Source organism: Mesoplodon bidens, assembly GCF_964165515.1.
Source record: "Mesoplodon bidens genome assembly, chromosome: 14".
Taxonomy (NCBI): domain Eukaryota; kingdom Metazoa; phylum Chordata; class Mammalia; order Artiodactyla; family Ziphiidae; genus Mesoplodon; species Mesoplodon bidens.
This window is the reverse complement of record NC_138170.1, coordinates 11,604,416-11,668,757: the sequence shown is the minus strand read 5'-3', so window position 1 is coordinate 11,668,757 and position 64,342 is coordinate 11,604,416. Positions and strand designations below refer to the sequence as shown.

General features: G+C 45.2%; 1 pseudogene across 1 annotated transcript; it reads left to right on the top strand.

Annotated features, from left to right (window-relative positions):
- The first annotated feature begins 28,038 nt into the window (after positions 1–28,038).
- LOC308627663 (mitoregulin-like) lies at positions 28,039–28,471 on the top strand (annotated as a pseudogene). Its single transcript has one exon. The product of its transcript is annotated as a mitoregulin-like (transcript).
- The last annotated feature ends 35,871 nt before the right edge of the window (positions 28,472–64,342 follow it).

The following is a 64,342-nucleotide window of genomic DNA, read 5'->3' as shown; positions in this document are numbered from 1 at the left end:
CCGGATTCTCCACATCCAGAAATAGCCTTTTTAAAAAAACTGAAGTATAGTTGATTTACAATGTTGTGTTAGTTTCTTGTGTTCAGCAAAGTTATTCAGTTACACACACACACATGCATATATATATATATATATATATATATATATATATATATATTCTTTTTCAGATTCTTTTCCATTAAAAGTTGCTACAAGATATTGAGTATAGTTCCCTGTGCTATACAGTAGGACCTTGTTGTTTATCTATTTAATATATAGTAGTAATGTGTGTCTGTTAATCCCAAGCTCCTAATTTATCCCTCCCACCCACCCCTTTCCCCTTTGGTAACCATAAGTTTGTTTTCAATGTCTGTGAGTCTATGTCTGTTTTGTAAATAAGTTCATTGGTATCATTTTTTTTAGATTCCACATATAAGTGACATCATAGTACATTTGTCTTTCTCTGTCTGACTTACTTCACTTAGTATGATAACCTTTAGGTCCATCCATGTTGCTGCAAATGGCATTATTTCATTCCTTTTTTATGGCTGAGTAATATTCCAGAAATGGTCTTTTCCTTCTCCACTGCGCTTTGTCTCGTCTCTCTGATGGCATCAGCTAGATTCTGGAGCTGGCTCTGTGGGTACCTTTCCCCTTCTCCCCGAGGCAGGTCTGGCTGCCCACCCCTGCCCCTGCCACTGGTGGCCTTCTGAGTCTTGATTCCCCACGAGTCACAGGGAAATGAGGTCTGCCTCAGTGCTTAAAATGCAGTCCGACAGCGATGTGGACTTCTATATTAAGGAAGCATAGACAAGATAGCATTTTAAGAACTTTAATTTTTTTTTAGATAATAAAAATTTTATTACAAATGTTTGTTTGGCTTTTATAAGGAAAGACATCCTATCAAATGCAATTAAAATACTGACACAGAAAAAAACTTTAATTTAATAAAAAATGTGAGCCATAGTAACAGGGAGAAAAGTCTGATTTTAAATAGGAGATAAAAATATCTCACACATAGAGAATTTCCAGATAGGAACAGCACCATTTGGGAGGGTTTAGGAAGCAGTCTTCTATCAGTGGGAGAGCTTCCTGGAGGAAGCGGGCTTTAGGGACTGAAGGAGCGGGTTTGGGCTGGAAGGCTGGGTGCTCACGCACTACACCGGAGCTCCTGGAGGGCAGAGACCATGCACACATTCCTGGTTCCTGCAGCCAGTGGGAGGTCCGGCACAGTCGTGAATGAACCATGAACTAATTGTGTGGGTGACAGGTGAAAGTTGGGCATATTAGAGGAAGCTGAGAGTGAGGGTGAGTGAAAGGGGCTGAGAAGATGGTCTGGGATAGAGCCAGGCTTTGGGGGCACCTTGCTAAGAGCTTTGAGGCAGAGGGTTCTATAAGATGGGAAGCCAGTTCTGGGCTGTGAGGAATTTAATAGCCTACCAGGGCTTTGGGTGGGGATAATGGAAAGGATGGGCCCCAGGAGTCCGGGAGTCTAGCAGTGGCTCTGATGGTAGCACCCCCATGACCTTGGGCAGGTCACTTCTCCTCTCCCACCTTGTTCACCACCCCATCATTGTGGATGGCTGCTGTGTTCACCTCCCCCTTTTTTGTTGTCGGGCACCCTGGGAATCCAAAGGTGGCTTTTCACCTTGGTCATGAGGCCAGACCAAAGTTGAGTGGGTGGTTTGCAGGCTGGGAGGAGAGGCACAGCTGAAGGAGGAAAGAAGAAGGATGTGGTCTAAGGTCCCAGCACTGGAACAACTGAGAAAGAGGCCAGAAGCTACAAAGTTTGGCAACGGATTTATTGTTGAGGAGTCAAGACAAAAATAAGGGGAAATGACAATCGTACCCATTTACTGGGTGCTTAATATACCTTATCTACCTTATAAGATGGTTATTATTATTATCCCATTTTATAGATGGGGAAGCTGAGGCTTAGAGAGGGAAAATGATTGTCTAAGGTTAACACTGTTAATAAGTGGTAGAGCTGGAATTTTAAAACTTGGTTTTTTAATCCTACCAGAGCTCTTAGCCACTGCTTTAATCTGCCTTCTTTAAGTCGATTCACTTATGAGGCTTCATCTGGGTTTTTAAATGGTGTCGTGTCATGATTCCTCATGAGGGGCAGGCTGGGAGGCATTGTGGTCCTCAGGGTTCAGACCATGGAACTGAGGATCGTGTGCACATCGGGCTGGGAGGGCAGGGCCATCAGGAAGGAGAGCTGGGGATCTGCCATCAGGAGGAGGTGGAGAGTAAGAGGCCTTCTCATTTGTAAAGTGCTTTCCAGCTTTTGCCTTAAGGGATTCTCATGACAGCTCTGGGATTCAGGCATGGATTTTTTTTTTCAATCCCCATTTTCCAGTTGAGGAACCTGAGGCCTGGAGAGGTGAAAATAATTGGCCAGGGTCATCTAGCTGGTAAATGGCAGACAGCAGACCCTGGTTCTCTTTTCCCTGGGCTGTGCTCCTTGTCAGGGTTGGACGTGAGGTCCCCAGAGGATGCTCACTTTGCTGGAGGGTTAGAGGGTGCGGGAGCAGAACAACCGTGACCCAGGTCCTAAGAGCTGAGGGCAGAGAGGTCCTGGAGTACATGACCCCATCCTCAAAGCCCCACGCTGGGCAGAGGCCTGGGGTCTCACTGTCTGTCCGAGAGTGGCATAGCCTGATGCCCAGGGCTAGAAGACGACACCAATGGCACAGGATCCAGAAAGGAAAGATTCATCCCCAAATGGAGTTCCCTGTGGGGTCCTGTCTCCAGGATCCCGAGGGTCAGGAGAAGGCAGGGCAGGCACCGCAGGTTTGGGGCTGTCTGCCATCTCTGACCTTGGGTATCAGGAAGCACTTGATCAACATAGGCTGTTTGAAGAGTAATGCTGATGGGCAGAACGCCCAGCCCTGGGCTGCCGTGGGAGGAATGCGTGCTTTGGAGACAGACTGCTTGGGGGTCAAACCCCAGCTCTGCCCCTAACAACAGCTTCTTTACTGCCATAAAGCGTGAATGAGTGAATACATATTCATGATATTCGATGAATTTCATTCATTTTATGAGCCTACTATGTGCCGCTGCTGTGCTAGGGGCTGGGGATAGTTCTGTGATCCACACAGACAAGAGCCCAGCCTTCACAGTGTGGACCCCCATAGGTACCACTTCCCTCTTCCCGTCTGTAAAGCTACACGGAGAGTTCTCCCCGAGGTTGCCGGCTCCATCCCAGCAGCCAGGGAGGAGGAGGAGGTGAATGGGAGGAGAAGCAAAAACTGGCGTTGGGGATGGAGCGGAGGACAGGCAGCTCCGTGGTCTTCCTTATCTGGCTGCCTTTGCACCAGAAGAGAGCTTGACAATGATGATCTCACTAGTGTTCAAAGCTTCCCAGGGGAGACCAAAGGCAAAGCAGAAAGCACTGGAGTGTGCTTGTGTTGACAGCTGAAGGATCAGAGTGCCTGGCTGGGGATCACAGACTGCGGGGGTGGCAAGGCACTGCAGAATCTGAAGGCCCCACCAGGCCAAGTTCACCGACCACGGACGCTCAAGGGAGGCTCCTTTTCCTAATCAACAGCCTGCACTGTGCGCTAGATGCTTTTCCACGTGGGTAACATTTTCCAGTCCTCCCTAGCCTGGAAATAGGGATTATCGTTCCCATTTTCTAGATTAGGAAACCGAGGCACATAGGAGTCAAGCGGTTTGCTTAAGGCCACATAGCATCATCATAATAGTAAGGATGCAGGTTCCCCTCTCCTCTCTATAACACACACACACACACACACACACACACTCACACACTCAATGCAGTGACTGGAGACGTTCTCTCTAGGCTGGCTAACATGGTGGACCAGGATGACCTCACTTGACCTGCATCCTGCATCTGTCCACCTGGAGCAGGCAGCGGGGACAGAGGTGGGGAGAAGGACAAGGAGGGTGACCGCAGGCTCCCCAGCAGCGCAGGACACAGAAGGTGGAGGAGGGCAAGGGGCGTCTCTGCTCACCATCCTTTTTCCGGTCTACCTCTTGACCAGACATCTCACGACCCCTTTGGAAATTCATTTTCTCGTCTCGTTTACTTTCATCTCTCCCTCTTCCTGATTCATCCCTTGCTCTCTCTTTTCTTTCCCTCCCTTCCCCCCTCCCCCTTCCTCCCCCCTCCCCCCCTTCCCTCGACTTCCTCGCTCCTTCTCCGTTCCTCATCCCCCCTCTTTTTCTACTCTTTGTCTCTTTATCTCCTTCCCTCCTTTTCTGTTTGTTTTTCTTCCCCAGGTGCCCCCATCCCCACCCACCCCTCCCTCTGCCCCCCCCCACGCCAGGCTGCCTGCATCTGCGCCCGCAGCCCTCCCTCCGCCCTCGGCCCCGCCCTCCCCTCGCCCAGCTTCCCCACTTCCCTCGCCGCTCCCGCTCTCGGTGATTTATTACTTGCCCTGCTGCTTCTGACAAACTATTTGTAGGAAAATGAGATTTGGTCCGCGCTGGATGGCTCCTCTGGAAGGCAGGCGTGGGGGTCGGGTGTCGGAGCCCCCGTGCGGGGCCCCCCACCGGAGCCCACGGCGCTTACGGAGCTCTTTAAGATAAATGAGCAAAATTAAGAGACTCACTGGGGGAAGAAAACACTGGATGGCAGCGAGCGCGAGCGGATGGTACGTGGTTTCCTCCCAGAAATTCATCCACGTGCGCCCCACTGGGGCCTCCCCCATCGGCTGCAGTACTCCAGGGAGCTCCCTCCCCCAGAAGAACTTCCAGCCTCGGGGTGCCTTTCTTTCTCCCCCAGGATGTGGCGCTGAAAAGGGCAGAAACCTTCCTAGAAGGGCATAAGCAACAGATTGGGGCTGGAGCAGCAGGTCCCTGGGGGTGCCTGGGAAGAAACCGGACAAAGGCGGACGGCCTTGGATGGGTGGGTGCACGTGGCCACCCGCGTCTGAGGTCCGGGCTCCTTCAGTCATACCCAGATCCCACGGGAGCTCAAACAGCTTCATGTCCTGGTCACAGGCACCACTCAGGACAGGACAGGAGGCAGTGGGAGGTTTTGGCTGAGGCCAAGCCCAAGGCTTCACCTCCGAGGCAGGGGGTTAACTCCTCTGGTTGTCTGCGCAGCCGACTGTAAGATCCCTGAGGGCAGGTGGTAGGTCCTGGGTTTTCCTGCCCTACCTTAGGGCTGCCTCATGGTAGCCCCCAAGTACTCTCTATGGAGTAAGTGACTGCACCAACACAAGAATGTCTTGCAAACTCAAGCCTCCATTTTCAACTCCCATGGGATGTGCACTGGTGCCAGTTTTTCAGTCGATGTTTTCCCTTATTTTAAAAACGATACACTTATTAGTCTGTCAAACATTAAGAAAATAGACATAAGCAGGGGCAGGCAAATAAAAATCACTTGTTAATTCTACAGTTTGGTATCTATCCTAGTTTGAAAAGAAAGGTCATGTTGTACACATTGTGTTGGATCTTCTTTATCCACTGAATATTGTGCATACCTACCTTTTTATATTAAATATTCTCCTAAGATATAATTTTAAATGGATACAGTTTATTGATTTTATGTTTGTATGTTCTGTGGACGACTTCTTTAACAAGGCACACGTTTTTGTTCATTTTGATTATTTCTAAATTTTTGCTATTATAAAGATATGCCAACCTTAGCATGATCCAAATTATCCTATTTTTATCATAGTCAGTGATAAAAGCAATGATCTCCGCTCCTTCCTGGCTTCATAAGAAGAAGATGTGACATATCTTAGAAGTCGACAACTCCAGTGGGCCTGAGAGCTCACCCTGGATCGGCCCTTCTAGAACTTTATAGGGTTTCAAAGACCACCGGAATCTACAAACCAGGGCGATCTGAGAATGTTCTGCCAGCAAGACAGGCAAACAAGCCTCCAGCTTCTCTAAGAACCAACAAAGACACAGTATTCGAAGAAAAAGGGTTGTTTAGCTTGAATCTTTGTAAGACATTTGCAAATAAAATGTGAGCCAAATGAATTACGTAATTTAAAAACCTACTAATTTCAAAGTGTCCTAAAATGTAAAACTTGAAAATGGCAGGATCATCCTAAGAGTCTAGTATGAAGACGGTCTAGTAGCATATGAGTGGAGAAGAAGAAAGGAATTTGAGGTGTAAAGATGCTGCAGAAAAATTTGGAATTCAGTGACCCCACACAGGTAACCCAAGTGATCAGGCACTTTTGAGGTGAAGGTTCATCACCTTTCCTTGGAAAACAAAGTGTCCATCTTTATGTCTGTTGGTCAGCCTGGAGCATGGAAAGCTGAAAGATGAGGCAAAACAATCTGATCATTTGCTCTTTGAGTTCATGCTGTCATCAGCACTTTTAGTATAAACAAATAAAAATTTACGTGTACTGTAGTGAGATCTCTACGGATGCAACGCTTCCAATCAATCTACTTCTTGGGGCCTCTGAGGACACTTTACATCACTTGTTATAAACTTCAGTGTCCTGAGTGTCTCTCTGACCCAGTAATGTGAGGAGGGAGGAGTCCATGAACTATTTTCAATATTTGAAAAGATACGTGGATTACTTACTATACAGCATCTTGGGCTAATACAATGTCAATTTCTCTGCCTTGGGTTGATTTCTACCAGCTTATGATACTTCTACGTATTATCTCAAATGGATTGCTCTGATTGACATTTTTCTAGGTCTTCGATTAATACACGGAAGGGAAAGCCAATTGTTTAATAAACTCAGTCTGTTTTCCCTAGCCACGTAAGAGTTCACGGTGGGTAGTAAAGGGGGCCTCTGAGGGAACGAGCTTGGGATGCAGAGTAGAATGTCACCTGTGGTTCTCTGTGCCACTGCCACTGAGGCAAAACCTGCCCAAACAAGAAGATACTCTTGACCCTGCAGTTGACAGCATGGTGGGGATTTCCTAGGAAAATCCATTCAAATCTCTTTCTCTTAGATCATGAAAGAGAGAGATGACATCTATGGAGGGTGGGTGGGGCGGAAGGCATCCATTGATGACTGGGGAAGAGGCATGAATGTGAAGAAAATAGGGACCTCAGCCAACAAAGATGATTCATGGCTGATTCAATCTGGAGGCCCCTCACTTGATTTTATTAGTAGGAAGAGATACAATGGGGGATATGGGGGTGGGGGAGAGAAAAGAAATTAAAACACCGTGATCCCTTTAATACGGTCCAAGATTTACTCTGCATAATCCAGCCATATTCTTGATAAGAAATTCATGGCTCCTCTATCCCCAGTAACAGAAGGGTGATCTTTATGGGGCCGGCGTGAGGAAGGTGGTGGGCACAGCCCCCGTCACATTAAACTGTCTCATTGAAGAGGCAATTTGTTTGATATTAAGAGTTATAAAAATATCAGTGCAGAGCGGTTATGCCGGGGATATTGCACAAGCCAATCTGAATTTTAATGTAGTGTGAGCAATAAGCACCGTATTTCCTGTGCCTATGCCACACTCCCTCTCTGCAAATATTTGAAGAGAAAAAAATAGAGTTTTTGAGTGTCTTGCTCTTTTCCACTTCTGCCTCGTGCGGGCTCATTCCTCACCAGATGTGTGGGAGCTGGCAGGGGTTTCTGGGTGCCTGGGAGCCAGCAGCCTCCTTGAAATTGATAGCAGAGAGAATTAGAAACATGGCCACGAGGACCGGCTTCCCACACCCGCTGTTCACGCCCCTCTCTCACGCAGGCATCCATCCCAGTGCTGCTCAGGAGTCAGCCCTCTCTGCCCACCAGCCTCTCAGGATTGTCATTCCAGGCATCCTTTAGTTTTCTTAATCCAGTGGAATGCCATTTCCCAAGCATCCCACCCGCCTCAATCGTCTAAATCCACCCTAAAATGCTCTTCTTATCTTCTCGCCATGCCCTGGTCCCATCCCCTCTCCTCAGCTAGCTTCTAGGTGCATACTTTGACCTCTTCTCTCTGTCTCCTTCTATCAGTCTTCTCATAATTTCCATGTACTGTCATTCCTCTTCCTTCACCTCCCAGTCACCTCGTCCCTGCCTCTTCTCCCATAAATATCCATTCAGCCTTACAGATAGATCTTTCTGAAACATGCTAACCAATTAATTTCACTTCCACAGGGCACCCACTCCACCTCAGGCACTGGGCTTGTAGCTGAAGGAGACACAAACGTAAATGACTGGTGGTCTCTGCTCTCCAGGGGCACACAGTGCAGTGGGGAGTGGGGCGGGAGGGGCCAGACAAGCACTCTGGTCATTTTCTTATTTTTTTAATTAAAATTTTTTATTGTTGATTTACAAACGTTGTGTTAGTTTCTGCTGCACAGCAAAGTGAATCAGCCATACGTATACGTATATCTACTCTCGTCTAGACTCCATTCCCGTATAGGTCCTTACAGGGCACCAAATAGAATGCCCTGTGCTATACAGTAGGTTTTTACTAGTTATCTATTTTATATATAGTGTGCATATGTCGATTCCAATCTCCCAATGAATCACCCCCCCCGCTTACCTCCTTGGTAACTGTAAGTTTGTTTTCTGCATCTGTGACAATTTCTGTTTTGGAAATAGGTTCATATGTCCCCTTTTTTAAGATTCCACATATAAGTGATATCATATGATATTTGTCTTTCTCTGACTACTTTACTCAGTATGACAGTCTCATTTGGAGCAAAATGAGGTAAGATCCCCAAGAGACGTCCAAACAAAAGCATCAGAGGACCTAAGGAGGGAAAATCAGAAATACGTCACAGAAGGGTTGGCAAAGCAGCTGGGCCTCCAGAGGGGATGAGGGTGACAGGTGGCGATTGGAGAACTGGGTGGAGAAGACTATATTTCAGACATGGCAAAGAAAGGCTTGGTGGGAGGGATTCATGGGGAATTTTTAAGAGATAGTGAGGCACCCAGTTTGCTTGAAGAGGCTCAGAGAAGTTCAGGGGTATGTCCAAGCGAATGAGAAGTAGAGTATGATCTAGTACCTGGGGTTGTCTGATCCCCAGTGCAGAAGACTTTTCAATATAAAAGAGCAGGGATTCTCAGAGTGTGGTCTGCGACTCCGGGACTACCTGAGACCCTCTCAGGGGGCCTGTGAGGTCCACACTACTTCAAAATCATTTGCTTCTGCCTTGCTCACTTGTTCCCGAGTGTACAGTGGGTTTTCGATTGTACATTTGGAAGATCTGCAGAGATCAGTGAGCTAACATTTTCCAGGTGACCAATGCGTGACGTTACAAATCACGCTTGGGTGAAACATCCACTCAGGATGCAAATCAGATCGATGCATTTAAAAGTAGGAGGGAACAAAAACCTCGTTGATAGGGTTTCAGATTCCACATTGCGAATAACCTTTAAGAAACTGCCATTTGTTGAATTGTGAGGTCGTGTCAAAGAAGAATGCCCACAATTATCTGAAAAGGAGTTAATAAATACTACCCCCGTTTTCAACTACATGTCCGGGTGAGGCCAGAGTTTGTTCGATACACTTCAGCCAAAACAACATATGGCAACACTGAGCGTCAAAGCAGGTGTGAGGAGACAGCCGTCTCCTATTAAATGAAACACTAAAGAGATGTGCAAATGTGGATACTAATGACCTTTGTGGCTCACTCGGTTTTCAAAATATATTTTCCATAAAAATATATTACTTATATTAACATGAATGAGCTTATTATTACTTTAAAATGAATGAATAAATATATCTTTTAAAAATGTGCCAGTTTTGACTTATAAGACGACAAATATTGATACCTGTAACCCACATAAACAATGCTCTTGGGCTGCTCAGTAATTTTTTAGAGTGTAAAGAGACCCTGAGAGCAAACTTTGGAGAACTGTGGGACCAGAGCTGGTCTCTGAAATTTATTTTTATCCGTTTGATTGAGTTTGGCTTAGAAATAGTGAGCCCACTCCTTGACTCCCCCTTCCCCGCCCCCTCACCCCTCTCTTGCTCTCATACTCCACCCCCTTCATTCACAGCAGCCCTATCCTTGAACCCCTGCCCTCCTTCTGGAAGTTTCCTTCCTCTCCCTTCTACCCAATTTCCCTTTCACAGCACCTCACTCCTTCACTTTCCCCAGATTCCAGGTCCAAACTACTTACATTCCTCAAGCTTGCCTCCCTTTCTCATCCGCTCTTATCTCCTTCACCTCACACTCCCTCTCGAATCTCTCATCATTCTTTCACAGACAAGCTTCCCTGTTCCTTCTGGACATTATTGAGGCCATACACGCTCCTCATCTTTCCTCACCAGCTTCTTCTCAGAAGGCTTTATTTGTGGCTGTGAGAACTGTCCGCACCTGTGCTGAGAATAGAACTCATCAGTTTCTTTTTGGAGTCACGTGACACTCTTCCTGCTCTTCCCGGCCTAGCCTCTGGCAAAGGAGGAGGCATGTCTTGGGTACAATGGATCGACTCCGGGCTTGGAGGCAGAGCCCAGCTTTGCCACGTATTAACAGGAGGCCTAATAGCAACCAAGTCACTCCAGCTCCCTGAACTTCAGGTCCTACCTTTATAAAGCGAGGACACTACTACTCACCCTGCAGAGTTCTTTATGAAAATGAAATCAGAATATACATATACTGCAGAGAGTAAGTCCTCACGAAGATCCACTATTATTATCAGAGAGAAACTTGACAGTAATCAAGAATCGTGACTTTTACAAACTAGTTAATTATTTGTCTTGATAATTATAAACTAAGGTACCCTATAACCTAGATCATTAGTTCTCAGACTTCCACATACAGCAGAATCACTTGGGCAGCTTGGTGGGTATAGGGAGGCGCCCCCAGAAATCGCGATTCAGTGGTTTATGGCTGGGGCCCACACATGTGTATATATATATATATATTTTTTTTAAATAAATTTATTTAGTTTACTTATTTATTTTTGGCTGCATTGGGTCTTCGTTGCTGTGCACGGGCTTTCTCTATTTGTGGCGAGCGGGGGCTACTCTTCGTTGCGGTGCGTGGGCTTCTCATTGCGGTGGCTTCTCCTGTTGCGGAGCACAAGCTCTAGGCACGTGGGCTTCAGTAGTTGTGGCACGCGGGCTCTAGAGTGCAGGCTCAGTAGTTGTGGTGCACAGGCTCAGAAGTTGTGGCTCACGGGCTCTAGAGCACAGGCTCAGTAGTTGTGGTGCACAGGCTTAGTCGCTCTGCAGCATGTGGGATCTTCCTGGACCAGAGGTCGAACCTATGTCCCCTGCATTAGCAGATGGATTCTTAACCACTGAGCCACCAGGGAAGTCCCATGTATATATTTTTAAACGAATTCTAATGCACACCAAACACTGGAGCAGGTATTTCCTGAATTGTTCTGAATCTCATATTTTCTCACTATTTTATGGCACTTTCCAGTTCTTAAAAATCTGCCCAATTTGTGTTTGATAATTTTTTAAAATATTGAATATGTTTTCATATGCATCATATTTACTGATAAAGGGGCTGGTTCAGTTTTTCACCACGTTCTCATAACCGCCACTCCCCACCCCCACCAATTCCCCTTTAACCCAAGGAAAGCCAAGGCACCTTGGGTATTATTTAATGTTGCTGAACCTTTATTTCTTAGCTTTAAAGCGATGACAGCCATATCTCTTGAGGATAGTGTGAGAATTACGTGGACTAGTGGGGACCTTGTGTGATGTGCTCTCCAAATGATACTTGTAATTATTTCCTTTGGGGCAAAGCGCATTTGCCCAGTGATGAAAAGGAGGAATTGGAGTCACTCGTCTCCAAGGCGTTCACTGATTTTGGACCACCCTGAGCTCCCCATGACTCTAAGCACAGTGATGGCTCCGGGTGGGCTGGGGGAAAACCAGGGCCTGACTTCCTGCTGCATCCTTCCTCTCCCATCCAACCCCAACCAAACTGAGCCTCTGACGAAGCACTGTCTGTATTCAGCTGTCTCAGATGTGCCCAATGCTTTGGAAGCCCTGTCGTCTTGTTTTTCTTTTCTCCCTACTTCATTCTTTGGACTTGTTTGATGTACTTTGACCTGGAGGAGTCCTTATGTAATCTGAACGCTCCTTCACCACGCTGCCTGTGGGTGCAAAGAGGTCACAGTGATCTGTGTGCCTGGTTCCTGGTACTGGCGAGATCAGTTCTGGGAACTTGAGGCCATCATCCCCCTCCCCCACCCCCTCACCTTCCCATGGCTCCTCCTATCCATCTCAGGCAGTGCCTGGGGTGTCATGATGCTCTCATGAATCTCTTTGCTCTCCTCATCTGCCGATGCTGCTTGCTTCCTGGCGGTGCTCCCATTGTCACTCTGCTCAGGTGGCTTGTTGAAGTGCGACCACCACCTGTTGCTCTGGATGGCTATTTGCTGAGCATCTGCAAAACAGGAGAGGAAAAGGCCCCTCTCTTCTGTGATTCCCTTACAGCGTGTTGGAGCAGAGTTGCTTGAACCCTAAGACTTTGCTGCTCATTTAACTGTGCATCTACACAGCCCTTTCCCTGTGGAAGAACATCCCAGCCACCAGCAAGGCTGGGCAGACTGAGTGCACAGAGTGGAGGTCTCGCCCTGTGCAGAGTCCTTTCCATCAGCTGCTCAGGTCCCATGTCCAGATTGATTCCATGGTGCCTGGAGTTCCTCACCACAATCTGGCTTCCATGAAGACCCCATCAATGTCACCTGTGTACGTCCAAATCCCAAATGGTTTTCTCAGGAAGAGTCTTAGCCCTGCATACGTCAGTCAACATAGATAGACTCTGAGCGGTATGGAAGGGGAGAGTGCAGGGAACCCAAAGCCTCATCCTGGATATACAGTTATACCTGAAAAGCATGCTAAAGTGGGCAAAAATCCTCTCTCCCATTCTTCGTGTGAGGAGCACTTTTAGGTAGGTTTAGGGTTGGAGTTTGCGGGTGGGTGGTGAGGAAAATGAGCTGGCCTTGCCTCTGGGGAGACATTTTTCTTTCTTTTTGTTTATTTATTTGGAAGATAGCATCATAGGATGAACACTGAAGGGAATAGGAACTCTGAAGTGTTTTCTAGACAGAGGTGAAGGAAAAAGCTGGGAAGTCCAGTAGCAGGAGAAGGTGAATGAACCAGACCATCTGTTCCCAAAAGCAGGCTGTTGAGATCACCAGTGATTCCCCATCATGGCCCCTTCCGCAGCTGTCACGTGGATGCTACTCAGTGAAGTGGTCCAGAATCAAGAGAAAGGGACAGAGAGTGGATGGTGTGAAGGTAGGGGAGCAGGGATATGTTTTCAGATTGGTTTTGAGGATGAAAGAAACTTGAAGAATTAAGCAGAGCCTCGAAATTACTGTGTCCACCTTGGGAAGATAGGACAGAGAAGACCCCTCTCCCCAAGGAGAAGCCAGTGTGGGGATCATCCATCCAGCACCCAACATTCACTTTGGAACACATCTGTATCAGGGAACTGGCCATGGAGATGCCTGATGGTGTCGTGAAGGAAACCTTCTGGGACTCCCAGTACAGAGGGTGCGCCTGGATCAGGAGTGGCGTGGGAGAACAGAGGACTCGGAGTCTGGAGTCCTTGCTGAGAAAGAACAGGCAGGACCCAAAGAGGGAGTGAATGCCAAGCAAAGAGAAACATGAAGAGCGATGACTGTGCCGTCCTAAGGCTAGCAGTAATAGGGAAAGTGGAAAGGGGCTCTGGTTTGGAAGGAAAGATAACGAGCTCTGCTTTAGACAAGTTTTGTTGCAGGGGTTGGAAGGTCAAACAAATAGAGATCTTCCATGGACAGCAAGAAATATGAGATGGCAGAGGGCCAAGGGGTCAGGGTTTGAGATGGACGTTGAACGGCTGTTCAACGTCTGAGAGAGAGAGGTGGAGGGATACGTAAGGATACGTAGGATAATGGGAACGGGGCAGTGCTGCTTAGATCATTCATTTCTCTGCTTAAGAAATAGTCACTGGGTGCCTACTGTGTGCTAAGCATGGATCTGAGACCTGGGGATATTGCAATGAATCTGGCAGGGCAGGTATCTTGAGTGATTTGTGTAGACGAAGAGAGTAAGAGATGTCAACTCCAGGGGAAAGAGTGAGCATCAGACTGAGAGGTCAGCCTGGGATGCAGGAGGCCAGGAGAGGCATGAATAGCATGCTGGATCAGGTAAGGCCAGAGGTGACCCGCATGCAACACGAAATCCAAATAAAGTGGCCTAAATAAAGCAGGGGTGCATCAGTCTCTCCCAAAGCAAGGGATGTGGATGTAACAGCGAAGCACTGGGGCAGGGACTCCACCGAGTTACTAGAGACCCAGGCAACCCACCCCTCCAAAGCCATATTGGCAACTGCCCACATCATGTGATCTGAAGGTCCACCATGGTCCCTCTGTCTCCAACTTCAGAACTCTACATTTCTTCCTTCTCTGGTTTAAGGCTGTGTTTTTCAAAGTATATTCCGTGGAGCCCTAAGGAACCATGGAGGTACCTCAGGGGCAGCAGAGGGGGCTGGTCCTCACACACACTTGGCCACATAAACTATGATATATGATTATACATATTTGACACATGCCCTGAAAAAGGAGTGTTTCCTGGAGATCAGATTGCCTGAGCAGCTCTTTTCTAGAGTAAGCAGGGGCTCATTTGCTGAGACGACTACTGCCAGAGGTGTGCTCTACCCAGACCCCTACTGCTGTGTGTGTGTGTGTGTGTGTGTACACGTGTACATGTGTGCTACTCATGCCCAACCGATTTGTGTGCACTCACCTGTCCATCTCTCAGTGCCATGTGCCTTTTCTCCCCTCAGTGACTTGAGCCCTTACCCATTCGAAACCTGGGTCTTCTTTTGGATTCTTGCCCTAAAACACAGTATCACATTGTAAACCCATTTAGGACTTGCAGTTAAGGGGCATTTGAGGTGGGGCGGGAGGAGCAAAAAGGGGAAAGGAGAAAGGTAGCCCAGAGAAGAGACACAGGGTGCCAAGATACGCTTGCTTCCAGAGAGGAAGTCTTTGGAGAGAGTTGGAAAAGACCTCAACGTTTGTTGAAAGAGCGAATTCTGTGCCTGACTCTGTTCCAGGGGCTTTCCCGTAATTGTCTCATCTTTGTACCAGCCCTGCAAGGCAGGTGATTATTCTCCTTCTATAGGCAAGGCAACATGCCTCTGTTTATAGATTTAGTTACTGTGACAGCCAAAAGAGAATACATATAAGAGAACTTTACAAACCACCAGTGTTGTCCATGTGTGTGGGTTGTTGGCACTGGCTAACTTTCTAGTTGACCAACTTAAGGAAAGTCACTCATCCTCTTTCTGCCTCTAATCTGATGATTAGGAGAATGACCCATGGAAGGGAGAAGGCCCAGGATGATGTCTCTAGCCCCAGGGAATAGTAAGATGTAAGGGCTACTCTACGAGCCTCCAGACAAGCAGTGTAGAAAGATAGGCAGACTCGGGTTTGAATCGCAGGTGCACTGTATACGTCTGGCTGCCTACTTAATCTCTCCAAGCCTTAGTTTTTCATCTGTATAATGAGATCTATAATAGGACCCACCTCCTGGGGTTGTTGTGAGGAGTAAGTCAGTGAATGCATGTAAAGAACTTTGCGGTGTCTGTCATATCGAGAAGTCTCAGTGGCTGTTAGCTTTGGTTATTATCGTTTACAAATGGGGAAACTGAGGCACACTTTTCCGAAATCCCAACCTGGGAGAGGGATGCTTCAGCAGACTTTGGATTGAGATCCTTGAAGTTCAGACTGATCCACACCCCCTTCCTCCCCTGCTTATGGCCCAGCTCACTGGAGCCGCTTCTGTTGTTTACACATGTTGTGTGGGAAGTGCCATTGTGGGAGGGCATGTGAGTGAGTCTTTATGGCCTGAGGAGGGTTTGGAGTAGTGTTTCCCATCCCCAGGTCTCATTTCCTAGTCCAGAAACATTTATTCTACTCCTCACTTTTCTCAGTGCCCCCCTGTAGTCCTCCCCGCCCTCTCCCTTTGTGAAGGGTCTGTTTCTACTCTTAGCTTTGAGACTAACAGCTGGGAAATTTTTTCCATCCCAAATTTCTAATTTTAGTCATTTATAACCATCTCAAAAGTTATCCAGAGGGATGAAATGTCCCTTATTTCATCACAGCCCCCAGATAGGATCTTTAAAATCTTTCTACCTTTAACTTTAAAAAATATCCATGGAGCTATTTTTGAGGCAGGTAAGCATGAATGAGGGCCTATGAGAGAGAGAGAGAGAGACAGAGAGAGAGAGAGAGAGGGAGAGAGAGAGAGGGGGAGAGAGGGAGAGAGAGAGAGAGGGAGAGAGAGAGAGGGGGAGAGAGAGAGAGAGAGGGAGAGGGAGAGGGAGGGAGAGAGAGAGAGAGAGAGAGAGGGAGGGAGAGAGAGAGAGGGAGAGGGAGAGAGAGAGAGGGAGAGGGATATGTAAGTTCTTTTTTTTTTTTTTTTTTTTTGCCGCTCTGCTTGGCATGTGGGATCTTAATTCCCTGACCAGGGATGGAACCCATGCCTCCTGCATGGAAGCGCAGAGTCTTAACCACTGGACCACCAGGGAATTTCTAAGTAAGTAAGTTTCTTTCCTGGCTGATGTACCCAGAACAACCAGACACTATGGATTAGAGACAAAGTCCTCTGGGGGTGGTGACTGGCCCCAATGTGGGGAACCCCCAGGAGCCGTGACGCTGAGACACTGACCCAAGCCTGAGACTGATCAGGACATAACACAACAGGCATGGTGTAGGTGGGGTGGGTCTCTCAGGGGCACAGATCTCCCAGCAGCTTGGTCATGGTACTTTCCCCAGAACTGAAATATGCATGTCTCAAGTACCTCCTAGTGAAGAATTTGACTGGAACTCTGCTGCCTTGGTGACTTCAAAAGGCCCCAGGAAAATGTAACCCATTTACTCATATTAGCCATTAACATTTCAACCCAGAAGAGTACACAGAACCCAGGATATTGGAGTCTGAGACGAGCAGGAAGCAGCGGGGCTGAGAAAGAGACGGGGCCGAGTCCAGGGCCAGGTTTGGAGGCACTGGTGACCCAACGACTTGGAGGAGAGGAATGCTGGACAATTGGATGGGCAGATTTTGTATGGTCTTCACATCCTCCTTGGACCAGTCCATTTTTTTTAAGACCGAAGGCCTGGAAACGGAGGTGGGTTGGATTGTGAAGGAGATGAGGAGGGAGAGAAATCAGGATATTCTACAAAGGTCAGTATGTTAAAAGGCAAAATCTAGAAGACATAATCCGAAGGAACTCATATTTGATGGTGAAAAGTCAAGAGTTCCAGAAATAGCACAAAGACAAAGAAATACTGGCTGTGCCCAGGCCATAGGAACAGACACTCATACATACAAAATTGGTGCCAAGCCGAGTTCTTGGCTGCACTAACCAATGACAAGGGGTGTGCCTTCTTCGAGATCCTTTGAAATCTCTTTCTGTTGATGCTGAGTGGCCTTCCAGGAAGGAAGAACAGTTCAGACACCCTTGAGGCAGACTTTGAGCTCCGTCTCCCACTCTCACCAACTCATCCTCAGTATACTTGACTCTCAGGGCTGAAGCCAAGTCTCCCACTTGGAACCTCTCGCCTTTAGGGGGTGGATGCCCCTCATGCAGAGCCTGAACTTAGAGAACAACATGGCTGTGGGTGTCATGACTTGAATCTGCCAGTGTTCTTTTATTTTCTCCTCTCCTGGCCTGCACGATCGCCCTCTGTGTTTAAAAAAACAAAAAAAGTTAGAAGGACAATGACAACTCCAACAACAACTAAAGAGAGTATTCTCAATGTCTTGACTCTCACCTGTCTGTGGGTTCAGGTGATGACACCTTAATAATAATTTTGGAGCTTGCTAACTTTGACTCCCACTTCTCCTTGCAATCTTTTCCTTCTCTCAAACAGTTTTGTACTACCCAAGGGGTAGTGTCTATAGCCATTTTAGTTTGGGCTGCTATGGTGCTGGCTTCTGTTATTTTGATCTGTCATCTCCGCTGGTCAGCAAGAGCCTTTGCTCTTCCCAGAAATGCCACCACTGGGGGCTCTGTCATCCGAAGCCACTGTTCAACCACTAATGCTCTTAGGAAGTGAGAACATTGTACCCTCTGTGCTCAGTTGGGGGAAATCTCCAAGCAGGGTTGCCTATACCCCCAAAGAATCAAAATTTACTGAAACACCTCTTTCAGTTTATAGACACACGGAGCTATTTTTTCCCTTGTGTCCTCAAGGTAGCTGATTTGGGACGAGTTCCTGAAGTAACTCATGCTGCACACAATACCATGACCCTCTAACCCTTGGTGCTGCTACTGAGTCTGGCTTGCTTTGAAGGACTTTCTTCCTAATGGTGAATTATCTTACGAGGTCCCTGTCATTCCTTCCTACAAATGGGCTTCCAGGGGGAACCACCCAAGAGCTCATCAGACACGTTTGTTTATATACAGACTCCTACAGACTCAGTTCAAGATTTTTCTGGGAACAATCTCAGCTCTGCTATAAGCAAGGACACAGACGGATTCTTGGGAGAGATATATTTCTCAAGTCCGTCTACCAGATTGTACCAGAGTCTCTGCTCTGGCTTAACTGGGAGACCCTGTTATTCCAGTTAACAGCATTGACTAGGCAGATAGCCCAGGGTCAGAGCTCTCCTGAGGACCACCTCTGCTGAGAACTGGCACCAAGGAGAGTTACTCTGACTTATCCTGACACCACTGTGAGGCCTAGGACCACCTTCTCTACCCATGGGCTTAATGAATCACAATGTCAGGCAATACACTCTCCCAAGTCCCTGTACCAAGTTGTCCCATCACTGAAGATCTCCAGCCTTCATGGAAATACTCTCTTCTCTCTTATACAGAAGAGGACCTCAGGGTCCCAGAAGCGAGAGAGATTTTTGCTTCAGCCAGCATGACCTGTAAGTGGTCACTTACTACTTGCAGGCCATGAATATGTCCCTCATCAGTTTCTTGTCCTAATACCCTCACTGCCCATGATTTTTCCTCTCTTTTCCTTCCTTCCTGTATCCCTTCCTCCATCCCTCCCTTGCCTCTACCCTTTCCTACTAATTAAATACTTACTATATACCTTACACTCTGCTGGATACTAGAAGGATGAGAGATGGGTAAGACATTGTCCTTGCCCTTGAAGGGCAAGCGCATCATACGGTGGGGAAGGCAGATGTGTACACAATTAACTATAATAAAATATGTTGAGTGATATAATGGAGTCCTGCCCAAAGTGTCATGGGATCACAGAGGAGGGAGTGAAGGAGCCGCCTTAGAGGTCAGCAGGAAAAGCTTCACAGAGAGGGTGATTTCTGAGTTGGCTTTTGAGGAGTGAATAGGAATTTTCCAGAGGAACAAAGATAGGAGGGCATATATCAGACAGGGGGAACAGTGTGAGTCTGTCATGGCCAGAGCAAAGCATGTGGATTGGTTTTGAGGGTTTAAGAAACATTTTGAAAAGGTAGCTGATGATCGGGGTGTGATGGGCTCTGAGTATCATGCTGAGGAACTGGCATTTTATTCAGTATGTGATAGAAAGCCATGCACAGGATCTTTCTTTCAAGGACAATTGTTGGTCTGGCAAGGCTGACAGAGCCAGACTCAAGGTGGGCAATGAAAGTGTGTATATACTAGTGGTTAATCAATTAACTGATCAAATATTTATTAATGGCCAGTGTGCACCAGGGTCTGTGTTAGATACTGTGGAAGTGCAAAAGAAGCATGATGATTAGACCATGAGGTCATGAGGGATTCACACTTAGAAATATTTGAGGGTAAGAAGAAGGAGGACAGTATGAGATCATGTGGTTGAATGGCTGTGAGTCAAGGGTGGGAGAGAGCAGAGAAGACTGAGTGGGTCTGAAGGATCAACAAGAGGCCATTCTTCACTCCAGAATCCACATGGGCGAAGAGATGCATTGAGCATGGTGTGGACAGTGCAGAATCTGGCCTGTCTGGACACGTATTTGGAAAGAAGATGGATACAGACATGATGAGGTCAGGTGAAGGAGGGCCTTGAAGTCAGGTAGAATAGTCTAGAACCTCTGGGTGAGGAGGAACTTTTTAAAGCCTTCTAGAAAAACTTTTCCTACCTTGCTAATCCCATACGTGGGTCTCTTTTATGATAACCCTACCTGTGATCATCAATCTCTGTTGAAACATATATAGAGACAGGAGCAAACAATTTCATCCTTAGATGTCTCTGACTGTCAGAAAGGTCTTCTAAAATCTAGCTCATGATTTCTTTTTTCTTTCTTTCTTTCTTTCTTTCTTTTCTTTCTTTCTCTCTCTTTTTCTTTCTTCTCTTTCCTTTCATTCCCTGTTTTTCCCTTTCTTCCTTTCTCTCTCTCCCTCCCTCTCTCTCTCTCTCTCTCTCTCTCTCTCTCTGTCTCCTCTCTCTCTCTCTCTCTCTCTCTCTCTCTCCACCACGTGGCATGCAGGATCCTATGTCTCCAGCCAGGGCTCGAATCAGTGTCCCCTGAATTGGAAGCATGGAGTCTTAACCACTGGACCACCAGGGAAGTCCTAGCTCATGATCTCTTGTGTCCTCTGGTTCCAGACACGTCCCTCTGTGTCAATCAGCTTCTGATCCTCCTTGAGGATTTTCAAATTAAGCTCAAATGTTTAGCCTCCCTTCTTCCAGTTTGGAAACTCTCAGTTTCTTCAATCACTCTCCCACAGGGAGGCTGGAGCCTGGGGTCTCCTCCCAGTTTTGGCTGGTACATGATGCTGTTCCCCCAGGGCTGATTCTTCTTTCAGGTGGGGTCTGCTCGGTGCTGTTCAGTCTGGACACAATTGAGTAGGTGGTGACCAGCCTCTGTCAAATGACTTAGTGGAACTGTTGTTTTGTGAAGATGAGTCTGACCTCAGAGTTCAGGGTTGGGGGCAGGTGAAACCTGAGGGACCTTGGCAGGAGTCCAGGTATAAGAGCTAGATCAGGGTGATGCTGGGTCAGGGGATGAATAGGAAAGAGTGGAGCCAGGGGACATTTCAAAACTGATAAATGAGAGAAGAGACAACGATGACTGTAAGTTTTCTGATCTGAGAGCTTGGAAAAATGGCAAATGCATGGGCAGAAATGGGGTGGAGGAAGGGTGGCTGACTGTAGGGACGAGACTGAATGTGCCCCAAGAGCTGGGCACTTACACTGAGGTGCTTAGAAGTGGTTGCCAATGTGTCCTGGGAGCCCAGGAGTGTGGTCAGACTAGAGATAGCAGTTTGGAGTCATGAAAGGCAGGAACCTGTATAGGGAGTGAAAACACACAGAGAAGGAGTGAGCTCCCAAGAAAGCGCCCACAGAAAGTCTACGGTGTGTAGATGGGAGGGAAAAAAGACACACACGAGGGATACAGGCAATGAGCTGTCAGAAGTAGAGCAGTGTCAACGATGCCAGAGGACAGGAGGGCTTCCAGAAAGAAGAAGTGGTCAGTGAGATCAAATGCCCAGGAGGACAAAGAAAATGAGGCCATCCCTCTTACCCAGGGGGAAAAAGGGGGACCAACCTCAGTAGGATGGAGGGGGCCAGAGCAGCCCTGGAGGAGACGCAGAACGGACTGGTGGGTTACCCCCTCCTCACACCTTCACACTTAGACATGCATTTCCCCAACTACCCTCAGCTCACCACCAGCCCCTTTGTCTACCTTCCTACCTTCCCTCCCAGCTTCCATGCTGGCCCACCAGGGGTTTCTTAGATGGCATGGCTGGGTCACTTCCACGGGGCAGGAGGCTGGGCTGTCCCACTGTGGGGTGCTGCCCCTCAGGCTGCCCAGCCCCACTGTGAAAGCAGCATGAGCTGCTGGTGCAGGAGAAGAACTAAGGTGCTGCTCTGGCAATGACAGCCTCGTAGGCCCCCAGGGATGCAGCGGAACTGCCCACATCTATTTTCCTAGACATCCGAATGCTGCAGTTTCCAGAGGGCAGAGGGTGAGCTCAGAGAAGCTCCACCTCCAGCTCTTCCTGGTCAGCCCTCTCCCTCCCAAGGCTCTTCAACTTCACCCTGCCCTCTGCCCTCCCATCCCCCACATCCCCCTCACCCCCCAACCAGTGCCTCCCATTAACGCCCTTCTTTCTTCTGTCTCCCCAGCACTGAGCAGCCATCTTTCCCCTTGTCCATCAGTTTCTTTCTGCCCAGGAGGTCATCCCAGGCTATGCCAGGGGCAAATGTGTCTGCTGAGGCTAAGGGGCTATTTTCAAGCTTCCCCGGCAGAGACCCCAGAATTCTCGTGACCAGGCAGGCAGGTTAGGCCAATCCTGCTTCTCCCAGGATGCACTGGGAGCCTGGGAACCAGGAGGGAGGGAGGAGGCTCAGCTGAGGAGCTCAGGATTTAATTCTATGCATCATTAAGTAGTCCTCTGAAAGTAGTGTCCCCCTATACATCATCCATGCTTAGTAAACAGCACGCTGACATTACATTAGCGGCTGGAAATGAATTTTCTCTTTTATAGGGAAATTGAGAATCCGCCAAGAAGAAAGAAAGAAAGAAGAAAAAAACCCTCAAAACCAATTATCTAGGCATTTATGAGTTCCACACTGGTCCCTTTCTCTCTCCTCTCTCACTCAGATGCAAAGAAGCATTTAATATCTAATATATTAAGAAAAGAAAGAAACTTTGATAGATTATGTGGAATCTGGCATTAATGCCCTCCGCCCCTCCTTACGTTCCCATTCTCCCCTCCTGCAAACCTACGCCTGATTCTAGCTGACATTTAAATGGATTAAGGTGTTCCGATTTCCTTAACAGTGTTGACATTTTGGAAATATTTCTGCCTTTTCTCCCTCTCCTCGAAATAATAATAATAATAATAATAATAATGATAAATAAATATTGGAATTGCTCTTCCCCCTCCACTTGCCACGCTGGCTCCAGCCCTGTCCTGCTCTTCAGTGTTGATGAAATTTACATTCCCTGTTCTTATTTACAAGATTAAGAATGGAGAGAAGTCAAAGTCCTCCTTGGGAGACGGAAGGGTTGAGAGTGGGAGTGAGTGTGTGACTGGTCAGGAAGGAATTTTGCCGATTTCCCCTCTTCCTAGGGCTCAGGAAGATTATTTCTCTCTCCTCTCCCCTCTTTCCCTCCATCCCTGGCAGATGGCTCTTCCTTCATGTGATTGCACTGTCCTTCCTGTACGTAATGTGCGGTTTGGTTCATTTGCAGACCTGCCTTCACAGGCCAGCTCTTCTCCCATTTGGAAGCATGGCCCTGTACTCTACTGGTTGAACACGAGGAGAAGGACATGAACCTGTCTCTGCCTGTCTGCTCTTCCCTGGAGTTTGTGTGGCCTCTCTCGCACTGTGCTGTGGTGTGTTCCCATGTCTATTCTTCAAGGTACCCGAGTGCGGGGTCCATGTTACTTTATCTCTGAATCCCACCTCAAGTGCAAAGCTTATACATAGTAGGTGCTTGAAAATACTCATTTAATGGAAGGCAGGCAGGAGAGAAAGGAAGGAAAGGGAAGAAGGGAGAAAAGAGGAAAAGCAAAGAAGAAAGACCACTGACAATGGGAAGTTCTCATCGGCTGACATTCTCAAAGCCCTGATGCATCATGTGGTCCCCAAACAAAATTCAGTCAGTAGATGTATTGAGTTTCATGGTACCCAGTTCTGTGCTGATTCCTGCCCACAAGTTTCCCATGATTTAGTGGTGGTTGTTTTTTGCCCTCAAAGTGGGTAGAAATATCTGACAATACTTGTAGAGAGCCCAGTGTTCCTTGGAGATGCCTTTTTATGAATATCAGCTGGAAGGAGATTAACTTAGATGGCCCTGGAGACAAACTGCTGCTCAGTCTACTTTATCTCTCAAGACTCAGTTTTCTCATATAGAAAATGGGGTAGTAATCCCGACCTGAGGGCACTATGATGACTGTTACAAGGATAACGCACGTTCACGGATTAAGATAGTGCCTGCACAGTAGTGAGTAGTCAACTGGTCAACAAGTTGTAACCGCCCTGTTTTTTGTTGTGAGGCATGTCATCCAGTATCTGAACAATAACAGCTTTCACCAATCAGGCTAAACTACCAATATTTGAAAATAGTCCCGAAAGGAAGAAGGAAGTAATCATCAGATCCAATTATGAGTTCTAACTTATCTCTTCCTCGAGTTCTGCCTTTACATTTGGATGCAAAGAAGCATTTAGTGTATAAACAAAATAAAGCAACGCGGATAGATTTTTCAAAGAGGAGTTTCCAGCAGTGTCTGCTAGAAGAATTTCAACTGAGTTTTGGCTACTGCACCAGAATTACTATAGGATCAATGCAGACAGTGGCCTGAGCGATTAGAGGTGTGATTAATTCCATCCAAGGTTCACACTTCTCTGTGCATGACTTTCCACCCGCCTCACTCACCTCGCTGTATTTCTGCACATCTTCCTGGCCTTGTCACCTGCCTGTTTTTTTTTTTTTTCCAGGGCGCCCTAATGTGTTTTCCAGGGATCAACACCCGAAAGAATTTTCATTTCAAATGCCGTATTTTCACAAAGCTGGCTTTTATTCAACCTTCTAAAGATATCTCAGCCCAAACTTTATGGAGTCACTTTATCCCCTGGGCTGTGTGTGGCCCAGGCTAGGTATATTATGTGCATCAGATTTGCTTGGCTTGAGAGGACTCAGCAAGACTTCAGGGCTTGGTTTAAATTGCTTTTTTACATCCTAGCCATAATCAGCCTAGAGTCTACTTTGTATTTTTACCCTTCCTTCTGATTTTGAGATTCCCTACTCTGCTAATCTATTAATACTTGAGTTTTGGAGTCATTGACTTAGATTCACTGCTTTTAACGCATATCAGGATCTGTTCATTTCAAAAGAAGTATGTGTCCAACATGTGATCTGTCAAGTACTATAATAGGTGCAGGATTAACAGATGAATAGGACACACTCCCTTCATCAAGCCTACATCCTAGAAGGGCCCAGAAGGGCATCAGGCTTGCAAATCAGTAAAGAATGTCCATAATCAAAGTGCATTTGAAAGACCGAACAAGGGTCAGTGCAAAGCACGAGTGAGTTGAGAAAGAAGAGGCAATTCTCCAAGCCAACTAGTGAGGGTGGGGTAGTGGCGAGAGGACTGTGTAGAATTAATAGTCTTCTTTCCATTTAATAAAGAGGGATTCAATTAGGCTTATGTTAAATTAGATGATTCTAATTTTATCTTATTATGTGCATTCAAGAGATGAGAGAAAGGAAGTTCTGGTTGCAGTTCTCAAGTCTTATTTAGCTTCCTGCTTCTTTCTCCCATTTGCCCTCGAGCTTCTATTAAGTACCTTCATGTTATTCAGGCCCTGAGCTGGCCACTTCATTGAGTCTTCCATCTGTCCACCCACCCATCCATCTAATCAATCCTCTACCATTTATTCCCTTATCAAATTATCATTATGCATCTGTAATGATCTATGTGCCAGGCGCTGGCTGTATAGACTTCAATAAGAAGAACGTAGTGTTGGTACTGGATTGAGGTGTGTCCAGAGCACTAGATGGTTGTCCACTCTGAATTATAAATATTAATATTCCTTGTCTGGGTCCTCTACCAAACTCATACTCACAATATAGCCTGTATAGAATATATAAGGTGGAAAGACTTGCATAATGAACACCAATATAAACATCACACAGCTTGAGAGTTAGAACATCACCTGTGGAACCACTGGAGACCCCAGACCCCTTTCTCCCAGCAGGGGTGACCAGTATCCTAAATTCTGGGTCCATTATTCCTTTTACTTTTCTTTGTAGTTGGCCCTGAATCTATGTATTCCAAACAATAGATTGCTTAATATTTCATATTTTTGAATTTTATATAAGTGGTATCATGCAATATGTATATTCTTGTGCAGCTGAGTTTGTTCTCATTTTGTTCAGTAGATGTTTGTGAGGTTCCTGTGTGTTGATGTTGGCATCTGTACTTTCTTTTCATGGCTGTATGCTATTGCAGTGCAGGACTATGTCAAAAGTTGTTCATCCATCTTCCTGTTAATGAACATTTGCTTGGCTGATGTGTTTCCAGTATATTTTTCTATTACAGTAATGCTGCCATGGACATTCTTTTCACTGTCTCTTGCTTCAAGGGCCAAGTGCCTTTTGTGGTATATATCCAAGAGTATAACTTCAGGGTCACAGGGAATGCTTATCTTCCAATGTAATGGATGATGCTGAATTTTTTTCTGATGTGGCTGTATCAGGGTACACTCCCACCAGTAATAAGAGTTTGTTTGCTTCACTTTTTCCACCAACACTTGGTATTATCAGACTTGTAAATTTTGGGGTGCAAAATTGTTTCTCATTGTTGTTTGAATTTTAATTTTCCTGATTACCAGTGAGGTTGAGTGAAGTTTTTTTGTTTATTGGTGACTTGCGTTTCCTCTTCTGTAAAATGATTATTTGTGATTTCTTTTGACTATTTTTGTCAAATTGTTTGTCTTTTCCTCACTGATTTGCAAAAGTTCTGTTCTGAAAATCTGTTGTTGATTATGTGTTGCAAATATTTTCTCCCAGTTTGTGCCTTGTTTCTTTATTTTCTTTATAGTGTATTTTGATGAACCCACGTTCTGAATTTCAACTTAGTCAAAGTTAACAATCTTTTCTTTATGAGCTTTATTTTTTGTATTGTGTTTTCAGATAAAAGTATTTCATCTCCTGAGGTCATAAAGATATTCCCCCACAGTTTCTTCTAAAGCTTTAAATTTTATGCTCCACAGATATTAAGCGATCTTAAATTGATTTTATATATGCTGTGAAGTAGACTCAAATTTAGTTTTTCTTTATGGTTTACCAGTTTTCCCAGCAAGATTTGTTGAACTGTCTATTCTCTCTTTGTTGATCTGCAACACCAGTTGTATTCTCTATGAAGTGGTGTCCGTCCACATGCAGGTCTGTCTCTGGGCTCTGTAGTCTATTTCACTGGATACTTTGTCTATCTCAGCCCTGCTGACGGACTAGAAGACTCAGTGAAGCTCTTGAGTCAATATACTATGAGAAGGAGCCCCAAATAATTCATTTGGTTCACTGAGACTTTTCTTTACAGGGGTGGTATAGTGAAAAGAATATGGGTCTTGAAGAAAAGAGTTAAAATTCCAGCCCTGATAGTTATTTGTATGACTTTGGGTACATTCTTAATTTTTTCTGAGCATCAGTCTCCTTGTCTGTTAAATGGGAATACTTATTTCAACCCTAGAAGTTTCATTGAGGATTGGATTAAACTGTGTATTTTAAAGGATGTGGAAGTGCCTGGAGTCAGGATGGTCCCAGAGGATCTGCTTTGGTAGCACTCCCAAACTAAGGCCATATGGATATTTTCTAATAGCTCCAGTCCTAAGTGAGGCAAATCTCGGAAGTACCCTACGTGAAAATAAGACGTAGGCTCCCAAATGAATCATCAGTTTTAGTTCACGTAGCGCTCTTCCTCAAACCTCCTGATTTAGTTCCAAAGTCATTTTAGAGGGCATGGGGCTGTGAAGTTTCTCTGCTAAAAATGATTGAGGACAACTGGTAGAAGGAGACTTGCTATGTGTTACTGAGCTGAGAATGGCAGATGAGGAAGAAGGTCATGCAGAGATAGTCATCATCAAATGTTTAAAGTCTAGGCTCTGTAGTCTAACTTAAAGACTTTCTTACTATTTATTGGCAACATAATGACAATAATATATCATTTGGCCATTTTAGCAGATTGGTCTGTTTCATTCTTGTAACACCACGAGGCGCTCTGAGGTTGGATGTTGACTCTGGGAGTCTGAGACTTGCTCAAGTTCACAGAGCAAGTGAGTTTCCCAGAACTCAGACTCAGGTTGGCCAACTGGAACTCTTATTACTACACAATGGTGACCCTGCCTGTATGTGCTGAACCAGTTTCAAACACGTTGTCCCATCATCCTCATAGATACAATTGTTCAATTTGGGGTTCAGAAAGCATTGTTACTAACTGAGCCCAGATTTCTAGCAGAACTTGGGGTGGGCATTCTTCCCGGCAACTGACAAACTCTCTCCACTCTCAAAAATGAGAGAAGCTTTTAAAGTTTGTTTGGTTCTTTTTTTTTTTTTTTTTTACACAGAAATATTTTCTAATCGATTCCCCTCATGCACTTACTGTAAAGTTCTAGCGAGGGCCAAGGTCCTCCAGGGGTATATTGATTGGGGGACAATGGTGAGATTGGTTAGACACCTGTTCACATGACAAGATGGCACCAGGAGATCCTGGCCAGGCTTTAGTGACCTCAAGGATGTGTCTGGGCACTGCATGCCTGGCAGTCAATGGTGGACGTGCTCGAGAGGCTGCTGTAGCTGTCTGTGTCAGTGGCCTTCACCTCTGGAGTGCTCCTGGACTGGCTGGCACACCGGCTGCGGCGGCGCTACCTGGACTGGAGAAGGAAGAGGCTGTAGGACAAGCTGGCGGCGACGCAGAAGAAGCTGGACCTGGCCTGTGACTCTGTGTGGCCACTTCGCCTCGGCTGTGGGGCTCCTGCCCAAGCAAGCCTGCCCTCATACTTTCTGCCCACAGTACAGGGCTCATCCCAGAATCACTTGTTGAAGATGGATATAGAGAACTGGGCAGGAAAAAAAAAAAAAAAAAGGATGTAGCCTAGGTCTCCTGGCCCTTGAGTCCTACCCTGGCAGCACCTTGAGAGTAGCATTCTGGGAGCGAAGAGAGTTTAGCAGTTGCTTAAGAGAATTCCAAGTTTCTGAGTCTCTCTCTCCTTAGTGGCTGATAGTGAATCTTTAGTATCAACTTTAAGTAATTTCTGATGCTTTATAATTCTCCTTCTTGAGGAAAAGTATTCTCCACCGAAATAATTCCAAGTCCCTTTCCAGGCCTTCTGGAGGCGTTTTCCAGCCCTTCTAAGTAACAGGACTTGACTTTACCTGCATTCACTAGCACCAAGGTTTCTCGGTTTCTGTAGCTGCTTTCACTACCATGCTTGAGCATGTGTAAAGGTTTGGGTTTAACCCTCCACAGGAACCTTCTTGGTCTACCCACTCCCATGGAACTGCCTCCATTTCCCACGGGTGTCCAAGAAGACTCTTCACTCTTTGGTCACATTCTGCCCTATATGGGCACTGTCATGATTCATGTATATCTTGTGCCATCTACCCTGTCTCTGGCCACATAAAACTCCTGCCCTGAGTAGCCTACTGGTTCTTTGACACAGTGGTACTCATTAAGCTCAGAGGAATCAATGAGTGGATTATTGTTTCTCAGGGTACAGGAGAAGACTGGAGCTGGGCTCCTTTGGACCAGTGCAAACGTAGGCTGACTACCTTGATGCTCTTGATGCTTTCAGACAAACTTCCTATTCGTTTCTCATTGACCCCTTTTCTGCAGTTGTGTGCTCAATCTTCTCAGCTCTCCTTAGCCTCTAATGCTACTCAGCAACCCACTTCTGTTGCTTCCTTTTTAGAACATGGCCTTGATTCATGCCTTACTGAACACACTGGTATACAGAGCAATAGGCTGCAGTCATAGGGTCAGAAAAAGGGCTTAGAAGTCAGAAAATCTTGGACCTTGGGAAAGTCACTTACCTCTTATGAACCTCCATTATCTTACGTGTAAATCAGAAATAGTAATACCTCCCTCTCAGGATTGGTGTACAATTCAATGAGATAATAAACATGGATAAGTTTTGCACCCCATAAAACATGAAGTGAGGGTCACTACCAGACCCCCCTTCTCTGCACCTTCAGACCTTCCAGTATTTCTATCTCTACTAGCAAATTGTTCTGTTTACCTTTCATCTTGCCTGCTCCCTTCATCTGACCCTGGTTCCAGCAGATTCAATCTTCCCCTCTTCATCCTCTCTACTGAAAAACACCCCTCTTCCCACCTCCACGGCAAGTAAACAGTGTTGCACGTGACCCTGTTGCCTGCCCCTGCTCCCACAAGCCACTGTCCTCCTCCCTTTCCTTTTGTAACATGAAGTCACACTGGTCATTGCCTGTTCTTTCCATGACTCCTGCATTTTTTCCCAACTGCTCTCCCCAAGCCAGCAGATTTGTCCATCTTTTCTGTTCTTATGATCCTTAACCCTCCTGCAAAATCCCACATTGCAAAGCCATCTTCCTGTGTCTTTAAACTCCTTCTTCTCTAGGTTTTCATAGCACTTTAAACTTTTACTAGAATGTACCCTTCTTGTATCCTCCCTAACACTTTACCACTTCATGGTTTCCTGTCTCCTTTTCTGACTCAGTATCACCCTTGTCCCCTTATAAGTGGCTTTTCCTTAAGCCTAGGTGTCTGCCTTCTGCTCCACCTCAAACAGGGAATCATCATCTCATCTTACTCCATGCTGGTTTAACCACATTGCAATATTGTGTTTACTTCTAGTATCATCTTCTATGAGAACGATTACAAACTCAAATTTATTCAGCAGGGTGACCAAGATGGTGAGGGAGCTAGAAACAGCTCACCTTATAGAACACTTGAGAGAAGGGATATTTAAACCTCAAAAGAGAAAATTCAGCAGAAACACTTCTTGCTGTCCTAAAACATTTGAAAGGAGGTAGAAAAGAGTTTTTGTCTACTGACTTGGTTTCCCACAGAAAACAGAGAAGTTGAAGACAGGTAGATACGGAATCACTAGCAAGCAATGCCTTCCAGTCCTGTGAAGATGTTAAGAGCACAGGCTCTGCAGTCAGACGATATGGGTTCAAATCCCAGTTCTACCACTTCTTCTCTGTATGATCCTGAGAAATCTATTTCCTTTCTCTGTGCCTTCATTTCATCATCTGTAAAATGAGAGTAGATAATGATAGTCATTGTAACAAAGATTTATTATTCACTGTGCTAGTTATTGTATAGGGATATAGATACAATCATGCCCACTGATGACTCACAATCTAGTGGGAAAGGTAGGTGCACACATGAGTAATTAAAATACAAAACAGGGGCTTCCCTGGTGGCGCAGTGGTTGAGAGTCCGCCTGCCGATGCAGGGGATACGGGTTCATGCCCCGGTCCAGGAAGATCCCACATGCTGCGGAGCGGCTGGGCCTGTGAGCCATGGCCACTGAGCCTGTGCGTCCGGAGCCTGTGCTCCGCAACGGGAGAGGCCGCAACAGTGAGAGGTCTGCGTACTGCTAAAATAAAATAAAATAAAATAAAATAAAATAAAATAAAATAAAATACAAAACAGATCACCGAGATAGAGGAACAAAACATGATGAGAAAGGGGAAGATCACACTGACGGAGGGGATCAGGAAGGATTGCTTGGAGGAGGCAGAAGCAGTGTGAGTTAAGACCTGGGGATGAGAGAAGGCAGGACATGTTTGAGGACTGGCAAATACCCCATCCAATTGCACCCCACTTGGAAGCCTTTGCTACGAAGCCAGTACTTTAGTGCTTGCCCTTCTCAAAGCTTCAGCATATACCTCATGCTGCCAGTCATCTTTTCATATCAAGTTAGGAGTTTTTCAACCTACCCTGCAAATAAAGCTATGTTCCCATATTACCTGAGCCCCAAAGCCAAACATTTGATCCAAGGGGCAGATGGTAGAAGTGTAGGGGAAAAGCCTGAGGAGAGGACAGTGGAGAGCATGCCTACTGACCAGGAAGCCAGCCAGAGGGAGGAGCAGGTCCAGGGCAGGCAGGAGATGTCCTTGACCTGGGCAGCTGGAGCCTAGGTACACAGGTGTCTCTCATGTTCATTGTCTAGGGCAGAGCCACGTGGAGAGTGGGTTCCCCATGAATGAGTGAGTGAATGAATGAATAAATGGACATACACCACCATGTAGGCTCTCGTGTATGTTATAGTATATTTTTACATATAATCTGGGTCAAGAAGATGTGCAGACATTAGAACAACCTGTGGTTCTCACTTGCTGTTTTCTGGTGAAGTGCTCGGCAATCCTCACACATTGCTGGATGTCTAAGAAAATAATATCTTTGCATTCTGATGCTGTAAAATATTGTTTGGATTAAAAGGGCAGGAACACATTGATGGATCTGAAATTTTTTTTCTTTTGGCTTGGAGATGACAGGGCAATCCATCAGACAACTTCCTTGGCTCCCTGTGACATTTCAAGCTCAAATGTTATAGCTTTCTTATTTTTTCTTTTCTCTTTTATTTCACCCCCTGGCTCTCTATTGAACTGTGCCTCTAGGAAATGCATCCTGTAGATGTGGCTTCTTTGACACTTGTCATACACAGGCACTCAGCTGAGGCTTGTCAGATGATGGCTGGGAATACTCAGGCTAGCTTAGCAGGTTGTGCTAAAGTTGAGGTGACTCCTTAATCTACCTGTGATGCTGTCCTGGCCAGTGCCCTAGAGCATGCAGCAAGCAGTTCTTAAAGAACAGAGCAGGCCCTAGACAATGACAAAGGATTCAGATGCCTACATAATCTGATTTCAGAAGCTGAATTGTGTGCAAAGAGAAAACAAGTTGCAACGCTTGGCTTCTTTACCTGTTTCTGTCACTATGCATAATGTAAACTTGGAAAGGCTACTTAACTTCTCCAAGCCTCAGCTTCTCTACTTTTGAGAGAACAAATAAGTATAAGAAAAAAATGAGATAATGATCTGGATACATTGTGAAAATATAGAACATAAGTAGGTAACATACACTCTCTGTATTAGTTATCTATTGCTGTACAGATATCCCACAGCTTAGTGAATTCAAATGACAAACATTTGTTATCTCACATTTTCGTGGATCAGGAATCTGGGAGTGGCATAACTGGGAAGTTCTGGCTCACAGTCTCTAGATTGTCTAGGGCTGCACTCATCTGAAGGCTTGACTGGGGCTGGAGAATGCTTCCAAGATGGTTTGTTCATGTGGATGTTGGAAGGAGGCTGCAATTCCTGAGCACGTGGGCTTCTCCAAAAGACTCCTTGGGTGTCCTCAGGACATGGCAGCTGGCTTCCCAGAGTGAGTGATCCAAGGCAGAAGTCACAATGTGCTTTGTGAGCTAGGCTCAGAAGTCACAAGTTGTGACTTCCTCAATATCCTAATGGTTATACAGGCCAGCCCCCATCAGCCTGGGAGGGCACTTCACAAGGGCATGAATTCCAGGAGATCATCTTGGAGGCTGACATCCACACCCTCTCTCAGTTTACATGGTTCGCCTGAAAAATGAAGAGATTATGGCTGATTGTCTCTAGGGTCTTCACGTTATAACTTGGTCCAAATAGCTCTCCTTCAAACCCGCTATGCAACCGTTCTCCTCTCCCATCTAGCTTAGAATTCCTGCTACATTGTCAACCCCTTGTTCCACACTAAAAATTCAGTTTCAGTCTTCAATAAGGTTCTGCAGAAATGGATGTGCATTGCACCTGAGGGAGTTCTCTGGAGCTGGGTTGCACTGGTTTGTCACCCGCTCACAGGTGCAGCCCACCGCAGTTTCCAGAGTGCGGTTGCATTTTCATTTCATGTGACACGGAGCCCCTTCTTTGAGAGTCAGTAAGGAGGTGACCAATGTGGACAGTGAGAGAGAGGAGAGTCAAGGTCTCCAGCTTTGGCGATCTGCCTTGCATTTTATATTTTCCAAAATGTGTTTGCTTCTGGGCTCTCTACTTGATTCTGTCAACTCTGAAGGAGACAGAACTGGCATTGTTTCTTCCATTTTGTAGATTGAACAACTGAGGCTTAGAAAGTCCTAATTGAGTCATTCGCTGAAATAGGGAACATGAGAGGAAAAGATATTGGATGGTTAAAACGTGGAGTCTGGCTTTAAATGTCTTGAACTTGAGGTGTCTGCGGTGTATTAAGTGAGGTTAATGTACCACCTTGAATAGAGCTTCCAGATGATTAACCGGGCATAGAACAAGATCTAATATCCTGATTATTCTGCTTTGTCTGCAAATTTCTCCACTCCTTCCAGCTGTTCTACTATTCTCTGTCTTCTTGGTCCCAGATGTCCTGGGTTGGTTTCCTCAAAGCCATCCTCCTTAGCTTCATGGACCCCATTGGCCTGGTGGCACATAGCCTTGAGGGCCCTGCAGGGTGACTGGGAGATGCCTTCTAGTGGGGAGGGTTCTGACTGAGGGTTCCATGAGCCCCTTGAAAAGAGAGGCAGAAAGAAGCTTCACCAACCTTCAGCCAAAGCAGAGTTTTCAAAACATAGCTCATCCATCCATGTGGACCACCATGTTCTAATATTTCTGAAAGGTCCTGGGGCCCAGGTCTGCCTTTACCGTTAAGTTAGCTGCGAAGTAGAAGAATTGCAAGTAAAGGCACCTTGGGACCAACCCCCACAGACCTGGTGTCAGCTGCTGCTCTTTGCTGGAGCACCCTAAGCTGTGACTCTTAAGCTGTGAATCTTAGGGTACTGGAGCACCCTAAGCTGTCCCCACCCTGTCCACTGCGGCTTAGACCACAGACCCCAGAGAACTCTGGTCCTGGCTTTAGAACTCTTCAGAGGATCCCCAGAAGTAGGGTTCCCCGAGGCCGGTCTCCCCACATGTCCAGTCCCACGGACCCTTCGAGCAGCTGCGTCTCCAACCTTATCTTCCCTCTGCCTCCACGGAAACCTGAGAAAGACGGAAAGGGGGAAGCGGCCTGGTTTCCCAACACAAATAACCCTGCAGAGCTTTCTCAGCAGTGACCCTTAGCCTGTTGTGTCAGCCTCAGGCTGAAGGAGGAAGGAAATAGACCTTCTATTGAGTATTTTTCTTGCCCTGTCAAGAAGATCAGAGGAGCTGAGACGAGGAAAGAAAAGGAGTCAAAAGCAGCTCGTTACCTCCTTTTTCAGGATTCGTGCTGCTCTCCCCCTCCCTCTTGAGCTCTAAGTAAACACACTCCCCAGCCGAGGAAGGCCCCAGGCCCCACTCCAGCCCGGCCATAAATAAGAGCCCTTCAGCCTTTCACTCTCAGGCAGCAGAGAGGGCACTTCTCAGTGGAACATTTGATAGCGGGGGAGGATAGGGGCTGAGCGCTCGTGTTAATTGAATCCCAATTTCCTTCTCCCAGGACCGCTCTTATCTTTTTAATTATACAAGGCCTTTCATCTTCCTGAGGACTTGTCTCTGTCATTAATGCATGATCCTGATTAGAGATAGCGGTCTGCTGGGGTAATGGGAGCCTCGAGCGGAGGCCTTTGGAAACTCTTTTGCTTTTTTGAAACACTCGGATTTACCCAGGGCAAATCCAGGTGAGGCGGGAGATGCTCTGGGCTCCTCTCAGTGCTCAGGTAATCTTCCTCTGGCTGTCAGTGTTTGAGATGGTCGATTCTGAGGTTAGGAACAAGGGCCTCTTGAGGCCAGTCTCTGCTGCTGTGGCCCAGCAGGGAAGGGACAAATGAGCCACTTGCAAGGTAAGCAGTTCAGATGGAAATCTGTCCAGCTGTATTCACAGGATGCAGGACACCAAGGTCAGAGACCCAGAGAGTTGGGATATTCTGTATTTCCTAGATGTCTGGGTGTCCACTAAGTGCTTGTGACTGGACATGGTTTCTCACGGGCTTTCCTTCACATCACAGAGATGCATTATCTCCAGGTGACAATGGCTCGGGACCCTCCAGGGTTACATTTCTCTTCCACCCCTGCGCTCCCAGCTGCCCTGTCAAATGGCTAATGAGTTGTAAACCAATACTTAGTGGTGCAAAGAACACGTCCTATTTGAAGGGGCTTGGCTCGTCGTCGGTGTTCAATCAAGGTTGGCTAAATAACTTTTTACACGCAGGTTCTGAGAGCCATTCCACTTAAAACATGAATTCCCAAGTATTTATGGAGCAATTATAGCTCCTCATTTATAGCTTTAAATTCTATTGGAATTTATTTTTCTGGGCCGCATTGTGGCCTTTGGGGTCCCTTCACCAAGGCAGTCTGATATGTCCCATGTGCCACGCTGGCCCCTGGATGTGCAGAAAGGTGGGTGAGGCTGAGCGCCTGCAAGGAGTCTAGTGCTCAGCTTGGAAACATTGTTAGTTTAAAAAATATGGTATAAATATATGTAAGTAAATATGTATATATATGGTAATATATATATATTGTATTATATATTATACAGCTGTATGTATATACACAATTAATATCAATACAACTATATAAATGTTCATACATATATGTATGTGTATATATATATGGATGGATGGATGTATATACATGTATATATATATATATAGAAAGGGAGAGATTCCTATCTTCAAATAAGTCAGTTATGATTTCAACTGTATATCTATATACACACACATAACATGTACAAATATACAGTTGAAATCACAGCTGACTTCTCTGAGGAGGGGAATCCACACAGCATCAGCCAACTCTCCATCTCAGGTGTGCATTCTTGCAGGTTCTGTTCTGAGTCCCGTGTCTCATCAGCTCATGACTACAACCACCTTAGAGGTTCTGGAGGCAGCCTGGCAGTTACTGATGAAGACCTCATGACGGAGGTTTGGGAGTCAGGATTTCAATCCTGGGGTGGCCCCCCACCCCTGAGCCTCATGGCCCAAACTTCCTTCCTTGCTTGACGCCAGGGTTTGCTCCTGAAAGAGTGCTGCTTTGGTCATAAGCCCGCAAGGCTTATGGGAGACATAATGAACCTGGACATGGTCCAGAGAAGTGCAATTAAAATGCTCAAGGGGAAGGAGAGCCTTCTGTTTGAGGACAGACTTAAAAAAACCAAACAGTGAAGTTTGTAAAGAGGGAGGGAGATCAGGGATGTGATGGGAATCAGTGGGCAGTGGAGGGAATGAAGCAGGAGGAGATAGGTGAGCCTGCCAAGGGCACACTCACTGAAGCTCAGAAGCAGCGGTTTGAAGACAATGACAAGAAAGGTCTACTTAACACGTTCCATAAGTTTGCTGCCTACTGTGCCATCCCAAGAGATGGCACAGGCTCAAAACATAAATAGATTCCCAGCCTATGGATGTACTGTTGTGTGTTCCCTACAGAATATCTGGTTTCCCATTGTCTGACTCAGACTACCTGTTTCTAATGGTCTAGACCAGGCATTGGCAAACTTTTTCTGTAAAAGAGAAGATAGTAATTATTTTTGGCTTTGTGGCAACTCTGTCCCAATTACTCAACTTTGCCAATGTAGTCCAAAAGTAGCCATAGATAATAGGTATAAATGGACTTGACTGTCTGTGCTAATAAAACTTTATTTACAAAAATAGGCAGTGAGCTGAACTTGACCCACCAACTGTAGTTTGCTAACCCTGGGTCTAGGTAAATTCATAAAATTCATAGGTGGGTCGATTTATACAATTTAAAACTGGGAGGAATTTTGGTGACCACATTCTCACCTTATAGAGCAGAAGAGTGACATCAAGAGATGTCACATGAGCTCCCCAAGTCGTACAGCTAGATACCCATAGTGGGCTATTAGGGTTCTTTGGTTGTTCCAGGGGAATATTTATATCCTCTGGAGATGATGTTTTTGAGGCTGGCAGTGAAGTGTCCTCCTGCTGGATGCAATGATCCAATCTGGCATTTCTGATTCTCATTAAGTATGTATTCATGGTCAAAGACTGCCTTTTCTTAGAAAATGTTTCAGGTGTAGGAGGATCTGGAAATATAGTTTACCTTAAGAAAACTAAAGGCTACTTTTATTTATTTTTTCATTGAAGTATAGTTGATATACGATATTGTATAAGTTATAGGTATACAATATAGTGACTCACAATTTTCAAAGGTTATACTCCATTTACAGTTATTATAAAATATTGGCTATATTTCCTGTGTTGTATTCTTGTAGCTTTTTTTTTTTTTTTTTTTGCAGTACACGGGCCTCTCACTGTGGTGGCCTCTCCCGTTGCGGAGCACAGGCTCCAGATGCGCAGGCTCAGCGGCCATGGCTCACGGGCCTAGCCGCTCCGCGGCATGTGGGATCTTCCTGGACCGGGGCACGAACCCGCGTCCCCTGAATTGGCAGGCGGACTCTCAACCACTGCGCCACCAGGGAAGCCCCTTGTAGCTTATTTTATACATAATAGTTTGTATCTTTTAACCTCCTACCCCTATCTTGCCCCTCCCCACTGCCCTCTCCCTACTTGTAACCACTAGTTTGTTCTCTGTATCTGAGTCTGCTTCTTTTTTGTTATATTCACTAGTTTATTGTATTTTTTAGATTCCACATATGAGTGAAATCAAACAGTATTTGTCTTTCTCTGTCTGACTTATTTCATTTAGCACAATACCTTCCAAGTCCATCCATGTTGTTGCAAATGGTAAAATTTCATTTTTTTCTTGGCTGAGTAGTGTTCTATTGTATAGATACACCACATCTTCTTTATCCATTCATCGGTTGATGGATTCTTAGGTGGCTTCCATATCTTGGCAATTGGAAATAGTGTTGTTATGAACATTGGGGTGCATGTATCTTTTCTAATTAGTGTTTTCATTTTTTTCATATATATACCCAGGTGTGGAATTGCTGGGTCATATGATAGTTCTTTTTCTAGTTTTTAAGAAACTGCTATACTGTTTTCAACTAAAGGCTACTGTTAAATTCTTGGAACTCAGAAAACAAGATATTCTTTTCCCCTGCTCCTACTCCCCTGGTTCTGAGATGGGAAGACATTTTATTTCTTTACAGACTATGCACGTGACACTGACCCTCAGAGCCGAGTCCCTTGATAGACTGGTGTCTGTAAATGGAGGTTGTAATTGACCTCCCTTTGGTCGATGGGTGTTCCTGGTGGGGCCTGTCCCCTGAAAACATTACCCTCTCACATTTGGACCAGACTTTCCTGAAAACAGCCCCTGATTTCCATGCTCTGTTGGCAAGAGTCAGGAACTGCTTGAATTAGATGACCCTCAGAGCCCTTATGGGGAAGATTGCGTGTGTGTGTGTGTGTGTGTGTGTGTGTGTGTGTGTAGCTGGTGGGGGGAGGGAGGGAAAGGAGCTGATAACAAGAATGCATCTGTGCTCAGAAAGCCACTGTTACATTTGTGGCTTGTTTTTTTTTCCTAGGGCCCATTGAAGGTCTCTCATGAAAATAACTCACTCAAGTAACCCTCTAGAAGTCCAAAGCCTTGAGGGGAGACAGACACATTGCTGTCCCAGATTTCGTGTCTAGAACTTTTAACAGCAGACTCAGTATTGCCTTCTGTGAAAGGGAACTGGGCTCTGTGCCCTTTGACACCTTAGCCAAATGGCTTCCGGTGACTACGGCAGCAAAGGTGAGGTGAGAAAATAAGATATTTTACATTTGGATGAATTGCCTCTGTGGGTAGCTTCATGCTTCATGGATAGAAAAGGAATCTATTCTACATACTTTAAAAGGGAGTCCATCAGCTGGAGTTTTGACCCACCTGAGTGCCCCCCCAAGATGCCTGGTGATGGGGGGGCACTGCAGTCTGAGAATCCAGCTGGGTTCCAGCTACTCGCTGAGCAACTCCTGTCCCAGAGAGATCTCCACCTTAGGACTTCACAAATCTATGGGAGAAAAGTCTCTGTAATAAATTGCAAGATTTCCTACCTGCTCCTTGATCCCAAGAAGGGATGCAGGCTGGACATATAAACAGGTGACTAGAGCAGGCCTGGCTCTTGCAGAGGGCAAAGGCTCTTTCAAACATGGGCTGAAGAGGCAGGAAGTCCTGGATTGAGATCCCAGCTCTATCTGTTACCAGCTTTACCTCATTACGGGAGTTATTTTGTTGGTAGATCTCAGACTTGGAGCATCCTGACTCTAGCAGGACCACAGTAAATGTCATTTTCCCTTTTCATCCTGTTGGTTCTCACACTTAGCAGCCCTCTTGCTCAAGCTCCCACCCTGTCCCTGACACTCAGTGACAGGGAGGCCTCCACCTCATGGGGAAGCTGGTACTGAGCAGCTCTAGCTGCTACTACATACGTGAGTCTATCACCTATTCAGCCCACAACTGCTCTTCAAATTTTTGGGGTAGGAGGGGTGTGCGTCACGCTGTGCAGCATGAGGGATCTTAGTTCCCTGAGTAGAGATCGGACCTGAGACCCCTGCAGTGGAAGCAGGGGGCCTTAACCACTGGACAGACAGGGAAATCCTCGCTCTTCAAATATTTTTAATACTTCTTTTCTGATTATAAAGATGATGCATATGCATTGCAGAAAACTTGAAAAGCATAAAAAATGGATATGAAAGAAAGGTCACTGATAAATATAACATTCAGTGATAAGCACTGCTAGTGCTTTGGTGTATTTCTTCCTATTTGTGGAAGAAATATGCATGTGTTTCACAAAATTAGAATTGTTTCATTATAGGTTTTGTATCCTGCTCATTCTTTTCCCTGACATCGTGAACACTTCTCATACTGAATAGTCTTCGAAGACATATTTTTAACGGTTCCCAAATTGTCTGTGGCATGGATGTATCACAATGTATGTGACCATTTCCTTACTGTTGGACACTTAGGTTGTTTCTAAATTTTTGATATTATAAATAACATGGCAGTAAACATCATTGTAGGAAAATCTTTGCCACATTCTAAGTACTTCTTTGAGCTAAATTCCTAGCAATAGAAATCCTGGGCCAAAGAGCATGAGGATTTTTTTTTTTTTTTTTTTTAGCAGTACACGGGCCTCTCACTGTTGTGGCCTCTCCGGTAGTGGAGCGCAGGCTCCGGACGCGCAGGCTCAGCGGCCATGGCTCACGGGCCTAGCCGCTCCGCGGCATGTGGGATCTTCCCGGACCGGGGCACGAACCCGTGTCCCCTGCATCGGCAGGCAGACTCTCAACCACTGCGCCACCAGGGAAGCCCGAGCATGAGGATTTTTAGGGGCCTTGGTATGGAAGGCCATGCTGTTCTCCAAAAAGTGTGTCCATTTCTATTGACAGGGTGTGTTTCTCAGCATCCACCGTCACACCCGGGTTGGAGCAAGCATTCTTCCATATGACTCCATGGATATCAGAAGGTAGCTGTCAAATCTCCTGGATTCCTGGCTCCTCTAGGTTAAACAGCCATTTCCTTAAAAATTCTTTCAAGGCTACTTTCTAAGCTCCTCATCACCATATCATTCTACTGATTAGAGAATATTCTGGTTTGTAATTATAGTCTTAAAAACGGGCTACCTAAAACAGAACACAATACACCACATATGGCCTGACCCATTTTTACCTGCTTTATTTGGGCTCTTATACTTCTGTTAATGCAATCTAAGGTTGCATTTGTTTTCTGTTTTTGTTTTAGCCGGCTGTTGGCTCAGATAAGTTTGTGGCAAGCTGACAGTTTGCGGTCTCGATGATCTGGTTATTGGGGTCTCTTCCATTTGATTCTTGTTTAGCTGAGCTTTTGAGCCTAAATCCAGGACTTACATTTATCCGACTGGTAAGAGTTCAGTGCCCCAGCCTGTTTAAATTCCAATGCTGCCCACAGAAAGCAGGTCCTTGGTGCCTCAGCTGTGTTTCCAAAACACATTGCCCACTGGACTCCATCTAGGGCTTCTGCTGGCCCTGTTCCTATGCAGAGGTCAGGAGAAGGTCGTGGGGTTGTTGAGGTCTGGGCTGCCTGGCGCCACCCTGGCCAGCAGTCCACTTGCAAGAGTTCTCAAGGGTAACTGGGATCTTGGCTTGAAACAACTGTCATGAAGAGTGCAGCTGATTCCTCAGAGAAGGACCCTTGAGTGACGCTGGGCGATTCCACCAGAAGGGTAGGCCCTCCATGGGGGCCACGGGACTCTGCAGGTGGGGTACCCACCTGGCTGGGCTTCTCTAGCCAGATCTACAGGCAGGCCCTGAGACTTGGCCACGACTTTGGCTTTGCCTCTCTTTAGCCTCTTTCCCAATACAAATAGAATATAATTCCTTTGCGAATCTGGCACTTCACTCTGTCTTATGGGCAGGCCTGGGGCCCAACTTGCCCTCCCGTCCCAGCTCCGACCTGAACCCCCAGGGGCTTCTTTGCACACCGATGTGTGGCTGGCCTGATCCCGTTGCAGCCCTCCCTGTAACAGCTGGTCTTTGGCCACCCACCAGGCGTAGGCATATGTATTGGAGCATGGTCCAGGTGGGCAGGGGGCTCCCGGTGGGCTTGTCTCCTTAGCCCCTCAGACTCCTCATCTCATGGGAAGACCCATGGCTTAGGAGGCCAGAGCAAGGCCCTCGAAGTCAAAGGGCTTAGGTCAGGGGCCTTGGTTGTCCTGGGGTCGAAGGCGGTATTGCTCGTGGGTGAACGGCATTCAACCAGCCTTTCAGTCCCTGTAGATGTCTGTGCTTGTGTGTGTGGAGGGCACACCGGGGTAGATGGCTGGAAGGAGTAGTTGCACAAGTGTAGACAGAAAGCCCAAACGGGAAGGGGCTGGGTCCACGTCTAAGGTGGTCTGCTGTACCGATAGCGGGGAAACTCCAAGGCCATGGAAGGATGTTGAGATGGTAGGAAAGACGCTGGCCAGGGGTCAGGAAGCCTGAGCGCTCATTCTGACACTTGGTCACCAAATGTTCTGACTGCAGACCCAAGGCATTTTGGCTCACCAGAGTCTAGGCTCCCGGGTACAGAAGACCACGTCTCCACGTGGCTCCAGGTCTCCTGAAAGCAAATATTCTCCATGCACAGCACTCGGCATGACACCCATGCCCTACACTACTGTGCCGTCCACTTCTCAGTCCCTGGGGACAGCCTTTCTCTTTCATCTTTGGAGTCACCGGGCTTCCCCTCCCACCTACATTCAGTGTTGGGTTTCTATGAGTAGGAATAATGCAACTCTTATTTAATTCCAATCACTTCCATTCCATCCCATTCAACTCTCTCCCGTCAACTACATCTCTGTCTTTTATTGCAATCATAATTTGCTCTTTTGAAGGAGATAAAGCAGAAAATATAAACATACGTTAAAAATCAGCCCCTGCCTTATACTTTATATTTTCAAAATGCTTTCACATAAAGTATTTCATTACAGACTCAAGCAGCTGGCGTCATGAAATATGGTCTCAGATGTAGAATCCAATGAAAATCCAATGAAAAGAAATCCTGAGAGCAGGAGGGAGGAGAGAACAAGGTCCACCAGGCCTGCTGCCTGCTTCCTGCTTGGCCTGGGCCATGACTGGGTGCCTGCCTGTGGCCACAGCTAGGTCATCTGTTTGGAAATATCTCCCCTTACTTCTTCTAAAATTCTCCTTTATTTTTAAATTTCTTCTTCCCATTTACGTACTTCTTAGAAATCAGATCTTAAAACCTCAGAGCTGGAAGAGGCTCTAGTAGTCATCACCTAGACCAGCAGTTCTCAAAGTGTGGTCCCTGGGTCAGCAGCATCCATCCCATCTGGGAACTTGTTCGAAATACAGACTCAGGCCCCACCGCTACCTGTGGATGGGGTAGGGTCCGGCCATCTGTGTTTTCACAAGCCCACTAGGTGATGACTCTGGTACCCACCCAAGTTTAAGACCACTGGTCCCGACCAACTTCCAAGTTTCAAATGGAGGCCCTGTAGGCAGAAGGACCACTTTCCTTGCCCCATACACAGTCAGCTATGGAGCCCAAATGAGAAGCCGATTCCCAAGCTCCATCCTGCATATCTTGCCCTGACGCCACGGGCCCTCTGTGGGGCTCTGGGCCGTCTCCTCCACAGAGCGGTCCCTGCAGCCTGCTTCCCACTCCACATCTGTGTGCACAGAAGATGAGCCAGGCTGGTAACCAGTGTCCCCCAAGACAGCAGACACCGGTGCTTCTTACAAGGCTCATGGCCCGCAACTTCACTGTCCTGGATGGCATGGGATGTTGAAAGTCACAACCTCTGAGGACACCTGATTTCTGAAGATCAGAATATACATTCCCACCTGCTCCTGGGCCTCCTTTGATCTTTTCCCCTAGACTCCAGCACTTCCCACTGACCCAGCAGAGTCCCCCTGTTCTCCTCCCCAGGGCTCTGGGTTATCACTAGTATATTACCTTGGGTTATAGGAGCTGGGTAGGCCTCCGCCTTTTCAATCCCTGCCCAGACATGGAGTCCAAAAGATGGCAGAGCTGTGGGCAGCTCGATCCCAGATACCAGCATTCTTTTTTTTGTGGTACGCAGGCCTCTCACTGCTGTGCCCTCTCCTGTTGCGGAGCACAGGCTCCGGACACACAGGCTCAGCGGCCATGGCTCACGGGCTCAGCCCCTCCGTGGCATGTGGGATCTTCCCGGACCGGGGCACGAACCCGTGTCCACTGCATCGGCAGGTGGACTCTCAACCACTGCGCCACGGGGGAAGCCCCAGTACCAGCATTCTTGAGGTGGTTTTGAAAACAATAAAAAATATCCCGAGTCAACACAGGGCATGAGTAAGGGGATGTTTACTGAGCAGCTATGCTGTGCCAGGCTTCACAATAGGCCTTGCCTCTCCCGATCAGGGCTCTGGGTCAGTGGGTCTGCAGGCCTACACTCAGGCCCACTTCTATTCCCATGATGCCTGCATCCTTCCAGCTCTACCCTTTCCGTCCCCCTCCCTCTCGACTGCCCACAGCTGTGCCATGTGGTCTGTGGGTCATCCCTCATGGGATGTGGAGAGGTGCTCATCGAGGAAGGCAAAGTCACTGCCAGAAAGGAAGGCTGGGGTAAAACCAGGCACCCTGGGAGGCTGGGGGAGGTTTGGGGCAACTCAGGTGAAGAATGTGCTCAAAGTGGACACGAGATGATTAAAACTGCCCAACTGAGGAGAGAAACAGAAAAGGCATGATGGGGCCTTTGGTGACGTGACATGACCCAGGGTTTTCAGACAGAGTCTATGGAGTTTCGAGAGGCAGGGGTTCCAGCAGGTCAGGGAGGATGGTGACGGGCCTGACCCTGAGGGTCCGGCTGGACAAGACTCAAGCCCAGAGGACTGGGTGATGGGTGGCCTAGAGTGGTCGGGGAGCCCAGTGAGGGTGGAGAGGCAGTGGGTGGTTGTCAGCGAGGCTGGGAGGAGGAAAGTACAGTGGCCAGAGTGAGAGAGCTCTCGGGGTCAGGCTGCTGCACAGACATTACACCCCAGGGATGAGAGCTGGTCGGAAACAATAACTGTGGTAGCAACATTCATTGAACCCAGGTATCAAATTACCCTATGATAAGCACTGGGCATGTATTTTCTCATTTATCCCTCATGACAATTTTTCCAGGACCCGTAATGTGCCAGATACCACCCAAGGTCCCTCACATCCCCATTGCCACTTAGTCCACGTTACCACACCCCAGGTGACAGATGTGGAAAGTGAGGAACAGAAATGTTTTGCGACTTGCCAGGGGGCCACAGCCAGCAGAGATCTGAGCTGGTCCTAGACTCCAGTTCTGTGCACTGAAAAGCCACAGCTCTTCTGAAAATATCTCACCTGGCTCTTCTGCTCAGAGAAGCTAGTGAGCGTGACGGCTAGGACAGCCTAAGGCAGATGCCACATGGGCCCAAACTTTTGGTTCCTCCTGCAACCCGTGCAGGAGAAAGGAAGAAGGAAGCAAAGAGCTGGCACTTGTCCCAGAATGCATCAGGCAGAACCCCTCCCCATTCCCCTGCATCCCCATCACTCCAAGTGTGGCAGCGTAGAGAGCTCACAGGATTGTGCTCAGAAGCTAGATGCTCCCAGATGAGCTTTGTGCATATCTTAGATAACCGCGTGTGCCACGCGGAACTCTCAGTGATGCCATGAGGACCAAAGGAAAGAGAGGCTGCTTGAGGGTGTAACTAAGCTCAATTCGAATGATGGTGGCTTGTATTTGTTCATCTGACAGGTGTCTATGGACCACCTGTCATGCCATCATATGAGTGCTGGGGCCAGAGCAATGACAAGTCAAAGGCGAATTCCCAGTGACATCACAACCATAGCTAAAGGGTGACGAATGCCACAGTTCATGGCTCCCTCGAGTCATTTGTAATTCTTGAGGTCACTCCGTCCTCTTCGTCCTAACACACTCCAGTTGCAGTTCCTGACCAATCAATACTGCCTTGATTCTTCGATTGAGCAGATTTTACCTGGGGTCAATCATCCATGGATGGGGGTCCTCGAGAGGTGGTCTTTTTCTGTAGCTCAGGCCACCCTGAAATAGCCCTGGGGGCAAGACTGGGGCCTCCCTGCCTTTCCTGCTGATACCCACTGACTTTGCACTCCTTCTAGAAGAAACCTCACATCTGCCCCTTGTAATAAGACTTCCCATGACTTAAATGACCTCAGGTGTACAAATCTGGCAGGGGGAGAATAGTTAAATCTTGCACAAGTTGGGCTATTTAGGCAAGTAGAGGAGAGAGACTTTCTCGGCAGATGTGCTCTTACCTGGTCCTATGTAGTGATTTGGAGTGCGTTGACGTTCTACCTAGCCATAAGGCTCCGTTGGTTCTTGGTTTGCATCTTCATTATCCTCTGATTTCCCAAGAAGATGTCCATTCTGGTCCCAGCTCCTCCACCATAAGGCATCTGGATCCCTTGCTGGGGTCCTGGGTAGAAACAGAGGAGAACTTGAGTTAGAAGACCTGCTATGTACTGTCCATGGGACCTCAAGCAAGGCACTTAACTTCTCGAGTCAGAGTTTACTCAACTGTGAAATGGGAATAAAAATATTCAGCCAGGCTGTGTTAGGGTCAAATTAGCATCACCACCAACCCTCTTACCCAAGTGAACGTTGGCCCTGGCCGAGGCAGCATTTATGTGCATTATCTCACTTAATCCTCACAATTCTGATATAGATGCTGGCAGTAATTTTACATTTTTAAGCGAGGAAATGAATTGCCAAATGCTTAAATAACTTGCTCAAAGCCATGCAGCTAGATGTGATAGGGTAGGAATTTGAACCCAGGCTGGCTGACTTGAGGGACTGAACTCGTACGCCTCTGTACTGCTTCCTAGGAAGCGGCCTTTTCCTGATTCCCAGTCACTGTTGAATCGTCTCTTGTTTCTGTCTTCTGCCTCCCATTTGGATGACTGGATTCAGTTAATATTTCTCTGGATTCAGAGAAGCAAGGTGGCATCTCTTTCATGCACCTACTCTTTTTTTTTTTAACATCTTTATTGGAGTATAATTGCTTTTCAATAGTGTGTTAGTTTCTGCTTTATAACAAAGTGAATCAGCTATTTGTATACATACAACCCCATATCCCCTCCCTCTTGCGTCTCCCTCCTATCCTCCCTATCCCACCCCTCTAGGTGGTCACAAAGCACCGAGCTGATCTCCCTGTGTACACCAACTCTTAACTCTTTCTGAGCAAACTGCCTTAAGCCTGGGACCACATTCAATATGGTGGATACCTGGCTTTTGAGTATCAAATAGCTGGTGAGGGTCACGATTGGGCCTGAGAACAGGAGACAGTGTCTTGTGGAATGAACTCAATTTGCGCACTTTCCCAGGGCATTGGGGAGGAAATGACAGTGACTTGTTGCTTGGGAAATGCCGATGGGTGGCCTGGTATCTTGGGAATGTGCTCAGACGACCAGGGGATGTTTTTCCAGCCTCGCCTTCTCCTCCCCATTCCTGGGATGGCACTTTGGACTCCTCATCACTATTCCCAGGCACAAAAGAGAAATCTGAGTCCACTGTTTTTTAATGCTCTTAGTGCTGGTTTAATAACCACAAACCTCTAGCTGTGTATCAGTGTGTGCCTGATTCAGTGCAAGGTATTCGATGCCGTCTAATTTATCTGCAATTCTAAGAGGTTGCTATTACATGAGGAATCAGAGAGGTCAAGAAACGTCCCCAGAATCGTAGAGGTAGAAATGATGAAACCAGGATCCGGACACAGGGTCTGGACTCTTAATCATTAACTTACATTACTGTGACTCATCAGAGTCACCAGGGGCACGTCCCCACCAGAGGATGCACCCTCCCAGGATGGGCCCTCTTGCTTTTTTGCATGGAGCTTGATTCTGTGTAAGGTTCCATTGGTTGGTGTCTGACCCGGGCCAAGTTATCTGGCCTCTGGTCTGCCCATGTGTAACGCCCAGGGTCATTACCCTCAAGGACTCATCTCTCAGAGTTTTTGCGAGAATAAGTCAAAGGAAGGTGATGAAAGACACTTGCAACTCACCAGGCATTTATTCAGCTCCAACTATATCTGGGTACTAAATAGTAATGCAGGAAGTGACTCAGGCACAGATCCTGACCTCTATAGAGAGTGTGGATTTGGGGGAACTAACAGTATGAACTTTGTAGCTCAAATCCAAGGCAGAGTATCCTGAACTCAAATAAAATACTTAGGAGAGGTGGAAGAGAAAATAATCCCAACATTGGGAAATATTTGGAGGAGGCAGTCTGAGCCAGGGCTTTGAAGGAGGATGATAAGATGCTTCCAGACCATCAGGCTAAGAGAAGTGAGGACATGACGCATGAACGGATGGTGTGTGTACAGGCACCATGAGTCTGTCTGTCTGTCTCTGGGCTGATAGGATAAAGTAGTGGCCAGTCTATGAAGGTTTTCAAGCCGTGATGAAGACTTCAACATGTACATTCTAATAAATGAGAAGCTCCTGCTGACTTTGAACAGGGGAGTGACATGATACCATCTGTTTGGGGAAGACCCTTTTGGGGTTTCACTAGAGGCTGGGAGGTGGGTGATGGGAGCACTGCACAAATCTAGGCATGGGGTAACGAGGACCTGAGCAAGGGCAGGCTCAGAGGGGACGGAGAGGAGGTGAGGGGCACTGAAGACATTGGAAGAGGAGGTGTACAACGCTTGGGCAGGGAGGAGGAGGAAAGGGCCTTTTTTGACATAGTGTAGTTACTCTCCAGCCCTGCGGCTCACAGCCAGCTTCCCCCGTATGCTGGGAAGTGTACAGTCTCTATTTTGCTGGCCTTCTAACTTTGCTCAGAGCCATAGAGCCTCTTCCTTCCTCTGCTTTCCAACATATGGATGATTTTCCTTAGAATGACTGTCATAGTCATAACTATAACAATTATGGAGGCAATAATAAGATTCTGAATCGATCAAGAGCCTTTTTCCCGAGGATGCTAATTTGTGTGAGGTGTGGTGGCAGGAGTCCTACAAGAAATATGATTAGATCCAGTTTGGTGGAAAATAACCGTTAGCCTCGAGAGTATGTAGCCATGAAGGAACGGTATCTGGCCTCTCCTGCTGAAGAAGAACACATCGCCCACCTTAGTAAGGGTAAACTATGCTCCTGCTGCCTGGAGAGCTTCTCCTGGATGCACATTTGCTGGTCATGATGGAGGAGGATGCTTGGTAGCACTCTGTCTCCCTTCCCCGTCTCTGGGAAGCCTTCCCTGGGACCTCTGGTGTACAATAACCCCTCTGTTCTGACTACGGGCTCTCTTATTATTTGACCACACGGTTAGGTTCTAATAATAGTGACACATAATATATCATAGCATTTTATGAATTACAAAGCCTGTTTGAATTCATGACTTCATTTAATTCTCACCACCACAGAAACTAGTATTATTATTATCATTCCCACTTTACAAATGCACCTGTACAAACATGCACGGAGCACCAGTCATGTGCTGAAACCAGACACTTCAAGATTGAGTGACTGACAGAGACCTAACCAAGATTCAAACTCAGGTTTTCTTTCTCCAAGCCATTTTTTTTTTTTTTTTTTTTGTGGTACGCGGGCCTCTCACTGTTGTGGCCTCCCCCGTTGCGGAGCACAGGCTCCGGATGCGCAGGCTCAGTGGCCATGGCTCACAGGCCCAGCTGCTTCGCGGCATGTGGGATCTTCCCGGACTGGGGCGCGAACCCGTGTCCCCTGCATCGGCAGGCGAACTCTCAACCACTGCGCCACCAGGGAAGCCCTCCAAGGCATTTTTTCTTTTCCCTTTCCACACTGCCCTCTTCATTTTTAACTGGGTGAACTACCAAGTTTTAGCACTTTATTCCTGCATGTTTCACATATTCATTTTGTGTACCCAAACACATGGCAAAAATTTGTAAAAAGTAAAGGACCTTACAATTGCAATTTATTATTATTATTAAACAATATTTGGGAAGAATATTAATGTGCCCATTATAAAGACAGAACAATTAGGAACAATGTAAAGTTTTCGACTCCTTTACAATGGTTTGATGGCTGGTCTTCACTGTATGTAGGTTCTTCAGACAGGTGTGGAAGCTTGGAAAGCCAGGAAGGCCTAATGGCTGACAATTTCTCCAGGCTTTCTGCATATTCTCCGTGTAAGGTACTATAGAAGAACCTCAGTTGGTCAGGTATGTGCTTCCCCCATGTGGTGGAATTTGATATCTTCTGGTCTCACTGCATCTGCACCTCCCACTAGGGGCCATGCATCCACTTAGCATGTTATTTGCTGATGGCCAGTTGCACCGTCCCGTACTCACTGTTGGGGATGTAGAAGTGAAAGAAAAGAAAGAATTGTGGTCTTCTTGGGGCTTACATTCTGGGGTTTGTGTTGGGGGGTGGGAAATAAATAAATACAGACAAAAACCCAAGATTACTTTAGTGTTAAGTGCTATAAAATGGATCAAGACGATGCAATACAGCGACTGGGGAGGAGGACTACTTCAGCTGTGGGGGGTGGGATCAGGGAAGGCCACTCTGAGGAGGGGACATGGATGCCAAGAACTGTGTGATGAGTGGCAGTCAGGCCCGTGAGGGTGGTTCTCAAGCAGAGGGCGCAGAATGAAGACCCCTGAGGCTGGATCACAGTGTGTGATACAGAGAGTGCTTTCAGGGGAGGGTGGAGCGGTGGGCAGAGGTCAGATCACGCAGGGCCTTCCAGGCCATTCCTTGTGCAGTGGGAACCATAAGAAGGTTTTCTTTGTTTTTTTTGTTTGTTTGTTTTTTATATATTTATTATTTTAAAACAAATTTTTTGCGGTACGTGGGCCTCTCACTGTTGTGGCCTCTCCCGTTGCGGAGCACAGGCTCCGGACGCGCAGGCTCTGCGGCCATGGCTCACGGGCCCAGCCGCTCCACGGCATGTGGGATCCTCCCGGACCGGGGCACGAACCCATGTCCCCTGCATTGGCAGGCGGACTCTCAACCACTGCGCCACCAGGGAAGCCCCCCACAAGAAGGTTTTAAGAAAAGCCTGACATCATTTGCAAAGCCACGTGAGGCTTTTTGTGCTTCTGCCTGGACTATCCATTAAACTGAACAAGCAGGTACAAAGGGCATGCTCAGACCTTCCCCAGAAATTGTAAAGAGACCCATGCTGTATAGGTGTACATTTGGATCATGAGGGGAATTTTACAAAATGCTGATGCCCGGGTACAACCCATGGGCAATTACATCAGCAGAGCTGCAGGTGTGGCCCAGGCCTGGGTATTTCCTCCAATCTTTTCCAGGGATTCTATGCACCACGAGAGTTGAGAACCACTGTGTGTTGGGGAAACTTGGCCTTGGCTGAAGGTGGTCGATGAGAGCCTGACTGTTAAGGTGAGGGCTCAAGAGGGTCTGTGGGGTTTCTGAGACAGCTGACGATCACTCCCATGGACTGCGAAAGGAGAAGGAGAAGAAAACAGGCTGCAGGGCCCTGGGTATTTTTTTTCTTTTTTAAAAAATTGAAGTGTAATTGGCATATAACATTATATTAGTTTCAGGTGTACAATGTAATGATTCGATTTTGTATATATTGTGAAACGATCATCACGATAAGTCTAGTTAACATCTGTCACCGTAGTTTCTAAACATTTTTTTCTTGTGATGAGAACGTTTAAGATCTACTCTCTCAGCAACTTTTAAATATGCAATATGATATTGTTAACGATCATCACCATACGTGCATTTCATCCCCGTCACTTAGGTATTTCATAACTGGAAGTTTGTACTTTTTTGACCCCCTTCACCCACTTCCTCCCCCACCTCCGCCACAGCCTCTGGCAACCAGCAAACTGTTTTGTTTCTATGATCTTGTTGTTTTTTATTTTTATTTCAAGATTCCACATGTAAGTGAGATCAGATGGTATTTGTCTGCCTCTATCTGACTTATTTTACTTAGCATAAAGCCTCAAAGTTCACCATGTTTTCACAAATGGCAAGATTACCTTCTTGTTTATGAGCCCTGGGTATTGATGAGAAAGATCAGGGGCTAGTCTGGACTGGACTTGAAAAGTGACAAAGTGACGCACAATGACTGCACGATTGAATTCATTACAATGGAGGACGAAGAGGCACAAAAAGGCCCAGATTGGAAGGGAGCCAGAGCAGAGGCCTGGGGACGGGTGGCCCTGGACAGGGTTGACAGTGTACTCTGGTGGCCCCTTGTACACTCATCCTGTCTTCACGCATCCCACTTCACCTTGTCTCCCAGATGCCTCTTCTCTCCCCAGAAGTCTCAGTCAGAGAAGCTGCTCACAGACCCAGGCCAAGTTCCTGCATGCTGGCACCTGGTCTTACATGGGAACACCCTTGCAGGCACCAGGCTCCGATGGACGAATCATCAGCGCTCTTATGGTCTCAAGTGACAGAAAGCCAACCCAGAGCTGCTAAAGCAAAGATGGAATTTGTCAGTTCAGGTGAGAGTTTAGGGGTGTGACTTCAAATGTGGCTTGATCCCAGAACCAACCACTATGGCTAAGGGAATGCAAGGCTCTGATCAGTTTGTTATGAGTCATGGTCCCATCCTGGGAGCAGGGGATGGACTCAGTACCATCATCAGAAGAAAAGGGCTGAGAGTTGGGAGAGAACAGTTCACTAGAAGAAAGCTACCAGGTGCTGTTATTCCAGAATTAGGGGCAGTGGATGCTTATGTGATCCAAAGAAGCCAATATTCCCTGCAGTGGTCCCATAAAATGGTAGAGGAACATGGAGTTTATAACCTGTCTTGTCCACTGATCACTTGGGTAACTGTGGACTGGGCTTGGAAATTTGCATTAACACTGAGGAGGTAACCTCATCTTGATTGAGAGATGGTAGAAGATACTTGTCATTGAACGTAACAGATGATTTGACTGTTCTCCAGTTACAGACCAGATGTAGAGTGGAAAATGACTTGTCTGTTTCTTCCTACCTCAGCCCACGCCCCAGTACAGTAATTCCTTAGGGGAGAGCTATGCCCACCCAGAGTGACAAGGAGAAAGAGGAAGAAGGATTCCCCTTCCCCAACATGGCTGAGGTGATTTATAGGCACCTGTTGTGTAAGTTGGACTAGTGCCACATTGTAAATGGTAATGGGGATATGATGCAGGCAAGGAATGAAAATCAGACTGAGAGCCCAGTGACTAAATGAGAAATGTTATACAGAAGGGGGAGCAAGGCTTGGTTCAGTACCAGCAACTAGACACATCAGATCGAAAAGCACGCTCAAGGTTCGAGGTAAGAACAGCGGATGGGGGTGGAAGCTCTGGGGCCCCGGCTGGGCAGGGTCTGAGTTAAGGCAGGAAGAACACTGGCACAGGGGTTATCACGCAGTGAGGCTCAAGCCATCATTATTGACAATAATGGAAGGCCTCTGAAATGCTCTTGGTCCTGACTAAATTGGGAGCAAAATGCCTAAATTTCTACTACTCATATCTACGAAGCCAGAAGACTGTGATTAGAGATCAAGAAAATAATTAACATTGAGAGATTTCAAGTTGGACCTAGTGAGGGCCCAAGCAAGCAGTAGATTCTTCAGCTCAGGTTTTCCAGCTAAATAATAGGCAGAGAAAGAAAAAAAGACAGAAAGATAGGAAGTAAAGAAGGAAGGAAGGAAGGGGGGAAGGGAGAGGGAGAGGAAGAGAGAGAACAAGAAGAGGAAGGGAAGGAGAAGAAACAGGAAGAAGAGGAGGAGGAAGAGGAAGAAGAGGGAGGAGTAGGGGGAGGGGGAGGGGGAGGGGAAGGAGAAGGAATGGGGGAGGGCGGTCACAAAGGAGGAGGAGGAGGAGAAGGTGGGTAAGTGGGGGAGGAAAGAAGGAAGGGAGGAAGGAAGGGAGGGAGGGAAGGAGAAAAAGAGGGAAAGAAAGAACAATTGAAAGGAGAGTGGAAGGAAATTAAGCAAGCAGGAATGCAAGAAAGGAGGAAAGGTTGTCATAGCAGGTTTTTCCAGATGCAGCAGTGTATAATTTAAAATAAAAGTAGACAGGAGAGGACTTCCCTGGTGGCGCAGTGGTTAAGAATCCACCTGCCAATGCAGGGGACACGGGTTCGAGCCCTGGTCCGGGAAGATCCCACATGCCACGGAGCCACTAAGCCCGTGCACCGCAACTACTGAGCCTGTGCTCTAGAGCCCGCGAGCCCCAACTACTGAGCCCACGAGCCACAACTACTGGAGCCCACGTGCCTAGAGCCCGTGCTCCCCAACAAGAGAAGCCACCGCAATGAGAAGCCCGCGCACCACAACGAAGAATAGCCCCCGCTCGCCGCAACTAGAGAAAGCCCGCACGGCGACAAAGACCCAACGCAGCCAAAAATAAATTTATTTTAATTTAAAAAAATAAAAAACAATAAAGTAGGCAGGAGAGCACAGTGGGAAACCTAGAAGGCCCCCCCCTCCATGTCCTCACCACCCCACACTGGCTTAGGGTCGCTGTCTCACCCGCGTACTTGCCTGGGGAAGGAAAAGAGGCCGAGGGAGCGGAGAGCCTTGTCGAGCGGAGAGCCTTGTCAGAGACTGCAGCTAGCTCACGGCATTTGTGCGCTCACCTCTTCGACTTAAAGGCTCTAAAGCTTTAAAGAATCCGTGTCCCAGTAAGGTACGTGACACAAGTAGACCCTCAGAGGCACACTGGGAGTCATGAACAGCTGACTGAAGGTCATAGGGAACAGACATACAGAATTAGGAAAAGAGACCAAGCAGAAAGCAGCTAACTTAATTTCCATAATTTAGACAGCAGTGCCATTTAACAACCGCATTGACAGCCTTGAAAGTTTGTCAAGGAGCAATAACCCCTAAGTTGTAAGAACCCCTAAGGAAATGAAAGATGAAAGAACAAAATAATTTTGTGTTTGAAAAAAAATTAACGTTTTCAAAGGAATCAGGTTTGTAACACCATCATCCTTGCCCATCTGTCACATGTAGGAGAGACGTCGACAAAGCAGCTGGACCAACGGGTGTTAACACCTGCCACCAAGCTCTTCTTACTTTCACTCTTGCTGTTCATCTAATGGGTTCTCCATAGGTGTTTTTTTCTACTGTCTGTTCTGCCACAGCTGCCAGTGTTTCTTGCCCCCTGGGCCCAGCTGTGGGGAAGGAGTTCCCCAGCAGTTGTAGCTCCTAAATTGACTTTGGGTAGCCTGGTATGGTGGCTCCCAAGTCTTAGTGGTTGCAAGTGACAGCAAATCACAGGTAGAGTCACCTGTGGGAGCTGGCCCCACTCCCAGAGATCTGATTCTTGTGATTTCTTATGGGACCCAGGCACTAATCTGTTCAAAGAAGCCTACCATGTGGTTCTGATGGGCACTGAGGTTTGAGAACTTTTCAGGTCCCCGGAGGAAATCTAGTCCTTTTAATTCACAATTGGCGAAGTTCAGGAACTTTGGGGGAGTTTCTTGAGGGCTTTGTCTGAAGATGTGTGGAGAGGCACTTTCTTTCATTACAACTCAAAGGGGTCTCATCCTGGTGGGCTGAGGAACAATCTCTCACCTCCCATTGAGAGTCCTCACTGACAATTCCTGCAGGCAGAAGCTTGGGCAACTGTTTTTGTTGGCTTGCTTGTTTATTTGTTTCAGATGTGGGCATAGTGCAATATCAAATTCTAGCACACACACGCACACACAATACACAGACAGACAAGGAGAATGCATATCCAGTGACTCCATAGTCATGAACAAAAAGGAGACATGAAACAACTATTTGCAAATGATGGATATACCAGAGATGAAACCAGTGACTGTACAGGATGCAGGGAAAGCAGCAGCAAGTATAAAATACGTAACATTAATCCAGACTTTAAAAAGAAAAATAAAATCCTCCATGGAACACCTACCTAAGTAATTAAAATAGTTAGAAAAACAACAAATCAGTCAGCCCTTGCAAAAAACTAATTGTAACAGTGAAAAAAAATTGGAACTGGAAGACATATTAACCCAAGAATGAAAAACCAAGATGTGATTCTTTATTTAAAAATATGACTAAGATAGTCTGGCTTGAGCAACCAACAAAAAAGAGAAAGAATATTATGAGGATATTAACTTGTTTTAAAAAGGCAATTATCATCATTTAAAAAGGCAATTATCATCATAGAAAAACCATATTTTTCTTAAATGTTATACAACAGTTCATGTAACCGTAATAGCTACAAACTACTATGCAAATTAAAAACTGCTTGAGAATCCAAACTTTCAGAAAGTCTAGCCCTTGGGTCATAAGGAAGACTTATGCTGTCCAAACCAAGGGCAGGTGAGACCATGCCTGGGGGACCACTACAGTAGATCCCCTACATACGAACCTTCAAGTTGCGAGCTTTCGAAGATGCGAACATATGTTCACCTGTCCAGTCACGTCAGGCGTGAGTGCAACTGCAGCTTGCCCTCCATCTCCTCTTGCTGATGATCCTGCAGCTCTACCATCTCCCACCTCCTCTCCCTCCTCCAGTCAGTAATTCTTCTTGCCTGTTCACTCGATGCCAGCCCTGTATGCCAGCTGTTGTACTGTACTACTGTACTTTTCAAGGTACTGTACTTTACTATAAGATTAAAATTGTTTTATTTTTTGTGTTTTTTTTAATGTATTATTTGTGTGAAAAGTATTATAAACCTATTACAGTACAGTACTATATAGCTGATTGTATTAGTTGGGTACCTAGGCTTTGTTGGACTTACGGACAAAATAGACTTACAAACGCACTCCAGGAATGGAACTCGTTCGTATGTAGGGTACTTACTGTACTACCATTGCTACCATTCCCTCCCACCCACCACAGAGGGTGCTGTTGACCACTATCCATTCCTGTCTGATGGCTGCTGCTCTAAGTCCCCATATTGGCCAGGAAGTTTTCTCTGAAGGAGGGTGGCTCTGTGGTGACCCCATTCCCATGGTACTACTAATATACAGGAATATGCACCTGGTACTGCATTTCCAGCTGCAGTAGTACAGTGGAATTCCCAAGCATAACAGTGCATCCTTCTTTGAGATTCCTAGATGAGATCTGTTTCCTTACATTGATCCAGATATGTCAGTTATCATCCTTGGTTTGTACTGATTGGAGACAAATAATATCAGGGCTTTGCCCTACTCTCTGTTGATTTGACCATAATTGGGAAACTATATTCCACTCTGGGCATCACACTTTTAGAGGGTCATAGGTCACCCAGACCTCATCAAGAGGTGAATGGCTAGGACCCTGCATGTGCTTCATTCTCTTGGGGATCAGTAAATAAAACTGGGGATATTTAGACTAATGTCTTTAATCTTAGTCTTTGTTTTATGAATTCACTGTGATTATCACCAGTCTTTATTCAGTCAACAGAATATTTTGAAAGATGACTGCTATGGTCTGAATGTTCAGAAATGTTTAAAATCCATATGTTGAAAATCTAACCCCCAAGATGATGGTATTAGAAAATGCGGGACAAAGCAGAAAATAACACAGCATTGTAAAGCAATTATACTCCAGGAAAGATGTTAAAAAAAAAAAGAAAGAAAGAAAATGGGGGCCTTTGGGAGGTGATTAGGTCATGAGGGTGGAGCCCTTGTGAATGGGATTAGTGCCCTTATAAAAGAAGCCCAGAGAGCTCCCTAGTCCTTTCCACAGTGTGAGGTTACAATGAGAAGTGTGTGACTCAGAAGAGGGCCCTCACCTGATTAATTGGCACCCTGATCTCAGACTTTCAGTCTTCAGAACTGTGAGCAATACATGTCAGCTGTTCTTAAGCCACCCGGTCTGTGGTTTTCATTATAGCAGCACAATTGGACTAAGATAATGACTATTCTTTTCCTTGCTGTTTCTAATTTATGTGTTAATTTTTAACGATTGTACTTATTTGGGTTCTCATTTTTTCTCCTTAGAATTGCACTCTCTTTCAGTCTTATTCTGTTTTGTTTATGTTCTCATCTTTGGGCTCTTATTTTGTTGAATTAAATTCCTATTGACTTACTCTATGGTTTAAAACAATTGTGAAGAACTTCCTTCAGTTCTTTGTGGCATTATCATTGCGGTTAAGTGATCCATGGAGCACAGTGGGCACAGTGCCCAGGACACACAGTACTTTTAGGAGCCCAGAGAAATGTATTAATTTTATTTCTTTTAAAATCAGAAAAAATAAATATAATAATATTGAATACATAATATTGAATTCACCTTGGACTTAAATAGTCTTTACACCACTGTGGTCATAAAATACAATTTTTAATATTTTTCCTATGGAGGAAGGGGCTCACAGACACAAAAGTTTCTAGAACACATAAAAGTTATAATGTGACCCTGATTTTCATAACTAACAAAATAAACATTCATTCCTTAATATCATTTATTATATTGTTCATAATTGAATTTCTCCAACTATATCATAATTGTTGTTTTATAGCAAGCTTCTGAGCATAAGGATCCAAATAAGTTTAACAATTAAGTCTGGTTGTCATGACTCTTGAGTCTATAATCTACAATGGTCCCTCTTTCCTTTAACCCCCTTGCCAATGACTTGTTGCAGACATCAGATTAACTGCCCTAACCAGGTTGGTTGTCTTCCTACTTGTACTTGGCTATTTGCTTCTTTGTGGTGTCATTTATCTTCTTTCTCTGTTTACTATATTTCTTATAAAAGGAAGTTAGCTCCACAGGCTTAATAAATTCATGTTTGACTTCTGTGGCAAAAATACTTTATAGAGGTGCAGTGTGCCTCATGTCACATCAAAAAGGAAGCTCCCAATGTCTGTTGTTCCGATTTTCTTTTTTTTTTTAAAGATAGCTTTTTTGATGTGGACCTTTTTTGCAAAAAAGCCTTTACTGAATTTCTTACAACATTGCTTCTGTTTTATGTTTTGGTTTTTTGGCCACAAGGCATGTGGGATCTTACCTCCCTGACCAGGGTTCAAACCCACACCTCCTGCATTGGAAGGCGAAGTCTAAACCACTGGACCACCAGGGAAGTCCCTGTTGTTCCGATTTTCATGATGCTAAGATTAATCATTACATTCAGGTAGTGACAGATAATGATTTAATGCATTAGTAATTGTTGCCTGAAAAAGTTTTGTTCATTAGGCTTTGAAAATGGTGATGTTTCTACTTCATTCATTCTTGTCACCGCAGTTTTCCTCATCATTTAGAACGATTTTGCTCATATAGTTTATATAAATAAGATAGGATAAATGCTGACGTTTACCTTCGAATTGCCAGTTTTCATATTAAATAGTTGTTATGGTAGTTGCTTTCATTGCTACCCAGTGGATTGTTCTCCTTTTCCTCTAGCTCTCCTGAAAATCTTAGAAGAAATAACAATCTGATAACAACAATGAGCGTGCCCAGAACCAGCATATGATCCTCTTAATACTAGTCTTCACTAAAAGGAATCAGAATTTCTTAAAGGAATGGCTGATTCCGGGTCTGGAGCAGGAAATATACAAGATGATTCTGGCATATTTTTCATGCTAAAAAGCTAGGAAGTTAAAGAGTAATGGCTTGGGTCAAAAGACATAGACATACATATGAAGGGGTTCTTGTTAACCAAAAATAGAACAACATGAATATCAAAAAATGATAATGAAAGCAATTGATTAAAACAATTGCCTCTATGAAATGTATGAGTTCTCTATTGAGAGGGAGAAAGATAGACAGACAGAAATACATGTATAATGTTTTAGACATTGTCAAATTTCCCTCCATAAGGGTTGCACCATTTGTATCACTTCTAAGAATGTATAAGAGTATCTGTTCCCATACAGCCTCACCAACAGAATATATTGTTGAATTTAATAGGTGAGAAGTGGCATTTCATTGTAGCTTTAATTTACACTTATTATGAGATATGTTGAGCAACTATTCTTATGTTTAAGATCTATTTTCAATTATTTCCCTATGAACTCTGCGTTCATATGTTTTAATTTTTTTCTATTGGATTGTTGGCCTATTCCTCAATCAATTTCTAAGTGCTATTTGTATATTAGAGAGAGTAGTCTTTTGTCTGTGATATAAGCTGCAATATATTTTCCCACTTTCTCATTTGTCTTTTTACTTACCTCTTTACTTGTGGCCATTTAAAAAATCACTTTATTGATGAATGACTGACATACACAGAGCTGTATTTATTTTGTGTATACAATTTGATGAGCTTAGAGATAAGTACATACCCATGTAACCATCACACAATCAATGCCATAAGCTTATCCATCACCTCCAAAAGTTTCCTCCTGTCCTCTATCTATTCTATCTATCTATCTATCTATCTCCCATCTATCTATTTTTTGTCTTAACACTTAGCATAAGATTTACACTCTTAACAAATTTTTAAGTATACAATACAATATTATCAATTATAGGCATTATGCTCTAGGACTTAATTGCTTTGCATAATGGAAATTTTGTATCCTTTACCAATACCTCCACATTTCCCTTCCTCTCAGCCCCTGGTAACCAACATTTTACTCTGTTCCTAGGAGCAAAACTGTTTTAGATCCTTTATATAAGTGGGATCAGGTAGTATTTGTTCTTCTGTGACTGGCTTAGCATAAGATCTTCTAGGTTCATTGATATTTTCACAAATGACAGGATTTCATTCTTTTTTAAGGTTGTATGTAAGCAAATATCACATTTTCTTAATCCCTTCATCCATTGATGGACATTTAAGTTCCATGTCTTGGCTATTGTCAATAACACTGCAGAGAACATGGGAATGCATACATCTTTTTGAGCTCCTGATTTAAATGCCTTTGGATATAAACCCAGAAGTGGGATTTCTGGATTATATGGTGGTTCTATTATTAATTTTTAAAGAAACCCCCATATTGTTTTCCATAGTGGCTGCACCAATTTATATTCTGACCAAAAGTGTACAAGTGTTCCCTATTCTTCACATCCTCACCAACATTTACCTTTTTTTTTTCATTTTTTTTTTGCTATGGAGTTGTAGGAGTTCATTATTCATTTTAGGTTTTAACTCTTTATCTGATACATGGTTTGCAAATATTTCCTCCCATATTACAGAATGCCCATTCACTTTGTTAATTGTTTTCTTTGCTGTTCAGAAGCTTTTTAGTTTGATATAATCACATTCTTTTCCTTCTGTTCCCTGTGCTTTTGGTGTCATATTCAAGAAATCATTATCAAGGCCAATGTCAAGAGATATTTTCTCCTTTGCTTTCTTCTAGGAATTTTACAGTTTCTGGATTTATGTTTAAGTCTTCAATCCATTTTGAGTTTATTTTTGTGTATGGTGTAAGATATGGATCCAATTCATTCTTTTGCATGTGGATATCCAGCCTTCCCAACACCATTTATCCCCTTCCCATTATATTCTTGGTGCCCTTGTTGAAGATTAGTTGACTGTGTACATGTGGGTTTATTTCTGGGCTCTATTTTTCATTTGTCTCTGTGTTTGGTTTTTTTCCCAGTTTTACTGAGCAATAATTGACATACATCATTGCATAAGGTTCAAGATATACAGCATGATGGTTTAATTTACTTATATTGTGAAATGATTACCACAATAGGTTTAGTTAATATCCACCATCTCATAGAGATACAATAAAAAGAAAAGAAAAAAAGTCTCCTTGTGATAAGAGCTTTCAGGATTTGCTCTCTTAACCGTCTTCCCATATATCATACAGCAGTGTTAACTACAGTTATTATGTTGTACATTACGCTGCTAGTATTTATTTATCCTGTAACTGGAAGTTTGTATCTTTTGACCATCTTCTTCCAATTTCCCCTCCTTCCACCTTTTGCTCCTGGTAACCACAAATCTGATCTCTCTGATTTGATGATTTTTTATTCTTTTAGACTCCACATGAATGAGATCATACAGTGTTTGTCTTTCTTTGTCTCACTTATTTCACTTAGCATAATGCCTTCAACGTCCATCCATGTTGTTGCAAATGGTAGTTTTTAATGGCTGAATAATATTTCTTTTGTATGTACATACCACAACTTATTTGTCTGTTCATTTATTGATGGACATTCAAGTTGTTTTCATGTCTTGACTATTGTATATAATGCTCTTATGAGCATGGGGGTGCAGGTATATTTTTGAGTTATTGTTTTTGTTTCCTTTGGATATATTCCCAGAGGTGGAATTGCTGGATCATATGGTGGCTGTATTTTAATATTTTGAGGAACCTCCATACTGTTTTCCACAGTGGATGTGACAATTTGCAATGCCACCAACAGTACACAAGGGTTTCCTTTTCTCCATGTCATGACTAGCATTTATTATCTCTCATCTTTTTGATGATGGCCATTCTAACAAGTGTGAGGTGATATTTCACTGTGCTTTTAATTTGCATTTCCTTAATGACTAGTGACGTTGAGCATCTTTTCATATACTTGTTTGCCGTTTGTATATCTTCTTTGGAAAAATGTCTCTTAGGTCTTTTGCTGCTTTTTAAAATGGATTATTTACTTTTAACGCTTATTGTATGAGTTCTTTATATATTTTAGATATTAACCTTTTATCAGATATATGGTTTGCAAGTATTTTTTTCCCATTTCATAGGTTGTCTCTTCACTTTGTTGATGGCTTCTTTTACCGTGCAGAAGCTTTTCAGTTTGGTATAGTTCCGCTAACTTACTTTTTATTTTGTTGCTTGTGCTTTAGGTGTGATTTCCGAAAAATCATTACTAAGACCCATGTCAAGGGGCTTTTTTCTTATATTTTCTTCTAGGAGTTTCATGGTTTCAGGTCTTACATTTGTCCATTTGTCTCTAATTCTTATTGAGTTATTTTTTGTGAGTGATGTAAAATAGGGGTTTTTATTTTTTACATGTGAATATCCAATTTTCCCAGCACCATTTATTGAAAAGACTGTCTTCTCTCCATTGAGTATGGCTCCTTTTCAAATATTAGTTGACTGTATATGTTGGGGTTTATTTCTGGTCTCTTGATTCTATTTCATTGTTTTATTTGTTTGTCTTTATGCCAGAACCATACTATTTTGATTACTGTAGCTCTGCAATAAAATTTGAAGTCAGGAAGTGTGATGCCTCCAGCTTTGTTCTTCTTGCTCAAAATTCCTTTGGCTGTTTTTAGTCTTTATTGTTTTCATATATGAATTTTAGGGTTTTTTCCTCTATTTTTGTAAAGAATTTCCTTGGCTTTTTGACAGGAATTGCACTGAATCTGTTGATTGCTTTGGGTAGTATGGCATTTTGACAATATTAATTCTTCCAATCCATGAACACAGGATGTCTTTCCATTTATATCTTTTAAAATTCCTTTCATCAACGTTTCATAGTTTTCAGTATATAAGTCTTTCACCTCCTTGATCAAGTTTATTCTTAAGTACTTTATTCTTTTTGATGCTAATGTAAATGAGATTGTTTTCTTGATTTCCTTTTTGGATAGTTCATTTTTAGTGCATAGAAACATAACTGAAATTTGTATCCTGTAACTTTACTGAATTTGTTTATGAGTCCTAACAGTTTTTTGATGGAATTTTTAGGGTTTTCTAGATGATCTATAAAATAATGTCATCTACAAACAAATAATTTTATTTCTTCCTTTCTAATTGAAAGCCTTTTTTTTTTCTCTTTTTCTTGCCGAATTACTCTGAGTAGAACTTCCAGTACTATGTTGAATAGTAGTGGTAAGAGTAAAAATAATTGCCTTCCTTTGGATCTTAGAGGAAAAGTTTTCAGCTTTTTACCCTTGAATATAATATTAGTTGTGGGCTTTTCAAAATGGCTTTTGTTGTATTGAGGTACATTCCTTCTATATGTAACTTATTGAGAATTTTTTTATTAAAGGGTGTTGAATTTTGTCAAATGCATTTCGTGCATCTATTGAATTGAACCTGAAATTTTTGTCCTTCATTCTATTAACCTGGCGTATCACATTGATTGACTTTCATATGTTGAACCATCCTTGCATCACAGGGATAATTCCCCCTTGTTCATGATGTATGATCCGTAATTAGTTAAAATTAATTAGTTAATTTCCACTTATGTCTCTTAGTTCTCTGAGGGTCATTAGTATCTAACTCATTACAGAACTAGTACTTGTGGCAATATTAAAAATGATTTAAAAAAGAAATCACTGCATTGTGTATATCTCACCCCCTTGTTCCTAATTAGTGAAAAACTCCTGGGCAGGTGAACATTTAGGTCCAGAGTGAAATTTTCCATCACTGTTGCTGAATGCAGAACTGGAACGTTTAGTATCTGCCAAGCAAGCAAGCCCTTTATCTGTTCCACAGTCACTAGGAACACACCAAGAATGAACGTTCACTACCTTTCATTCGCTGTGATGGTTGCATCGGGTATCCCCTACTTTTGCTGGGTCCATCGGTGTGGGAACTGCCCTGTACACTTGGAACTCACAACTCATCCATTTTCCCAACTGCTTTGAATTCTTGCATGGTACACAGGCCTACTCTGCTACTATTTGTGGACAGAAAGTGCACCTGCATACATGTTTGCGGGGACACAGGTTCTTTCCAGAAGGTTACTCATGAAACTAGAAGCAGTGGCTGACTCTAGGGAGAGAAGTTGGAGGCTTGGGAACCCTTGTGAATTTTACATCATGTCCTCCTTTCCCTGGGACACATAAATGAATTCATTGAAATGGAAGAAAAGAAAGAAAGAGGGAGAATTATATCATGGGTTGATCAATAGTGACTTAATGGGTGAAAACTGAGTCCATGAGGGTGACTGTAACTTTTATGGCATCTCAAAGGTCTAAGAGATCACTGAGTGTTGATCTCTATAGTAAAAAAATTGAATACCCATATTTTGACTGAGGCAGATTACATTGTTGTACTACTCTGAGCTTATCAGATTGCATGAGT